Source organism: Rhinatrema bivittatum, unplaced genomic scaffold (assembly GCF_901001135.1).
Source record: "Rhinatrema bivittatum unplaced genomic scaffold, aRhiBiv1.1, whole genome shotgun sequence".
NCBI lineage: Eukaryota > Metazoa > Chordata > Amphibia > Gymnophiona > Rhinatrematidae > Rhinatrema > Rhinatrema bivittatum.
In genome coordinates this window covers 10,798-80,178 of record NW_021821353.1, presented here as the reverse complement: position 1 = coordinate 80,178, position 69,381 = coordinate 10,798, and the positions used below count along the sequence as shown (strand labels likewise).

Genomic DNA, 69,381 nt, shown 5'->3' with positions numbered 1-69,381 from the left:
GTCACTTTAAGTCTTTATATCTGTTTCACTGTCTAATTAAATTTGCACAAAGAAGATAATTCACAACTGCATCCCTTCAATGTCAGCGAGAAGTGATATAAATGCCTTTATGTGATCTTTATTCCGTTAGGCTATATCTACTTGGTTTTTCTCCCATCTTCAGTGATGCCGATTGCTGGAGAAACTGCAGTCTTCTGACAATTGCTTTCTAATGAAAAAAAATAGGCCTTTACTATAAGGAAGATCCATTCGAATTAACAGAAATATTCTACTGGTGAATTGGTATCGCAGCTTGATTCGTGAAATCTTTTTCTTTCTTACTTTCTTTAAACCATTTTCCATTTCAATGGATTTTTTTTTTGCACCTCTGAATGTGTTCTTTACACAGAGCACAAGTAACGCATCCTTTTCACTAATGTTTCCTGTCACTATTTTTCAGCCACCTCTGTTAAAGTGGTCACCAATTAAGCGCAATATTTAACTACTGCGTATATAGGTGCAATAAACATTGCACTTAACCATTACGGCGCCAATTTTCAAAGAGTTTATGCTCCTAACCTTTGGAGTTAGGCTCCTAAATTAGCCCTTTTGAAAATTTACTAGGAGCTGAGTGCCTAAATTTAAACTCCTAGTTTCATTTGGCCATTAAATTTAGGATCCTAAAAAGTAGGTAACTATGGGGGTTGAGTTAGGGTGGGGAAACAGGATTTAGCACTGATTTTCAGAAATAGGTACCTAATTTAGAATCCTAAATCTAGATAAATAGCAGACCTAAATTTCGGCTCTTAAATTTCTGTGAATTTTCAGCTGAAAACGTAGGGACCATGACATGCGATAATTATATTATCACATGGCACGATTGCAAATTTTTAGAAGGGTGGGATTGGGGAGGGTTTTGGGTGGGATTAATTAAAGTGAGGAGTAATATCGCACTGTGCAATAGCAAAACGCATGCTATAGCACAGATTTAATGCCGGAAATAACTACACCACCCGAAACAGCTATAACGCAATTTGCGATAAATTTTGCAAATTTCATTTCTGCATGTTTGTATATGTGTGAGAGAGAGTGAGAGAAACTGAGAGACAATTTATAAGGCTCTCATAGTAGTCAACTATTTAATCCTCTATAGGAGGACCAGCTAATAGGTCAAGGTGAGGTAATAGTGGTGGTTTAGAGTGTAGGAGCCAATTTAACTGTTTCCCCACCCTAACTCAACCCCCATAGGATTGGGTAATTGCCAGGTTCTTATGGCCTGGATTGGCCACTGTTGGAAACAGGATGCTGGGCTTGATGGACCCTTGGTCTGACCCAGTATGTCTTTTCTTCTTATGTTCTTAACATGCAGAATGAGACGTACGAACTGCACACTACACCTTGGTGAAGATTTTGTCATTTGAGTGAGGAAAGTCTCACAAAGATGAGATTTCTACTATGTTATCTCGTCCTAGCTTGATGGTACCCTGTTATAGAGTTCATCATTCAAGGTTGAGAGAACATTGTAGAAATCACATCTTTGTGAGACTTTCCTCACTCTAAATGATGTCAAATCTTCACTGAGGTATACTGTGCAGTTCATACATCTCACACTGCATGTAAAACTGGCCCCTAAACCCTAAACCTCTATCAAACCTCACCTTGAGCTATTAGCTGGCCCTCCTATAGAGATATAAATAGTTGACTACTATGAGGGCCTTATAAATATATATTATCTCTTCTCTCTCTCTCTCTCTCTCTCTCTCTCTCTCTCTCTCTCTCTCTCTCTCGCACCTTTTCCATGATACTAACTATGAAAATCTGGCCCTTATTAGTGTTAGAAGCTTAATATTTAGAGATCTGCCCCTGTATGACCTTCTAGAATCCTATGGTGGGCAATTTTCATACTCCTATATAGCTGCAAAGTGTGCCAGTGCTTTTTTACCTGTGTTCTTTGCACCAGTTGTCAAAGCAAAAGTACACGTGCACTTTAACTTTGAAAATTTTCCCCAAGAAAAAGTCCCTGCAGAGATTTGCACCTACTTTTGCTGTGGACACTTTTCCCATCCAAACTACATGCATATTGTTGAAAATCTATAACCGCGTACGTAGTTTTCTCCCTTGACCTAACCCTGCCCCAGGAGCACCTCCATTATAGAGTAAAAGTATTGCAGGCTGTAGAACTGTGTGCACATAAAAGGTAGTCAATTTTTGTTTTATTTTCTTGGCAAATAATTTAGGTGGATTTAGGTCCTATTTCTCAGTGGAAATGCCACTGAACAATGACCTTTTTAAGTGCACACTCAGGAGACACAAAAATGCGATTCTTGTCTTCCAGTGAAATATATTGGAAGGAAAGGAAACGTGGTGAAGACTGAAGCCTTAACAGTTGGTGGCCAATGCTCACCAGTTCAAACCGTGTGCTAATTCGGTTCCTTTGTGTGCATGCTACCATGCACCCAATGCAGCTGCATGGATTTTTCGGTGGGGTTCTCTGCGTAAAAATGCAATGATGTAACAGACTGCCTCGGGCCAATCAAAAATGACGAACTCTACAGAGTCTCCTGCGTACACTGTGTTCAATGGCATCACAAATCACTCACAGAGGCTTGAAATTGCTAATTTAGAAGTTGATGGAATATCATTAAGCAAACTGCCCTTTTGAAAATGACTGAAACTATGTAATGACTATCTGGATATCATGCAGCTGTGGGACAGACACTATTCCATTTGAAATGTATCTGCTTCATTGTACCAAAAGCTAAAAAAAAAAAAAATCAACATAATCACCATTTAGAAAAATTGATTACAAGAATAAAAAAACCAAACAACTGTACCTCTAATCTAAAGCATTTCAGGTACATAGCAATTCCTCAGGGGTCAAGGCCCTGCAAATACTGATTGCCTTTTAATACCCTTATAATTAACTTGCCTCCAATCATTTACTGCTTGTTAAAAACTGAGGGTGGTTTTCAACAGTATGTGTAAGTCAGCACATATGCACATAGGTTGCTGTTTCTAAAGTTAGAAAAGTATTTTTTTTAAATACTTTTTTTAAAATAAAAAAGTGTTTATTTTTATAAATTTTATTTTTTAAATAAAAAGTATTTATTGCACCCCTGTTTATTTGTAAACCAGCATGATGTGATCATTTCATGAATGCCGGTATATAAAAACCTTAAATAAATAAAAATAAATAAATAAATATTTTATAAGCTATGCGGCAATTTATAAAATATTACAAATTTTTGCTGTGAAAGTATGCGCCTATGTTTCAAGATGTACATATATTTGTAATGCAGGAAAACATAATTTTTCTACCCATTTTATATAAGCATATGCATGTATTTTCTGTGTGTAAATGTAACGTGTATAGACAATAACCACATATTACGCCTGTATTTTATAAAGAATGCTCATATGCTGCTAATGAAAATAGTTACTTGTGTGTATATGTAATCACTGGTCAGCGGACGTCTCCACCAGTTCACCCACGTCACACCTTGATTAACCCAGATCTCCCATCCAAAACGTGCAGATAAGACAAATTAAATTTCATATGTGTGACTTAATTAGCAGGTGTAAAAACATATGGACAGGTTTGGTAATGTATGGCATATACCACTTACAAAATTGCAGCTTGAGCATGTACTTCAAAACTCCATCCCAGAACTAACCTAAACCACTGCTTTTTTTCCTCCATTAATATTGATGCACGACACCGCAAGTACGTGCATACTAGCAGTGCTTCCAAAACAGCATATAGGCATGTACACACTACTTACAAACATACACACATGATTTTTACACATGTAACCAATGTGTAACTCTTTGAAAATTACTCCTGTTAATTCTAATTTTATGTAACCCCCTATTTCCAGGCACTCTCAGTAAAAGGCAAGAGCCACCTGTTGCGATTCCACTCGCAGGAGGGCCCCGTGATAGGCCTCACTCACCCAAACGCCACTGACACCAACCCTGTCCTCTTCTTCCTGGCTCAGGAATTCCGACAATGCCACCATGATCTTCGTGGCCTGTGGGCCACTATCTCCATTCCTGCTCCAACGTCCTCCGTCCTTGTCAGCATCTTCCCCTAGGTGAGCGTATGCGCCTCAGCCTCGGATTTAAAGGGCCTGTAGCGGGAAATGCCACGGCACTTCCTGATCATGTCATCTCGAATCAGCTCTATAAAAGGGCTCTTCTTCCTCTTGCCTTTGCAAGGCCTTCTGTTTCTTGTCTTCATCATTGGAGGTCCTCCATGTCTTGGTTCCTGTAATGTTCCTGGTCTCTCGTTGTGTTCCTGGTTCCTGTGTTTCTAAGTCCTGGTCAAGTCTTTGTCTTGTTCCTGAATCCACACCTTTGCCTTGTTCCTGGTTCCAGCTTTCATTTTGTTGAGTCTTCAGAGTCTTCGCTGTTGGTTCAAGTCTTCGGAAGTCCTTCCTTGGTTTTATAGTCTGAGCCTGAATCTGAATTCCTGAGTCCTGTCCCCAGTCTTCGGAGTTCTTGTTTCAGCTCCCGTCTTGTTCCAAGTCTTTGAGTCTAGTGCCTGCGCCGCTATTGGCATGGTCTGCGGCCAGTCCCAGGATTGTATAGAGTGCACAGCGGCGCCTGTCTCTTCAGATCCTTCATCTGAACACACACATAACACTAATAAGAGGCAGAATGTTTTCCATAGCGGGTCCTAAACCATGGAACTCTTTTCCAGAGTCTCTGTGCCAGATGACAGAAAGAGTTTCAAATGACAACTGAAAACATGGCCCTTTAGAAAGGCATATGATCTAACATAAAACTCCAAAATGCAGATAACATCACTGTCAGAACCTGTGACTACATTAACAGATTGAGCAATAACTACTAAGCACTATTCTATATATATCAATTTGAACATGAAGGATAATGAAATGGTAATCATTGATTATAATTCCACATCAAAGCATCCTAATTACCTTGTACTCAATGTTGTTTGTAAAGACTCAGAATACACAATTGGTGTTGAGATGAACCAGATTATGTAAAATATGACCTAGAAATGTATTTAATGTTATATTGACCTAGAATAACATTGAAACTGAATGGGATTGTTGACCCAATAAATGAAAGCTGATTCTGTAATCTGTTGTGATCTAATTTTGGAACGATGGTGTATATAAAACACCTAACTAACTAAATAAATCTTGTTTCCAATTCCTGAGCCTTGGTCTTGTTCCAAGCCTTGAGCCTTCGTCATGTCCAAGTCTTCAGCGAGTTGTCCATGTCTCCATAGTCATCTGAGACCTCAGCCTTTGTCTGTCCTCATGCTCAAACTGCTTCGCAGTGGCAGTCCAAAAGGGCTTTCGAGTGGCTAGAGGGCTACCCCAGAGACCAGCAATGCATTCCTGGTGCGTGTTGGATGTCTGAGTGTTCCTATGCTAAGCCAAGCATGTTTCTGTTTCCAAGCCAAGAGTATTCCTGTTTCAGCCAGCCCATATCTGGATGCGTTCACCCACCAGCAGAATAGACCTCAGCCGGCCCCGAGGTTGCGCAGGTCACGTTGCGGCATGGGACTCATGTTCTTGAGCGCCCATCTGCACTCACACCACCACCTTTAGATGCTGCAGGAGATAAGGAAAACCTCCAGTTTTGCTGTCCTCCTTAGAAGAATACTCCAGAACTGAATTCTTCTAAGAGGGACAGCAAAGCTGTAAGGCCCAAGGAGATCATGTGCACACAATCTCTTAGGAAAAATACTATGTCCACAGTGGGAAGTAGTTCAAAACCTGAATAATTTTTACTGATGCAACAAGTAAAAGCTTGACACGCAAAAATAGAAAAAAAACAAGTGAAGCTTGTTATGTTACATAGTCCATCAGCACAAAAATACAGGAATTTTTATGCAACTTGAATTCTTAGTAGGAAAATCAGGTCCTCCATGGTCCCAATGAGAATGTTCTCCCATCACACCCCTCAGAAACATTGCAGAATCAACCTCTCCCATTTGGAAAGTTTAGCAGCACCTGGTTGATGTTGTCAATCTCCTGGACAAACTATCCTGCTCTTCAGACCTGGGGACAAACCCCTTCCAGAGGACTGCAGATTTTAAGACCTCTTCTGGAGTTCCTCCAACCACTTCACAATGGAAGAGAACAACTCCTTTCCACTTGTAGTGCCAAGGCCAGCCAAAGCTCTTGCTACCTCTGTTGACTATTCCCTATAATGATTCATAGGGTCGCCTTTATAACCTCTTAACACTGACTTACCCGACTGGAGACTGGCTCTTGCTATCACTTTCTTAAGCTACACATTGGAATCTTCTCATTGCTAGAAGCTTCCTTCTTAAAATATAGTGAGGACCATTCAATCTTACATTTAATACTCATGTTGTGGATTTTATTTTTATTTTTTGTGTATGTGCCAGTAATTCTTTATGGTAACTCATGGTCAGTGAGAATAAAATCATCTAATTGGCATCAATTTTACAATAGCTATTTGTTATTTATATAGCACCATCAACATGCAAAGAGTTTCATAGGATAATTCATATGGTTGCAATGTCCCAAGGATCCCTTAGTTTGAATTTGAGTAGAGGGAGGATAATAACTTCCTGATGGTCAAACAGTGCAGTGGTTTTTAAACTGGGTTGTGGCACCCCAAACTCACCCATGGGTGGCACTAGATGAATTACAGGGGGATACAAAATGCTTGGTTTGGTAGAACTTATATTTTAAAAAAATTAATGTTTCCATTTCTTTTTTTTTTTTTTTTTGGGGGGGGGGGGGGAATCCCTATAAAAAAGAAGGGGAGGGCATGACCTGAGAAATACTGATACAGTGAGTGGTAAATAGGGTAGGGGGGGGTCAGCATGGAGTCTCTAGGTTTGCAGCTCTGTGCTGTATTTTGCTATTTTACCTTTACAATGAGACCCATGCAGCTCACCTCTTGCTTGTCATGTTTACTACCCTCCGATACCTTAGTGGGGGAGAGAAGACTCCATCTGTTGCCAAACATGGATTAAAGTGTCAAGTGAAAGTTTGACACAGCTGCTGCTGCTTCGTTATGAAACATTCTGGGATTCATTGTTATGAATAGATTTTTTTTTTATTTGCCAAGAATCAACCAGAGTTTTTCTTAGTTATAAATCCGCCAAGCCTCCTTTTGTCTTGATGTTGCAAAATTCATTTGATGTCTCTTAAAAGACTTTAATTTACTTGAGTGCGGTGTACAGGGGAGCTAAAACATAAACAAATTCTATTGAAGAGGTCATTACTTCAGATCATGCTAATTAAAGGTTAGTTTTCAAGGGGCTCTCATTGTACCAGAGCCAGCAAAGCCACTAGCAACAGAATTTTGTGAGTCTCAAGAGCCGGTAATAGGGTAATTCTGGTAACATAACAGGGTGATGCTGTTGAAGCCCACAGAGGCGCATGGCTGATTTGTTTAACCACTTCTGCTAGAATGACTTAACCTTGCTATAGTGCTACTAATACATATCACTGTAACCACATGGTTACCCTCCCAGGGTGGCTGTTTTACATGCAGGCTTCATACTTACTTTGGAGGGATTTCAGAGGTACAGAACGCCTCACTCACCCCTAATTCTCTTTCTATCAGCTCTACAGAACTCTGTGAAACTGTCTCAATGCAGTGCTTTTTTTTGCACATTTTAGCAAGACTAGTCAATGCTTTCATCTTGGGGGATGGAGGGGGGAGGTTTAACTAATGTCAATAGTGTAGAGCTTCCCAAACCTGTCGAGAGGGCATCACATCCAGTCAGATTTTCAGGATATAGACAATGACTATGTATGAGTTAACGCTCCATGCACTGGAGACCCAGCATATGCTAATCTATTTCATGCATATTCATTAGGGGTGTGTGTATCGTCTTGAAAGGGCATGAAAAGCACAGGAAAACAGCCAGTTTCATCCTGCGTCATTTCAAAATGAAGCAAAACAAACCAACAAAATTCATTGGATTTTTCCATTCGTTTCAAAAGTAGCAGGCACTCTTTCTGTCCTGCTCTCCCAATGCCTTTGCCGGCACAGAAAACTCAAGGCCACCAAAATTAAAAAATGGAAACTTCCTAAGGCCTCTCCCTATGCCCCCCGCCTTCCCCCAGATGCCTCTTACCCCTTCCATGGGGTCTCTGAAGTCCAAATGGGTCCAGAGCGATCCCAGTCGCTTCTGCTCCACCAGGTCACAATTTGAAAATGGCGTCAGCTGGCCCTGAGGATGATGCTATGTTGTATGGCTGCACATAAAAGGGTACCAGCCTCAAGGCTTACCTACATCATTTTCAAAATCCTGTATTCATCAGATCAGGGTAGGTGTGACTATGATTCACTTCTAACCCATTTAGAATTTGGAGACTCCATGGAAGGGGATAAGAGGTGTCTGGGGAAGGGGGGGGGGGGTATTTAAGAGATCAGGGGGAGGGAGAGAATCCATTTTCACATTTCCGAGATGCTGAGTTTGCTTCAGTAGGGGAAAGGGGAAACCCAGTCCTGTCATTTCATTTTTTTTCTTTTGTTGTTTTTTTTGGGGGGGAGGGGTAGGCTTCTAGGATTTTCCTGCTCCTTTTGATGATTGCTTTATTGATTTGAAATAAAATTAACAAATGAAACAAAAACCTCCTTTGGAAAAAAAAAAAAATTAAATCAATTTTTTATTGTATACCCCTAATATTCCTTGTGAATGTCCTAACTGGCTGTGGTGTCCCAGACAGGTTTTAGAAGCCCGACTATTAGTGGGTGAATTTAAGACTAGATGGTGTCAGGATTGTTATCCTGCACTGTGGTACATTATCTGCAGGCTGACACAGAAATAGTGGCCACAAAGACTGATGACTCTCTCCATTGTAAGGCTGGGTGATTTTGTTCTTCATTGGTTTAGGAACCAATAACGTAATATATAATCAGCAGTTCTTTATTCTAGTCTAATGCCTTGTGTCTATTCTACTTTCTCGGGAATTATATGTCTAAAACTGGGGGACATTCCAGATTTCACCTGATAGCTGTGGTAGACCTAGAATTATTTACCTGAGTACTCCTCTGGACTCTGCTGCCGCATCCTGACTGCACTATTCACAAAACTCTCCCTTCCTCTTCTTTCCCACAGATGAGGCTTGGAGATGCCTGACTCGGTGAAAGCTTCATCCTGGCTGCTGGCAGTGAGTACTGAAGGTCAGTGCTTCATTTTCCATTTTAATTCTTCATTGTGGAAGGTAAATATGAGTTCTGTATAAAACAGATGCTGGCAGGAGAGCAAACAGCAGGCAGATTTGCTGCAGATGGACTGGGAAGATCAGAGTGGACATCCTACTGTGCCAGATCCAGTTACTAGGGTTGTGCATAGACCTTTTATTTTTTTTTTCATTTCATTTCTTGTTTGTTTTATTTATTTTTATTTATTTAAGATAAAAAGAAATAAAGAACAAACAATTTAAAAAAATAAAGAAAAAAAAATATGAATGAACAAACAACAAAAAAATGTCAGGCCAGTCAGAGAAAATTAAAACTCTCCCAGGCCCTCCCCTCTGATTCCACCTCCCTGAACCCTGTTTCCATAATTTTCTTTTTTTTTTCCGCACAGGGCAGGAGTGATCCCTGGTCATTCCAGCCCCACTGGAACCATGCTTGGACATGGTGCCTGCAGACCAGAGACCAGCGCCACCTTTAATTTATTGAATAAGAAATGGTGCTGGTGAGGCCCAGACCCAGGCGGGCACTATTTTGCACAGCACCAGCCTTGGTCTGCAGGCGCCATTAATTAAGCATACTTTGGTGGTGCAGGAGTGACCAGGGATCACTTTTGTTCCATCAAGAAATAGAAAAATATGGTAAGGGGTTTGAGAGGTGGAATTATTAGAAGGGATATTTTTTGTTGTTGACGGCAGTGAAATTTTAAATGAAATGAATGAAACCAAAATTTTCATTTATTTTCTTTCATTTTAAATTCCCATTTTGTTTCAGTAAATGCACATCCTAAAACAATTAGAGCCTAAAAGTAGCTCCATTCGGAAGCTGAGTTGAGCAAGTAGCTCATTTAAAACAAATCTAAGAAAATTCTTTTTCACTCAGCACATAGTTAAGCTCTGGAATTCATTGCCAGAGGATGTGATTACAGCAGTTAGTGTAACTGGGTTTAAAAAAGGTTTGGATAAGTTCCTAGAAGAAAAATCCATAAACTGCTGTTAATCAGTGAGGAATAGTAGCTTGAGGTTATTAATGTTTGGGTACTTGCCAGGTACTTGTGACTTGGATTGGAAACAGGATGCTGGGCTTGATGGACCCTTGGTCTGACCCAGTATGGCAACTTTTTAAGATCTGTTGTATGTTCTTATGAAAATGCTGAGCTAGTAATCTTTCATTAATAAGAAAAGGCATAATCGAAAAGTTGTCTTAGGATGGCACAAAAATAAGTGTGATATTCTAGATACCAACCTCCCTATGTATTTCTTTTAAAAAGTACCAGCTTTGCACCTCATCCTGCACCCCCACCCCTCTCCCCTTTGAAATCACTCACCTACTCTGAAAAATGGAAAAGTCTGATTTCCCCCCCCCCCCCCATCTTTCCACAAAGTTTAGTAGAACTCTGTCCATCTGATTCATTTTCTAATATTTATATTCTAAATTATTTATGTTCTTCTGTAATCTGCCTAGAACAGATGTTCTGGGAATTAGGAGAAATATAAATGACTATAATAAACAATAATAATGTTGTAAGTGGAGGGGTGGGTAACTCAAGCAAACACATTGACTGCATGCATTGCCTGTAAGAAAATTGTCAACTTTATCCCCCCCACCACCACCAGCACCAAGATTACTCATCGACTTTGGAAATATCAGATGTTTCCCCAAGAATTTACCGCCACCCAAAACAGGCTGATGCTATATCGTGCGCTTAGCCTAGGCTAACAAGCTCTTGGACGCACATTCTGAATGCACTCGGCCAACACCCGATGCAATAAGAGGATTAGCGCACCCAAAACGTGCATCCCAACCAATGCATAGCTAATAACTCTCATCACGTGTAAATGCATGTAGATGTGGCTATTAGCTAAAAAAAGCGCCGTGCGCACGTTATAACACGGAAAACTTAATGTCAGCCCAAGGGCTGGTTTTCTCTTTACACACTCCGAGCTGTCTAACCCCCCCCCCAAAAAAAAACCCCTGCACAAAGCCACAGAAAAGCCCAAAATACTGCATTTCTGTGGTTCCTCCTACTTAGTATCATCCCAATACTAAGTAAGAGGAACCACAGGAAGCAGCATGAAAAGAAAAAATTTTTTGCTGGCAGTCAAGTTAGGGGAAACGGAAGCCCATTAATTGAGCGTCTGTTTTCCTAACCCGTGGCTGTGAGCGGGTTTTCCTAACCGGCGCCCGGCCACGTCTCCTGGGCGCCCGATGCCATGGACGCGCTAGGGACACACAAGTTATCCCTAGCGCGTCCTTTTTAGTGCAACACCCCCCCTCATTTAAATAATGCATCGCACGCCCAGGAGAGGTGGCTGGGCGCACGTTAGGACGGACGCTCAATCATGAGCGGTCGTTTTACATGAGCTGATATTGCATCGGCCTGACAGTTTGGTGGAGCTAGATCCAATTTTATAAGGGGATACACCACACACACATAAAAATACAAACTGCAACACACATTTTTCCATCTGATAAGCCTCCCTTCCTATTAACCTGAGGCTAAAAAATTATTCATCTCTTCCTTTTGACTTTGTTTAAAAACTCAAAGGTTTGAGATTTGGCTAGTTTACTGCACATACAACTGAGATTTCACACAGGTATGTACATAGTAAATCTTTTGTCTATATTGATAATTTGGCATTAATATAAGGGATCTTAATAGGCTCATCGTATTTTATATACCTTGATTGTTACTTAAGGATTCAAGGTTTATTGTCAACTGTGAAGAACTTGTTGTTGGTCAAGACTTTCTTACGTTTACAAAACTTGAACTATTTAGGGGTCATTAAAAGGGAAACTGGATTGGTAAAATGGAAATGCAAAGGTTACCTTGAATGTGTTTATAGTTATCATGCAGCTGCAAAGTTATGCAAATTAAAATTAAAGAAACAGGGTTAGCCCATTGTCATGAGGCAGTTCTTGTCCAGAGATGTGCGTTAGCTTTTATAAAAAAAGAAAAGGAAAACCTGACAATACTTGTGTTTTTATATAGCTTAAAAAATGAAATGTAAAAACCCTCCAAAATTAAATTTTTTTTTCATTGACTTTCATTTTGGAAAGCTCAACAAACAAAAATCCCCTAAACTGAGCAAAACAAAGCAAAATTAAACATCCCGGCCCCTCACGAGTCTTCCCCATAAGAAGGGGCCTTTTGTTTTCAGTTTTTATTTTATTTTTCCCCAAGAACTTATTAGTGTTTATTATAACCAGCAAAAACAGGAGAAAATCAGAGGGGAAAAAGTCATTTTTTTCCACTGAGTTTCTGCCTTATTTATTTTTGGTTACTATACATTCCCAGAGAATATTTTTAAAAACCCTGAAAGCATGCCGCTCCCCCACCTTCCCCAGAGGTTCGCCTACACTCCTCCTGGTGTCTACAAAGTAGGAAGAAGTAGGCGCAATCCCCAGTCATTGTCTCTGCCCCACTGAGTCCTGGTTTGAAAATGTACTGGCGTCAGGGCTGGCTGGTGCCATTTTTGATCAGTAAACAAAATGAACCGAAATAAACATTAAACAAACTGAAAAGACAAATTTAAAAAAAAAAAAAAAAAAGCAACCAGAAAAAGAAAAATAAATGAATCAAAATGAGAAGATTTTCCAGGCAGAACCCTTAACCGGTCACCGCATAGTCCTGTACTGTTGATCTGCATATATTCCCTAGGGATGGGCTCTCATTTTAACAATGACAGAAAATTATCAACGATATGTTTTTATATCTTTTTTTGTTTGTTTTTTTTGTCGTTGCCCATCTGAGACGACACTTAACACAAAATACTGTTTTTGTCATTTCAGCATTGCCTAAAATATTGCAGCACATGCTAAAAGATTGCAGTGCGCACTCTTTGCCAAACATATGGGCATTAAGCCTTTCAAAGTGGGGCACGGGATGCAGGTGCCCAGAGGACACAGCTATTTTCTAATGTGCCATGTGTATTCATGGAACATGTTAGAAAATAGCCTAGTCGCATGCACGTGTGCCAAATTTTAAGTGGTCGTACGTAGCAAATGCCGATTCTACCGCGTAAATTGGGGGATTTTAAAAGGGGAATATGCAATGCCATTTCCAGTTGCCCAGTTAAGAGAGAGTTCTTCCAAACCCCCTAGTCTAATAGCCTTCATCCCCCAAGTTATCCCCCAACCCTTAAATCCCCATATATCTACCTATTTTATTTTATAACTTACATGACATCCATAGCAGAAGTAAAATTACGCGGCGGGCGACTCAGTGCATGCTGGATAACGCAAGTATTTACCTGCACATATCAGCTTCACGCCCTGCCCCCTTTTGAAACTTCTGAGATGTGCGCACTATGGTATTTACACACTATCTGGGCGGCTTTTAATATCTGCTTGGCGTGGCGAGCCAGGCATATTCCGTGCATCTCCTAATTAACGTGCACATTGGGCCTTTAAAAATTCACCTTTATGTGTGGGGGAAAAAAATGGATTGCATTTTATTAAAAAAAAAATTAGCCAGCACTAAAGTAAAATGAAATAAAACGGAAGCCCGAAAAATCAAAATGAAAATTTAAAAATCGGCAACAAAATGTAATCTGCACATACTGATTTGTGAACTGGGCAGGGCATTCCATGAGGCAGTGTTTGAGCGGAGTTGGCACTTTACTGGCACGCTTATAATTTCTAAAAGTATGTCCCTAAATTCATGCACACAAGTCGCACCCTCTGAAGATGAGATGCAACTTTATACAAGCAAATCTTTGAGCGTACCAGGCCACTTATTGTGAATTTTCAAAGCAATCTTATGCATATAAGTTATCTGAGAATCCTCAGCAAAATTTGCATATGCAATGTACCTGCAGACTTTACGACTATGCAGAGCATTATAAAATTACCCTAGGTAGGCCTAGCCAACCGGGGGGGCAATAACTAACACTATATAACAAGAGGTCATCTTTCACAAGAGTTCGAAATTCCATTTTTAACACCATGTTAGTGACCTTTTAAAAGTCTTTCATTCTCTTGAGTGTCAAAACCACAATGCCATTTGGACACATTTTTTCTTTTTTTTTTCTACTTTAAAACAATGAAAATAGTAAAAAAAAAAAAAGGAACTATGCTGCTAAGCTAGAATAGGACAACTTGGAGCCGTGAGAGCTGTCACAGTACATCACATCCTCTCCCAGGCAGTGGTTCCCTACTGTGCCCCGGCGCTTCAGAGCTGATGGTTCCTGGGATGTGCATCCAGCCTTCCACCTCCAGCAGATCTCTCATTTTACTGCAGCTGCCACTTCCTGGGTTTTTCAGTTATCTCTGTCAGGTAGCCGAACACATGATTCCTTTCTCACGTTATTACTGCCTGAAGATCGGGAGTGAGTCAGATGAAGGCTGGAATCAACAGATATTTGCAACTCCCCCTTTTTTTTTTTTTTAAATATGTATTCGTAACTTGCAAAATAATAAAATTGAACAAGCAATACCTTGCACAGAAAATACAGTAATGCATACTGAAAAACAAATACAAACCATACTGAACAAAAAACAGCAAGCAAAAACAAACAAACAAAAAACCAAAGCAACTACTGTTCCTGACGGCATGGTGGATAGGAGGTTGATGTGTTCCTTTAGTGATTAGTTTTCAAATCAGTGAACAAGTCAGTCAACTTTTCCATTAAATGTATTCTCATTATATTCTGGTAGCACTTCAAGCATGACTTGTGAACAGTGTACAAGCAAATCTAAGGAATAGGAGGAGGAGGAAGGGAATGGAAGTATGTGAGTGAGATTCTCGCTGGGGCTATGAATCAAAATGGAAGCACCCACCAACCAGATACCTGTTACATAAAGTTCCCTGACAAACATTACAACCCATTGGGTGTTAGACTGGGTGCCTTGGGCTTTCCACATGAGGCTGGATCTTATTTGGTTCATTCATGGTCAAATATTTAGGTCTGAATTGTCCCACACCATCCAGACAAAGAGCATGTACATAGTACACAGATGCTTTTGGTGCACTCACTGTACAAGTTCTTATTATCAAGGGAAAAAACACAGATTTTTTTCCATATGAAAATTTGCAAAACGTGCAGGCATTAAAACCACCCGTAGGTGCCTCCTGTATTCTCAGAGATGCCAGAAGCGATTTGCCTGATAAAAGGAAATTTCATTCGTAAGATCTGAAATTCCAGGGGCAGAGGACTTAGATGATCTATTGAGGGTGAAGGGGGGGAGGGGTCGAGGATTGGGAGGAGAGGGAGCGATACAATGAATTAGGAGAGGGAGAGAGAGAGAGATACTCTATATTAATTTCAAATAAAAGAAAGAATGGAAGAGATGATTTCTGAGGCTATGGGAAATGTCACACAGCTTTTCAGCCTGAACAAATTGGGCTGTAGCACATCAGAAGGTGCAGAGCTGAGTGGCATCCGCGAGATTAATCGTGGAAGAAGAGGAGCGTGCATCCTCCTGATCGGGAGGCTGACAGATGTCTTCTAAAGGAGGTGGGAGGATTTTGGTGAGAATATGTGGGGTGCTAGGCAGTCGTTAACCATCAGCAATGTTGCTACCTGGTGATCTTAACTCTGGAGAAGAAAGCAGATTCGATGCTGTTTAAATTCAAGGACGTGGTAAGAACATAAGATCATAAGAAATGCCAAGCTGGATCAGACCAAGCGTCCATCGAGCCAAGCATCCGTGTCCAGCAGTGGCTGGTCCAGATCACTTGGACGCACCTGATGAATCACTGCTCTTCCAGCCTTGCACGAACAATTTCCAGCTCCAAAAAGCAAATGGATGTAACCCCATTTTGGGATAGGAAGCAGCTATCAACTGTACCCTAAAAGAAGTTATTTTTTCTAGAGGGCTGATCCACACACGCTAGCTCTTGCACAAGTCTCTTTCCCCAGGGCCTGAATCCTTTGTTGGTGGACAGAAATCTTCCTGCTGGGTCCCGAGTGACAGGGGTGACTCCGTAACTGTTTTCCCTGGGAGAGGTATCGCTCTTTTACCGCTGTAGGTGCCAATAAGCCTTGATGCTTTTAACGCAGTTGTAACATTGCTCCCCACTTCAACAGCAGGGGGAAAGGGGAACTGGATTCAGACAGCAACCACAAGGGCCCCGACCTCTACAGTCTCTGGTCCTGATACACAGGCAAAAGGGACAAAGCACAGGACTGCTCTTACGGCCAAGTCCATTAGCAAAGCACGTCAAGGCAGCACTGTCTGAATTTTCAAGGAAGCTCATCACTCAGTAAAAAAATGTTGCTAGCTGAAATTTTTATGGGTTATCATAAAGCTTGGGATAATTGCACAGAGCGGCAGGTAGTACCCTTAAGAGAAATTCGGGGGTAGCCTGCATGGAGTGGCAGTGGCTAACTAGGGAAGCTTGCTGGGCAGACTGGATTGACCATTTGATCTTTTTCTACCACTCATTTCTATGTTTACTATGTTAATAATGCTCTGGAGATCCAAACATGGGTGTCCAAAAGTAACTTTACTGAACTTAAATCGGATGAATTAATATCACAATTCCAGATCAGTTCTTAACACCACAGCTGGTCTTTACTGTTACCGTCCTTCCTCTATCTGTGCAAGGGTCTCTACTGCTAAGGCAGGTGATGCTCTCACTCTGCAGGGCATGGATAAATTAGGTTCCCTTCTGGATACGGGAATCTTTGTGTGGACAGGAAAACCCCCTTCAAGCTGGCCAACAATGGTAAAACAGTCTAACCACAGTGTCCCAGTTTTTTAACTTGTTCCTCAGGGGTGAAGACTCCAAGTGAGGGTCCTCACTAGTTTCTCAGTGTGGTCCAATGTCTCAGTCGAACTTGCTTTATCTCCGAATCTCACGATGGAAGGAATCCACACTGGAACACACAGCTCTCAGTGTTCCTTTTCTCCAGGCAGGAAGGGAACAGCAAAAATCTTCCGCCTGGCTTTTCCAACCAAAATATCCTTTTCCCCAAAACGAATAAACACCAAAGGTTCGCTGCTGCAGGTCACTACCTTTCCTCTGTCCTCACAGGAGGTTGCAGAGAGGCAGGTCCTCCTTACCCAAGGGAGAGGTGTCCCCGTGATGTCTCCCCAAGCAACGCCCAGGGATATAGCAGGTTGCTTACAAAGAATTATGGGAAATCCCGAAAACAACCTGGAGAACCACCCAGCAGCCAAGGTGAGGACTGAAGAGGGTAGCTTCCTCGACCTCGCCCAGGAACTGCAGGCAGGTGTGGTACCTCCGACCCAGGGTGGGTCTGAAAATCAATGAAGGCTAAGCTCCTGCACTTCCTCCTAATTCCAAAACCAAACTGCCCTGCCCCACAGCTCCCAGGAGAGAGCTGTTTGTTTATTTATTTATTTAGAACTTTTCTATACCGACGTTCATGAAAAGACATATCACATCGGTTTACATTGAACCAAGGTTAAATTACATCGAACAAGGGTTACATCAAACAGGGGATAGCCATGAACAATAGGTATCCCCACCACTTGTTCTCATGACCTCCCAGAGGGATGACCATCCCAGTTCCCTTAAAGGGAGGGGCTGCACCACAATCTCCACCTCTCTCTGTCCCTAGTTAAAGGTCTCAAGCCCAGGGCGCTACTGGTAATGAGCCCAGTGCGTAATTACATGAAGAATGAGGACAGTTTTTGGGAAACCGTCTTCTGCATGGGGACCCCCTGAGATTACATGAACCTTACCACGATTCTCCAACTTCCATCAAAATCTCTCCACTTCTTTTGTTCTCATTTTGCAGAATTAGCACTGAAAATGCTCAGAATGAATATTTCCTATTCAGTTGTATGGCTGTGCTTATTTGTGTTAGGAAACAATTTTTTTTTATTTTTTTTTTTAATTCTCGGAGCCAGCCAACAGTGAGGCCTATGTCATAAAGCTTAACATGCACATAAAGGCCGTTTTGTATGTGATAAAAATAGTGGATTGCTAAAATTAGCACTCACCCACATGTAAATGAGGCAAAATGTCATCTGAAAATAAAGCTTTACAAGTCCCATGGTTCACAATGCGGTCCACAGCAAGACACCCACTATTTCCTTTGGGTCCAGTACAGGCAAAAATGTAATACCTGTATTTGTCTAGGTCTTAAAGTTTACTATTCTGTATAATTTGTAATGTCATATATAGGGTCTTCTGTATGTACTAATTAAAGATAATGTATGCTGTTGTATATAGTGCTTTTTGGAGTGTATAATTTATTTATATATAGTGTATAAGGTTATCCACAGTGTATAATGTTATACACAGTCCCTTTTTGAGTGTATAATTTGCAATGTTACTTATTATGTTCTTTGGTTGTTTCTCCATCAGGTACTGTTCCTATTTCTCCTCTTCCTCTTTTTCCCTCTCTTCTCTCGCCCCTTCTCTCTTCCTAGCTGCACCCCTCCCCCCACCCTTGTTTTTTGTATTTTCCTCCTTCAGTTATATATTGTAAACCGGCATGATGTACCCACGAATGTCAGTATATAAAAGCTAATAAATAAATAAATATTCTTGCTGTGCCCGTCTCCCCTGCTAAACAGCCCTTCCATTCTGAGCCCGTTCACATAGTGGATGTCCTCTCCTGCCCCCTTCCCCGCCAGGCACCCCCTTACATTTGCAGAAACCCCGTCACAATAGGGCATCACTCTCTCCAAAGGCAAAGGAACCCCCCCCTCCACCCTCAGCCCACGCTTCCGGAAGCCTGCCTTGCCGTTTTCGGAGGGGCCGGGTCTTCCTGGGCAGGAAGGGATGTCAGGGTCTTCCTGGGCAAGAAGGGATGTCAGAGCCTTCCTGCCCACTCCACTGCCACTGGTGAAGGACGTTGCTAGGACTGCAGCGCTACTATCCCCTGAACTTATTTTGAGTTAATGGCCGTATTAGTATGACCATGCTATTGAGGGCAAGCTTTACGGGACTCTTGGCAACGTGTTTAGCACAGCACAACATGTAGGCCTCTCCCCCCCCCCCCCCCCCCCCCAGTGTGTATGTGATGGAGCATGTGCCTGCAGCGGAGAGGGATATGACAGAACAGCCCAGAGAAAAGGAAATGTCAGGAAACAAAGGAGAGACGCTTGGGGTGAAGCATAGGGTGAGGAAGGGATTGAGCTCTAGGGTGCATTTACAGCATACAAACTGGGAGACCGATGGTATAAGTTCTAAACCAGGGAAGAGACTCAGAAGCCGGAGGAGGAAGACGGTCGGAGAGCACACAAGAGTAGCACAACGGAACCTTGAGCTCATCCCGAAATCAATAAACCCCAGACTTACTAGTCTGTGAGGGGCCAGAAGAGGAGCCAGAGGGCCACTCGTCACAGGGCACATTGTGGAGAGATCTGGCAGCTCTTGGTTTACTAAGATTTATTGCCATAGTTACAGAATGGGGAAAACGAGTCTCAGTAAGTCCGTCCCTTATGAGAGGGGCCCCGGACCTAGCCTGAGAAATCGAGTGCGCTGCTTCTTTCCTCTGCCTCTTTTTTTTTTCCTCTCTTTCCTCTTTCATTTAACTTTTCCCTTTTGGTCCCTTTGTCTCATTCACTTCAGTCTTTCCCGTGTTTCTTGCTTCCCCCCCCCCACCCCCTTTGTTGCTTTGTCTCGGTGTCCCTCTATTCCTCTCCTCCTTTTCCGCCGCGCCACATCTGGCCAAGCGCTGCAAACCCAGGAAGGCGTGACAGCGGGAAGGCTTTGTTGTGCAGATGTGAGCAGGTTGCTTGAGGGGTTCCTTCCCCTCTCGGTCCCGCCTAAGGAGAGACAAGGCTGGCTGGCAGCACGGGGCAGGTGGGAGCGGTACCTCTTTCGACAGCTTCCTGCCGTAAGGCGGTGCTCTAAGGTGGGGTGCTGGGGAGGCCACCCCTTAAACGGAATGACGTGACCGTTCTCGGTCCCTTCTTCATTTTCTTAACCTGCACCTTTTCTGATTCCTTTCGCACCTCTTAATGCTCCTCTCTGCCGCGTCTTTGTTTTCCATAATCCAGTCTTTCCCCTCTGTATTAATTCTTTCTTTCTGGTTGCTATGTGACCGGGATTTCTGTACTGTTGCTATATTTTCAGTCACTTAATCTCTGAAGTTTTGTGTATTTATAAAAACGCCTCCTTGAAAAGATTTGTTGGAGATGGTGTAGAATATCTGACGTCGCTGCATATATTTTCTCTGCTTCAGATGCATTCAGAAAAAAAATTGCGCGTATGTAGATATAGATAGATAGGATATTCTTAAATATAGGGATAACACTGCTTCTTCTGAGGGGAAATGAGTCATTTCTTAATGCCAGGAGATTGTTACTTGAACTTACCTATTTTTGCAGTACAGTAGCAATATCCAAGAATGGTGTTTAAGAAAGTAAGTAGATATGTGTGCATGTTCAACCTGTGTAAAAAAAACAGAGACAACCTTATGCCGTGGAAAGATTTTATTAATTTATTCTAATACAGAGCCCGACTCCGGCCGAGTTTCGCCAATTAAGGCTGCATCAGGGGATGACTTCTGATGGCAAAGAAACTACATAGGTATATTCTTATGTAGTAACACTGTCAAGTCAAATTTCAGTCTTGATCATGCGATGCATCGTGAGGACCTGTCCTATTGCGTTTGAGAGGTTGTGAAATAGAAGGCAAAATACACATCGGTTTTATTTTTGCCTTATCCTTAAACAACATAATTTTGAGCGAGATACGCTGTCAGTTCGTGAAGCGGAGAGAGTTGTATGCATGATCAAGACTGAAATTTGACTTGACAGTGTTACTACATAAGAATATACCTATGTAGTTTCTTTGCCATCAGAAGTCATCCCCTGATGCAGCCTTAATTGGCGAAACTCGGCCGGAGTCGGGCTCTGTATTAGAATAAATTAATAAAATCTTTCCACGGCATAAGGTTGTCTCTTTTGTTTTTTGCCTTGGCTACGTGGGACCGCCTTCCGATTTGCTTTATTGTTCAACCTGTGTGCAATATTTTCATTTTAACCATGTACACTTTATTTGCACATATTCAATATGTCCTAATTGAAAGGCCGATTCAGTAAAAGTCACGGGAGAGCGGGCGAGCACCCAGGCCACTCTCCTGTGCGCGCGATTCAGGGAAGGAAGAACGTGCAAATTAGGGCCCGCAGTAAAAAGAAGCGCTAGGGACAGGAGCAGCGGCTGTCAGCGGGTTTGACAGCTAATGCTCAATTTTTCCGGTGTCTGTTCTCGAGCCCGCTGACAGCCACGGGTTCGGAAAAAGGATGCCGGCTAAATTGAGCGTCCGTCTTCCGACCCGCGTGCCACCGGCCGATTTACATTTTTTATTTATTTTATTTATTAATTTTTTAAATTTTGGGGCCTCCGACTTAATATCGCTATGATATTAAGTCGGAGGGTGTACAGAAAAGCAGTTTTTTCTGCTTTTCTGTACACTTTCCCGGTGCCGGCAGAAAGTAACGCCAGCCTTTGGGCAAGCATTAATTTCTGAAAGTAAAATGTGCGGCTTGGCTGAACATTTTACTTTCTGGATTGCGTGGTAATAACTAATAGGGCCGTCAACATGCATTTGCATGTTGCGGGCGCTATTAGTTTTGGGGGGTTAAACGTGCGTTTTTGACGTGCTATTACCCCTTACTGTATAAGGGGTAAAACTAGCGCGTCAAAAATGCGTGTCCAAACCCGGGCGCACTGTACTGTATCAGCCCGTGGATGAGGTATCTGAATTCCATATTAATATAAATTAGTCTATTTCTATTCTGTAAAGTTTGTAGGATAATAAAGATATAGATTGAAACAATGGCATTTTTTTTCTTTTTGGGGTTAAGAAAACAATTGCATGTGGCAGTTTCCCCGCTCTGAGGTGGCAACCCTAGGCACATCCTTGCATGGGACTCCCCGCTTCCCTCTTCTCGATTCAGCCTCCCCAGATAAGTGAGTCTTTGCCTTCTTAAGCCGTGGAGACGTTAAATCCATAGCAATTTTTAAAGTGTAAGTATGCATGTAATTCACGTTGAAACTGGAGCTAAACCCTCGGGTAAAAAAATGCTCCTGGACGTTGCAGCAAGGCACGCAGCTTGAATAGGCCATCTTTCGGTTTATATTTCTACAAAACATGGACAAAAGTAGAAATACACAATTATGTCTTCACAAGTGAAGTGCAATGTACATAATACACAAATTTATTTATTTTTATTTATTTAACAGTTTTTTATACCGACCTTCATAGTAAATTACCATATCGGATCGGTTTACAGTTTAACAAAGGGAAAAACTAGAGTAACAAATTCAAGTAAAAAACGAAAGATAACAATAAGTAGGAGTAAGTCAAAGTTACAATCAACAGGGGGAGAGAACTTGGAAGCTTGCAACAAGCTGGAAAGAAGAGAGGCCGGTAAAAGTATTTTTACCATAGAGTGTACAAGTTAAAACTTAAGAACGGTGCTTTAACCTGAAAGTCTGAGTCCATTTATTTATTTATTTATTTTCTTTCTTTGAGAAACGGAGTGCCAGACCGGGTAGGAATGAACAGAGTGACCTCCATAAAAGTAACCCAAACTCTCCATTACCAGGCACTTTGGGAATAAAATAAAACCCCCAAAAAAACCATATTCCAAATGTATATAGAAAATCTGCAATACTAAAAAAGCACTACCTCCCATCACTTAAACAGAAAAAAAAATTCTATTTAATAAATGCATTACTGCAAATATTATGCCAAGTCCTAGAGCACCAATGCACCTTCTACTGGGAAGATAGACATAAGTCAGATTCCAACAGATCCTTATACAGAAACTATAGTCTAGAAGAAAAGTTCATCTCAAAAATAAATGCAAAATGCAGACAGACCTTCGTCAAATGCAGAATAAAGAGACCATAAAGTATAAAAAGAAATCTTGAGAAGTCGGATTCTGCATTCAGTGCACCAATAGAGAAAAAGAAATAGAAATCATTTCCTCCTGTACTGTGCAAAATACAAAGATATAAGAAATACACATTCCCAATATTCCAAACACTAAGGGACAGATTTTAAAAGCCCTGCGCGCTGGTGCGCACAAAGCCCCGGGACGCGCCTAAGTCCTGGGGCTTTGCTTGGGGGGCATGTTGGGGTCATTTTGGGGGCGGGGCCGTGGGCATGGCCGAGGCCTCAGAACCAGCCCCTGGGCCGAGGAATGGCACGCCGGCAGCTGGCTGGTGCGCGCAAGTTATGCTTGCCTCAGGCAGGCGTAACTTTCTGAACAAAGGTAGGCGGGGGGATTTAGGTAAGGCTGGGGGGTGGGTTAGATACGGTAAGGGAGGGGAAGATGGGGGGGGGGGCGGAAAAAAGTTCCCTCCGAGGCTGCTCGGCGCGCGCAGGTTGCACAATTGTGCACCCCCCTGCGCGCGCCGACCCTGGATTTTATAACATGTTCGTGGCAGCACGTGCATGTTATGAAATCGGGCGTAGATTTGTTCACGCCGGGTTGCGCGAACAAATCTGTGCCCGTGCATAACTTTAAAAATCTACCCCATAACGTAAAATTTTTCTCTCTTTTTTAGCTGAGTGTTTTGTTTCTAATCTCATTGGTCCTATTCCTTTTTTTCTGCCTTTAATGCCTACCTCTTCTTCGTTTTCTCCAAACTCCTTTTCTAGGGTCTCTTTTCCATTTTCTGTCTATTTTCTCTCCTCTTGATTGCTCCAGTTCTTCCCCTACATATGTCTCTGCCATTGATATTTCCCTTTCATCTCATTTCTCCATCTCTCTGTTCACTCATAGCTATATTTCACCCCTCCTTGCCTTAGATATTCATCTCAACAACTCTAGCCTCCATTGCCCTTCCCAGCCTTCCATCTACCCCTCAATGTTCTCCCTTATCCTTTCTCTCAACTGCTGCCTCCTTCCTAGCTTTCTGATGCCCTCCTCAACCTTCCTCTACTTTTTTCTGCTTCTAACCCACTCATCATATCAAGCTTCTTCCCTTATTACTCACCCTCTCCCCTTTCTTCTGTTTCTTCCACATTACCCAGTTTCACATTCCTGTCACCCCCTTCCCATTCCCCTATTTCCACCCTATCACCACATCCCCAATACTCCAGGTTCTTCACACCAACTCTTGTCCTCTCTTGATCCTTCATCTCCCATCTCACACACCACCCATTAATACCTCCCAGCTTTTTCCCACACATACACTGCTATTCATAATCTCTAATCATATCTCCCCTCAGTCTACCAGCTCCCTGATCCACACATCCCAACTCATGCTCCCAGTCTCTCACTGACCAGACTCAAAACCTGGTTTCACCAACCCCAACTCTCTGCACCCTCCAATACCCCAATACCTTCTGTCTCCACTCCCACCTATCTATGCCTAATCCCCTAATCTTTGCTCTTCTTATGTATATAGACACACCAACCATTACCCATACTAATTCAGCCTGGATTGAAGGCCCTGCCCAATAAAATTCTTAAATTCTATTGTCCTTAAAAATGAGTAAATTACATACTGAACATTAGTGTTTTAACTCTCTTCCTAAATGATCTAAGGCATGTCTCTGCCCTTACATCATCTGGAAGAGTGATGAGCCCAATACTGCAAATGTTCTCTTTGGTGTGGATTAGGGAAGGGAGTACATGCATCAACTTTCCTTCTACTCCCCCCTTCATAAACACATTCTCTCTTCTTTCTATGTATATATCTTCCTCTACCCAATGATGACTGCACCAATTTCTTCCCTCACTAGGCATAGGCAGACAGGACTTGTGTAGCTCTAGACCTTCCATTCCCAGGAAGCCTTCAGGGAAGGAGGGGAACTAAGAAGTAGACTGGAGCAAAAAGAACACAGACAAAAAGAGTCATTCTGCTCCCCAGTCCAGCCTCTACTTGAATTTGGAGAAGGCAGAGGAGAGAAGACCAATGAAGAACTAATATGCTCTTTTTAGCCAGCTCCTCCCCTCCCTGTTTCAGCCAGGCAACCTACAGATGCACAAGCTAGCACTTCCCAGCTCCCTGGGGAGGCTTAGCCTTCTCAAGCCTTTTATATTGGGTGTCTATGATCCTGCTTTTTCTGCAAGTATTTTCATCCATGGAAAATATTGTGCATAGAGCTGAACATGAAATATGCCTGTGTCATTTTCCTGCCCAACCTAAATAAGCCCTGGGAATGCCTTCTTCTAATGCGAATAAGTGTACCTGTTATGGAATCCTACACGTAATTTTGGATGAGTTAATGGTGGGCAGTTTTTAGAGAGACCTTTTACTTGGGAACATTGGTACTTTCCTGAGGAAATAGCTTTTGCATATTGCCTTCATATTTTTAGATCAGTTCTTAAATCAGTCTAAACACAATCCATCTGCTACAAAAACTCACACAGTCACCTACAGCAAGGATATTGTTTGAGTTTAATTTGACAATAGATGCCAGTATTTCAGCAACATGAGAAGTTAATGGTAGATTTCCCAAATCTAGTACTGTAACCATTAGATTAGTGATTTTCACATTGGATGATCAAGAGCCCATCAAGCTTGACTTTCAGGGTAACCAAACTATGCAAAACTTAACTTCCTTCTTAGGCAGGCAAATATTTCTTATGAATATTCATTGCACATGCTCTGAAGACCAGGCATATTGTGGATTCTCAAGGGTCTGATTTGAAAACTACTTCATTAGATCATACTTTCCATAGGGGCCAATTCAAAAAGACATTTTTTTCCCTATTCTATAGGGCCAATGCACTAAAACTGAAAGGTATGGCTACAAAGGTAAAAGTTTACATCAGGTGTGGCCATTGTTTAAAAATATCTTGGAAGCCCAGTCCAGATGTATTCAACTCATTAAATAAAGTGGAATGAAGGCCAAACAACTGCCAGCATGGTTAAAAGGCGAGGTGAAAAAGGCTATTTTATCCTAAAGAACCTCTTTCAAAAATTGGAAAAGGATCCATCTGAGGAAAATGGGGGAAAAAAGCATAAGGATTGGCAAGTTAGATGTAAAACAATGATAAGGAGGTCTTTAAGAATTTAAGTTGGCCTTTGAGGCAAAAACTCATTAAAAAAAATATATATCCAAAGCAGGAAGCCAGTGAGGGAGTCAGTTGGACTTTTAGAAGATCAAAGGGTTAAAGGAGTGCTTAGAGCAGTGGTCCCCAAACCTGTCCTGGAGGGCCACCAGCCAGTCGGGTTTTTGGGATATCCTCAATGAATATGCATGAGAGAAAATTTACATGTGATGGAGGCAGTGCATGCAAATTTTCTCTCATGCATATTCATTGAGGATATCCCAAAAACCCGACTGGCTGGTGGCCCTCCAGGACAGGTTTGGGGACCACTGGCTTAGAGTGTGGAAAGACTGAATTAATTCTTTGCTTTGTTGTTTACTGAAGATGATGGAGAGATACCTGTGCCAAAAATTGTATTCAATATTAATAATTCAGAAGAACTGATACAAACCACAGTGATGCTGCAAGATATAATAAGATACAACTATTATGGCAATTTAATCATATATCACGAAGTTGTTAATACTAAATAACATATAGTGACATATATAATATTTCAATCTTTATTAAATTCAAACAAGAAAATTACAAGCAAACTAATACTCAAAAACTCACAGCATCACCCCAAGGAATATTCATCTAAAAGTACCCACCCATTTTCACACAATAATCATACACCATTCATACCAGTTACCCACACACATCCTTCATACCTCCCATCATTAAAATTCCTCCATTTTTCCAAATTATATCACACACAAGTGAAAAAGCCTCTTCACAATACAATACAAATCCTTCAAAAACAATTTGTTCACAAGCAGAGTTCTATTTCACAAATTTTTTTTCGTTCAAGGAACGAGAATCCTTCAATTCTTCTTCATCTTCTCAACATGTTTTGCCTTCCCACAGGTTTCTTCAGGAGAACTTTTGAAGTATCTCCTACTGCTTATACACCATCAGCATATTCCCACTCAGGTTTCATATGCAGATATGTTCCCCGACTCTCATTTCTCAGCGCCTCTTGAGTAAAGTTTCATAGAACGCCGTTCTTGAAAAATTGGTGAAATAGAACTCTCTCTGCTTGTGAACAAATTGTTTTTGAAGGATTTGTATTGTATTGTGAAGAGGCTTTTTCACTTGTGTGTGATATAATTTGGAAAATTGGAGGAATTTTAATGATGGGAGGTATGAAGGATGTGTGTGGGTAAGTGGTATGAATGGTGTATGATTATTGTGTTAGAATGGGTGGGTACTTTTAGATGACTATTCCTTGGGGTGATTCTGTGAGTTTTTGAGTATTAGGTTGCTTGTAGTTTTCTTGTTTGAATTTAATAAAGACTGAAATATTATATATGTCGCAAGATATAATAAGGCAGACTGACAAACTAAAGAGTAGCAAATTGCCCAGACCAGATGGTATACACCCCAGAGTTCTGAAAAAACTCAAAAATGAAATTGCAGATCTGTTACTGGTAATTTGTAACTTATCATTGGGATCATCCATTATGCCTGATGATTGGAGGGTGGCCAATGTAACCCTGATCTTTAAAAAAAAGTTGCCAGGGGTGATTTGGGAAACTACAGACTGATGAGTTTGATTTCAGTGTAAGGAAAAATTGTGGAAACTATTCTAAAGTCAAAATCACAGAACATATAGGAGCATATAGTTTAACGGGACACAGCCAGCATGGATTTACACAAGTGAAATCTGGCCTTACTAATCTATTACATTTTTTGAAGGGGTTAATAAGCACGAGGATAAATGTGAGCTAGTGGATATAGCTTATTTGGATTTTGAGAAGGTGTTTGACAAAGTACTCATGAGAGACTCCTGAGAAAATTAGTCATGGGATAGGAGGCAATATCCTATTGTGGATTGCAAACTGGTTAAAAGATAGAAAAATAGAGTAAGACTAAATGGTCAGTTTTCTCAGTGAAGAAAATTAAACAGTAGAGTGCTTCAGGGATCTGTACTGGGGCTGGTGCTTTTTAATATATCTATAAATGATATGGAAGGTGGAATAACAAGTGATCAAATTTGCAGACAACACAAATTTATTCTGTGTTAAATCACAAGCAAATTGTGAAAAATTGCAGAAGGACCTTGTGAGACCTTGTGAGACTGGAAGACAAGGCATCCAAATGACAGAAGAAGTTTAATGAGAACAAGTGCAAAGTTATGCTCATGGGCAAAAGTAACCCACACTATAATTATAAGATGTTAGGTTATATATTAGGAGCTACCATTCAGGAAAAGGGCATGGGTGGCATAGTGGACAATACTTTGAAAATATTAGGCATTATTAGAAAAGGAAGAAGAATAAAATAGCAAATGACAAATCACTTAATGCCTCTGTATCGCTCCATGGTGAGATCACGCCTGGCATACTGTGTGCAGTTCTGGTCACCGCAGAGAAGGGCAATCAAAATAATAAAAGACTGGAATGGCTCCTCTTTCAAAAAAATACACAGAATAGGGGAAACTCCATGAAGTTAGTAAGTAGCATATTAAAAAAAATCAGAACATTAATCAGAACTTAATACACAAATAAGCTTTGGAATTCATTGCCAGAGGATGTGGTTAAGGCAGTCCATAAACTGTTATTAATCAAGTAGACATTGGGGTAGATTTTTAAAGGGATACGCGCGTAAGATATGCGCATACCCCCCCCCCAAAAACCTACCCCAAACCCCCCCTGCGCGCGCTGAGCCTATTTTGCATAGGCTCGGCAGCGCACGCAAGCCCCGGGACGCACGCAAGTCCCGGGGCTTGCAAAAAGGGGCGGGTCGGGGCGTGGCCAGGGGCGTGTGGGCAGTCCGGGGGCGTGGCCGTGCTCCGACACAGCAGCCTGTGTCAGGGCCTGGCACGCGTAAGTTACTACTGCCCAGAGGCAGTAGTAACTTCTCCGATAAAGATAGGGGGGGTCTAGATAGGGCCAGGGGGGTGGGTTAGGTAGGGGAAGGGAAGGTGCAGGGGGGTAGAAAGAAAGTTCCCTCCGAGGCCGCGGGCAGCGCACGCAGGGCTCGGTACGCGCAAGTTGCACAAATGCGCACACCGACCCCCGGCTTTTATAAGATACGCGCATATCTTATAAAATCCAGCGTACTTTTGTTCGCACGTGCGCGCGTATGTTTTTAAAATCTACCACTTAAGGCGTAGCCACCTGTGACTATTGGAAAGAGGATACGGGGCTTCATGGACCATCAATTTGACCCACTACTGCAAATTCTTACTTTCTTATATTCTAACAGCTCTCCATGGTGTCTCATGTAGTCACATATTTTATCACTATAAACTCACCCACCCTCTGGAGGAATGAACTCTTTCACTCAATCCAAAAACAACCATCTCCAAAGCCTCCCATGTCTAGAAGATTCCTAACATTAACTCTAGTGAAGCCTAGCAGCTTTACATTTTTATATTAATCATAGTAATTATTTTACATTATTCTGAACAACTCTCTATTAATCTTTGTCGTTCTGGCTTCTGGGACAGTCATGTCTCATTGGCAAAAGGCCAGCCCCTTGGATCTCACAAAATAATTGATTGTTTTGTCACACAACAGCATACTTGTCCTGCATGGAAGAAGAACGTAGGAACATAGAAACATAAAAAGCCTATTCTTTAACTTGCTGTCATGTCTCAAGGACAGAAAATACAGAATATAATATACACTTAGTCCCTGCTATATAAAAGAAAATATGAGACTAATATAAATGTTGATTTCTTCTGTACAGAATATACATAGAATCTAATAATTTCAGAAATAAAACAAATATAGAACATAAAATTGAGATTTGATAATTTCACTATAATAAAATAAAATGTTCAAACATTGCCCACAAAAAAGTAAACAATAATTCTCTGCTAAATTTTTTTCACATAAATACGTTGAGCATCAGTAGTTAACCTGAATTTTGAATTCAATGCTTATTTATTAGGAATGTGCAAGTCTATTTTACAAACTGAAAGTAGATGTGCCTGAAAATATCCCAAAATCACCAATAAGCTAGGACCTGGTCTACCCAGCTAGGCTGACCCAAGCCCAACTGGGACCTCCTCTGACTCCTCAGGCCCCTGCTCCCAGAAATAAGTCAGGGAGGGGGACCTTACCAGCCCCCACTTAAATATTCCATAGCAGTCAGGAAAATGAACTGAATAGAAAAAAAAAACATTAAATGAACTGTATTAAAAAAAATGGGAACACCCCCCCCAATCGAAAATTTTGGGGTTGCATGTCCCTAATCATAATACAACTGATTTACAGGGAATGCATCCATGCACAAAAAGGAAATCCTCAGGGAAACGTTATACAACTGTGTGTCAGTTATTAATGAGACCTATATTCCAAAGCCATTAAATGGATAACTCGAAAGTTGTCCATCTATATGGCAAATCTGGCATATTCAGTAACATATCTGCTATAATTTGGCAGGATTTAAAAGGGTGTGTTACAGGGAGGGATTGAGTTATCCGGAAAACTGAGTCGAATATCTGTTATATCTGGCTAAGTCAGCCAGATAACTTTAGGCCTGCTTCAGAGCAGGCCTAAAGTTATTTTGCCTTGTGTGGTTGGATAACGTGCTACTTACCCGGTTGTCTTTAAAAGATATCGGGCTAAGTAGTACTATCAAAACAAAAACTTAATAAAAAAAAAAGTGCTCGGGCCAGCCGCCCGATCCCCTTCCTTCCCCCTAAACATCAAACATGGCCCTGTCAGGCTGTTTCATTTACCTTCCCAGCCTCTCAAAATATTTTTACAGTCCAGGGTTTGCAGGCGTGCAATGATCGGGCTTCCTCCCCTGCCACCCAGTACTGATATCTGAGGCCACCCCCCTCTCCCCCAACCTTCACCAACCCCTCCCAATACCTGAACGTTTCCTGCCTGGAGTGAGGGACCCACTTCACCCACTCCCCTGTGCCTCCAGCGCTGCTCTGGAAGCGTAAGCCTCGCCCCTCTGCTATCCCTTTAGTAGAGCCTTATCCTAGGCTTCAGCAAGTTTTTCCAGGATTGCAGCACCCTGAAGATGACCCCTTATTGTGAAGAGGCAGGATCTTCACAAAGTAAATTAGTAAAATGAGGGGGGTTTACACTATTTTTTTCTTCCTTTAAAATTTTTGTGGGAAATGCACTTTGATTTGAAAATACAATTTATACACGTTATTTTCTGATCCTACTCAAAACACACTCTTGAGAATGCCTCCCCTCAATCTGCCCAAATGTGCATGCATTTTATAAATCCATGCATATTTATAGCTGGATTGCACAAAGTTAATTTCCAATGCCATCTACCTGCGTAAATTGGCCTGTCTAAAAATTGTGTTCGTAGGGTGCGCCTCTTTCACTTGACACACAATGTTCCCTGTCTCTTTCCATAGCTCTCATCATTATACATTCACAATAGACAACGCAATATTCCTGATGGAAACCACATATAATTGAAAATTATTGCCAGTGGCCAAAGAAGGGGATTGCAATTTTTCTGCATTATCTATATATCGATCTGTATAATCAAATTACATAAGAAATTGCCATACTGGATCAGACCAAGGGTCCATCAAGCCCAGCATCCTGTTTCCAATAAACCAGGCCACAAGAACCTGGCAATTACCCATACACTAAGAAGATCCCATGCTACTGATGCAATTAATAGCAGTGGCTATTCCCTAAGTAAACTTGATTAATAGCCGTTAATGGACTTCTCCAAACCTTTTTTGAACCCAGCTACACTAACTGCACTAACCACATCCTCTGGCAACAAATTCCAGAGCTTTATTGGGCGTTGAGTGAAAAAGAATTTTCTCCGATTAGTCTTAAATGTGCTACTTGCTAACTTCATGGAATGCCCCCAAGTCCTTCAATTATTCGAAAGTGTAAATAACCGATTCACATCTACTTGTTCAAGACCTCTCATGATCTTAAAGACCTCTATCATATCCCCCCTCAGCCATCTCTTCTCCAAGCTGAACAGCCCTAACCTCTTCAGCCTTTCCTCATAGGGGAGCTGTTCCATCCCCTTTATTATTTTGGTTGCCCTTCTCTGTACCTTCTCCATCGCAACTATATCTTTTTTGAGATGCAGCGACCAGAATTGTACACAGTATTCAAGGTGCAGTCTCACCATGGAGCGATACAGAGGCGCATTATGACATTTTCCGTTTTATTAACCATTCCCTTCCTAATAATTCCTAACATTGTTTGCTTTTTTGACTGCTGAAGCACACTGAGTCGACGATTTTAAAGTATTATCCACTATGATGCCTAGATCTTTTTCCTGGGTGGTAGCTCCTAATATGGAACCTAACATTGTGTAACTACAGTAAGGGTTATTTTTCCCTATATGCAACACCTTGCACTTGTCCACATTAAATTTCATCTGCCATTTGGATACCCAATCTTCCAGTCTTGCAAGGTCCTCCTGTAATGTATCACAATCCGCTTGTGATTTAACTTCTCTGAATAATTTTGTATCATCCGCAAATTTGATAACCTCACTCATCATATTCCTTTCCAGATCATTTATATATATATATATATATATATATATATATATATATATATATTGAAAAGCACTGGTCCAAGTAGAGATCCCTGAGGCACTCCACTGTTTACCCTTTTCCACTGAGAAAATTGACCATTTAATCCTACTCTCTATTTCCTGTCTCTTAACCAGTTTGTAATCCACGAAAGGACATCGCCTCCTATCCCATGACATTTTAGTTTTCTTAGAAGCCTCTCATGAGGGACTTTGTCAAACGCCTTCTGAAAATCCAAATACACTACATCTACTGGTTCACCTTTATCCACATGTTTATTAATCCCTTCAAAAAAATGAAGCAGATTTGTTAGGTAAGACTTCCCTTGGGTAAATCCATGTTGACTGTGTTCCATTAAACCATATCTTTTCTATATGCTCTACGATTTTGATCTTGAGAATAGTTTCCACTATTTTTCCCGGCACTGAAGTCAGGCTCACTGGTCTATAGTTACCCGGATCGCCCCCTGGAGCCTTTTTTAAATATTGGGGTTACATTGGCCACCCTCCAATCTTCCGGTACAATGGATGATTTTAATGATAGGTTACAAATTTTAACTAATAGATCAGAAATTTCATTTTTTAATTCCTTCAGTACCCTAGGATGCATTCCATCCGTTCCAGGTGATTTGCTACTCTTTAGTTTGTCAATCTGGCCTACTACATCTTCCAGGTTCACAGTGATTTCCTTCAGTTCATCTGACTGATCACCCCTGAAAACCATCTCCGGAACTGGTATCTCCCCAACATCCTCATTAGTAAACACGGAAGCAAAGAATTCATTTAGTCTTTCTGCAATGGCCTTAATGCTAAATGATTAAATGTCCATTAAACAAAAGATTAGATAAATGACGGTCCTATCTGTCAGTGGCAAGAGAGAAGTCTGGAGGACACTTTTGAAAATAAAAAATATATGGAACAGTTCAGAAGTTGCTTTATGCAGAGGTACTTGCAGATTTGAAAACTTGTAAATTTAACATTTATTAATTCACAATGGGGCAAATTTTAAAAGCCCTACTCGTGCCAAGCCTATTTTGCATAGGCCCGGCGATGCGTGCATGTCCCGGGGCTTGAAAAAAGGGGAGTGGGCGGGGTGGGGGCATGGCCAGAGGCTTCCCTAGGGTCGCTAGGCCAAGGGATTGCGTGCTGGCACTCGGCCGGCAGGCGCAACTTGCTAAATAAAGGTTAGGGGGGGGTTTAGGTAGGGCTGGGGGGTGGGTAAGGGAGGGGATGGTGGGGGGGGGGGCAGAAGGAAAGTTTTCTCCGAGGCTGCTCCGATTTCGGAACGGCCTCGGAGGGAGCAGGGAAAGCCATCAGGGCTCCCCTAGGGCTCAGCGTGTGCAAGGTGCACAAGTGTGCACCCCCTTGCGCACACCGACCCCGGATTTTATAATATGCATGCGGCTGCGCACGCATGTTATAAAATCAGGTGTAGATTTGTGTGCACCGGGTTACACGCACAAATCTATGCCCGCACGTAGATATTAAAATCTGGCCCAATGTGAACAGGTTAACAAAAATTATTATTAAATAAAAATTACCTGGGCTTTGCAGAAGCAGGGCTGCTCCTTTTTTTTTTTTTTTTTTTTTTGGTGCTCTCTCCCCCTTGCTATCAGCTTTTAAAAGAAAGAGAAGGGCTGTTGCTGCCCATGTTCACTAGCAAGCCAGCAAGGATGATATCATAGCCTGGACTCTTAACGGAGCCAGGTTTTAACAGCACAGCAGAGGTAGGCATAAAAGTAAAATAAAAGAAATCAAAGTAAAACAAAGCTAAGACAGAGTAAAATAAAGGCATGGGAGGAAAAGGTCAAGCAGCAGAGGGTACTTACCAAGCTCCTGCAGCAGTGACAAGCTACCACATCCCTCCTCCCTGGGAGTGATAGAGGCACATCTGAGCACAGAGCACAGCAGGAACAGCAGCAAGGGATGCTGGGATAACCTCTGGGATATATGCGTTGTGTGAAAAAGGAATTTTCTTCAATTTGTTTTAAAAGAGCTACTTGCTATCTTCATGGAGTGCTCCCTGGTTCTCCTATTAACTGAGAGAGTAAATAACCAATTTACATTAACTTGTTCAAGTCCTTTTGTGATTTTGTAGTCTTTTAACATATCCCCCCCCCTCAGTCGTCTCTTCTCCAAACTGAACAGCCCTAACTTCTTTAGCCTTTCCTCATAGGGGAGCCGTTCCATGCCCCTTATTTTGGTCGCCCTTCTCTACACTTTCTCCAGTGCAGCTATATCCTTTGTCTTTGTCGAATACCTTTTTGAAAATCCAAATGCACCACATCTGCTGGTTCACCTTTGCCCACAAGTTTATTCACCCCTTCAAAAAAAATTTAGGAGATTTGTGAGCAAGACTTTCCTTGGGTAAATCCATGTTGGCTGTGTCCCAATCAAACTATGATTTTATTCTTTAACAGCTTCCACGATTTTTCCCGGCACTGAAGTCAGACTCATGGGTTTATAGTTTACCAGATCAGCCCTGGATCCCTTTTTAAATATAGGGGTTACATTGGCAATCTTCCAATATTCAGGTGCATCAGATGATTTTAATGACATGTTAGAAATTAATTGAAATAGGTCTGAAATTTAATTTTTTAGTTCTTTCATAATCCTGGGGTATATACCATCTGGTCCAGGTGATTTACTAGGGATGTGAATCGTGTCCTCGATCGTCTTAACGATCGATTTCGGCTGGGAGGGGGAGGGAATCGTATTGTTGCCGTTTGGGGGGGTAAAATATCGTGAAAAATCGTTAAAAATCGTTAAAAATCGAAAAATCGGCACATTAAAACCCCCTAAAACCCACCCCCGACCCTTTAAATTAAATCCCCCACCAAATAACTTAAATAACCTGCGGGTCCAGCGGCGGTCCGGAACGGCAGCGGTCCGGAACGGGCTCCTGCTCTGAATCTTGTCGTCTTCAGCCGGCGCCATTTTCCAAAATGGCGCCGAAAATGGCGGCGGCCATAGACGAAAAAGATTGGACGGCAGGAGGTCCTTCCGGACCCCCGCTGGACTTTTGGCAAGTCTCGTGGGGGTCAGGAGGCCCCCCACAAGCTGGCCAAAAGTTCCTGGAGGTCCAGCGGGGGTCAGGGAGCGATTTCCCGCCGCGAATCGTTTTCGTACGGAAAATGGCGCCGGCAGGAGATCGACTGCAGGAGGTCGTTCAGCGAGGCGCCGGAACCCTCGCTGAACGACCTCCTGCAGTCGATCTCCTGCCGGCGCCATTTTCCGTACGAAAACGATTCGCGGCGGGAAATCGCTCCCTGACCCCCGCTGGACCTCCAGGAACTTTTGGCCAGCTTGTGGGGGGCCTCCTGACCCCCACGAGACTTGCCAAAAGTCCAGCGGGGGTCCGGAAGGACCTCCTGCCGTCCAATCTTTTTCGTCTATGGCCGCCGCCATTTTCGGCGCCATTTTGGAAAATGGCGCCGGCTGAAGACGACAAGATTCAGAGCAGGAGCCCGTTCCGGACCGCTGCCGTTCCGGACCGCCGCTGGACCCGCAGGTTATTTAAGTTATTTGGGGGGGGGGTTCGGGAGGGTGGGGGATTTAATTTAAAGGGTCGGGGGTGGGTTTTAGGGGGTTTTAGTGTGCCGGCTCACGATTCTAACGATTTATAACGATAAATCGTTAGAATCTGTATTGTATTGTGTTCCATAACGGTTTAAGACGATATTAAAATTATCGGACGATAATTTTAATCGTCCTAAAACGATTCACATCCCTATGATTTACTACTCTTCACTTTGTCAATCAGGCCTACCACATCTTCCAGGTTCCATTATAGAAATGCATTCCATTCTATTTCTAAGTTTAAACCACCAGGGGTCACCGTTCACCACTGGAATATATATCGTTGTTCCTTCTTTGTCAACACTTTTGATATATTTCCTCCTCTGCTTAATTCAACTTGATTAAGTACACAAAATCTTAAATCCTGAACACCATGCCTTTTCTCTTGCCAATGCTGTACTAATGGTGCATTTTCTCTCTGTGTACGTATGTTACTAAGATGCTCAATAATTCTAGTTTTTATCCTTCTTTTGGTATGCCCTATGTAATACAGCCCACATGGGCATAAAATTACATATATTACTTGAGCTGTTTCACAATCAAATTTCTTAGGCAAATAGTATGTGCGACCTGTAGATGGTATTACCAAAGAAGTTGTCATATATACCTGAGGGTGTACTACACAATGACCACATTGGTATTGTCCTTTCTGTTCATTTAACAACCTTGATGTGGTTAAAATCGTCGAAGTTAGCATATCCCTCAAGGCGCGTCTCTTCTTGTAAGCAAAAATGGGGAAATCTTTAAACACTCTATCATCTTTAATAATAGCCCAATGCCGATAGACTATATCTTTGATTTGCATCACTTGATGGGAAAAAGGCAACGTACACACCATTCTTGTCAATGGGGTTCTATTACCAGTTGATGTCCATAAAACTGTCTTTTATTCCATCCAGGAACTTTATCTCTCTAGCATGCCATGATGTTTCACTTACCCAGTCAATATTGGGGTAAAAAATTGCTTCTGTTCACGAAAAGGAGTTGCCTGATTGAATGAATTTTGATTACCAGAATATACAATAAATACACTTCTGAACTGTGAATGGAACTTTATCTTTTTGCTTGCACTTGTTGCTCAGTGGACTTGCTTATGTGCAAGGTTTGCCTCTGTTGACTTTTGGGTAATTGAAATCTCCCATTATTACTGCACTACCAGTTTGGTTAGCTTCCCTAATTTCTCTTAGCATTTCACTGGCCGTATCACCATTTTGGCCAGTGAACAGTGCTAGCCCTCATCACTTGTGCAAGGCTGGTTTGGTGTGTTTATGTGGCCAGGAAAGCCCTTGTGCTGGGACTCCAGTCTAAGCAAGAATCCAGTTCAGGATTTCACTGTGACTTCCTTGCTGAGATTCGAGCTTGGAAACTTATTTTATTTATTTATTTATTTATTTATTTAAAAAATGTTCTATACCATCAAGTTAAATACCATCACAACGGTTTACAGAAGGGCATGATAAAGAGAAATATGGGTGGTATAGATTACAAATTACTCGTGTGCCATCATAGTATGGTAACAATGTAAAATAATAAACTAGGTGTGTAAATTAAACCTGATTGTTAGGAACAAATTAGGCAGTTTGATTTTTAACATTAATATGCTTATGTAGGTTACTAAAAACGTCTAGCTTGGTGCATCCTTATCGCTCAACTATTTTTCTCCTTTTCTTTATCTTTATAAAATGCTTGTTTAAAAAGCCAGGTTTTCAGATTAGTTTTGAATAATTTCAGATTTGTCTGTAGTCTTATTTCGAGTGGCATGGTATTCCAGAGTACAGGACTAGCCAGTGACAGTGCTCTTTCCCTTACTTGCGTGAGATGTGCTGATTTGACAGAGGGGACAGTTAGTAGAGCTTTATTTGCAGATCTCAGGTTTCTTTGTGGTACATGCACGCGCAGTGCCATGTTAACCCAGTCGGCTTTATCATCGTGGATTAGTTTATGGATTATACAAAGTGCTTTATATTGTATTCTTTGTTCAATTGGAAGCCAGTGGAGTTCAGCAAGTGTTCCTGTAATATGGTCACTCTTTTTATTGCCAGTCAAAACTCTGGCAGCGGAATTTTGCAATATTTGCAGAGGCCGAATTGTAGATTGAGGTAGTCCTAACAGCAGGGAGTTACAATAATCTGTGCTAGCGAATATCATTGCTTGTAGATATTGCCAAGTAATTAGAACTTGCCAAGTAATTAGAAATTCCATGAGGTTTTCTCCTTGTAAGCAAATTCAGTGAAGAGACCAGTGGAAGGATACCCTATTCCCTGCAGTGCTTCAGTTTAATTAAGGTTACTGAAAGTTATTTCAGTGATCTAGTCTGTGCCAAAAATGATCATTCCTGCTGGCTATTATAAGCAGGGGAAAAATTGAAAATTTTATAATGGTAAATGTTATCTCCAAGGACCCCCTGGGTACTATTTTCTCTGTAATTATTAGCAGAGGATGGGTACCCCAGATCAGAAAAAAGGGTTTGGCGTCACGTCCTTTTGCCAGAAAGAAAGTAGCATCTGAGAAGCAAGGCAGCAGTTGAAGCAGGCTGGAGAAAGAAAGCCACATTTGAAAAAGAAAATAATAGAGAGAAAGAAACAGCATCAAAGAGAGAAAGAAAACAAAGAAGGAAAAGTAGCTGTAACAGGACAGAGGCAAAAGCATTGCTCCTGCCATTGCACAGTTCCTGTTCTGGTGACAAAAAGAAGAAGATACTACAAAATAATAAGTATATTCAGTTTATTGCTTAAGCTAAGTACAGAGGATAACAATCAGGTTAGTTAATGGTAATTGCCCAGCTGAAGACGCATGTTTATTCAAATTCAGCTTATTAGGACTGAACTGAATAATCTTTATTGTTGAAGAATTTGAAAGTTAATATTTATTTGCCTCACCTGTTCTGGTAAGAGATCCAAGTTTTTCTGTGGGAATCCTTTACAGAAAGAACTCACTATTGTTGTTACTCCAGAATAATTTAAGATTTTATCTCTGAAACTGTGTGAGATTGAGTTTTCCACAGCCAGTAAGTGCTTAAGGCTGCAGCAACCTGCAACCTCAAAGACTGTTAAAGTTTACCCAGGACAATAGTAGATTTTGATAATCCGTAGCAAAGCAAATCCAAGTTAACTGGAGAACCACCAATGCTACCTTTGTTTCACAGTTGTTGTTCAAGGGAAGGAAACTGTGGCACAAACAGTGTGAATGCTGCAGTCAGTGCAACTGCTATAAAAGACACTAACCGTCTTTTTATTCTCTCCAAACACAGAGAATATAGGAAAACATTGTGATCCTTTTATTTTTTTTCTGGAGAGAACCAAAATACAGGATCAAGATATAGGAACCAGTTACAAAGAAACCAAGCTACAGAATTTGAGCTAAGTATATTTGCACCGCAGCCTACAGTCTGGCTAGACCAACTCACAGGAAAGACACAGGCTCAAAGAGTGTACACCTACACAGACAAAGAAAGAGACAGCTACATGACAACTCTGAGTAGAAAAGGTTTAATAAAGGAAAACAAGAATAACCAGACAGTCTTAAAGTTAAAAAAAAAGAACAAACTACTTTTTTGTTACTGCCTGGTGGCAGGAACAGGGACACCTGTAAAGAAAAGTGAATCCAAAGCATTAAGTTCTTGAGCCTACTGTTCATATTTTGGGTTAATACTTAACACCTTAAAGAACTTATCTGACAGCTATTCTTGAATAGTCATTCTTGATTAAAGGACAGTGAACATACTGTGCCATCTCAGGAATAATTGCATCTTTAGCATATATAAAAAACATCTTGTATATAAAAGAAATTTTCAGTATTGTTAACAACATTGTTTATGGTTCTTTGCATTTTATTGGTGTTCTTTACTATACAGCAGAAGAAATCCAGTCATTCAGTGCCCTTTTTCCCTTTTCCCTTTTCCCTCTTCCCTCTTTTCCCCCTGCTCTCCCTCCCTTCCTTCGGGAGACGATATTGGGTGATGTCCAGTCCCCTCACTTGCAACACCCAATTGGAAAGAGGGCTTCTGAGAGTGTCCCTGCCAGCTCCCTCGTAAGTCTCTGCCTTATACACTCTTGGCCCACATACAGACACCATAGTGGAAGAGGCTTCCCCTCTCAGGATGGCTTACAACAAACATGGAGGACCACAGCATCAACAACAACAACAAAAAAATAATCCAGGCATGTCTACAATAAAGATCAAATTCCCTCATGCCGTCTGGGAAACTCCATATGCTGCCATCCAGTGCTTCCTGTGGCTTACCCTGAAAACTCTTCACTGCCAACACTGTCTCTGCGGCATGCCTCCAAAATAAAACCTAGTCCCCACCATGGCATTCTAGATTCTTTGTAGTGAGACTTCCTAACCGTCCACACTGCAGTCTTGCTGACCTATTTACATAAGTGAAATCTCTCCATGCTGTCAATAGGTCCAGTCATTCCAATGAAAGTATAACTAGTAGTAGTTGGTGTTGCGCTGGAGGTGGACCCTTGGGCCAAGGTGGGGTTGACGCAACCTGCAGGAAGGATCCTACGGGTCCCCACCATCGGCAGGCAGTGTGGGCTGATGGACGGAGACCAGCTGGCACTTCAACAATACCAGCCCTCGTTCCCTGCAGGTTGAGCCTTTGGGTACCGGGGCTGGCTGGACTTAGGTGGGCCTCCATATGTCGTTGTTGATAGAAGGATCGAGGTCAGCCCAGAGACAGCAACAGAGGGAAGATACAGTTTGTACTGGATGAGGTAGAGTCCCGGAGACACGGGCGCCAAAGGAACAAAGTCTGACAGGGGGCGCCCGAGCAAGAGCAGGCCAAGGCCTGAATAGGCCATGTCCAGGGCGTAGACTGAAGAGGCGTCGAGAGACAAGCTTGTTCAGGGCTGGCAGCAATCTGGAAGTGGTGGCAATCAAGGCTGAGGTCTTGAGCGAGGAGATAGGCAGACGTAGTCAGGCAATGCAGAGGTCTGGGTCTGGAGAGAGACAACGCAGTAGTCAGGCAATGCAGAGGTCTGGGTCTGGAGAGAGGCAACAGCATAGTCAGGCAAAGCAGAGGTCCGGGCTTGGAGAGAGTCAACGGCATGGTCAGGCAAAGCAGAGGTCCAGGCTTGGAGAAAGTCAATGGCGTGGTCAGGCAAAGCAGAGGTCTGGGCTTTGGAGAGAGTCAACGGCGTGGTCAGGCAAAGCAGAGGTCTGGGCTTGGAGAGAGTCAACGGCGTGGTCAGGCAAAGCAGAGGTCTGGGCTTGGAGAGAGTCAATGGCGTGGTCAGGCAAAGCAGAGGTGGAAATCCGAGAAGGCAATCCGAAGGTAGTTTGGAGAATAGGAACACATGAATGAGGAAACCAGGAACAGGAGTCAGCGAGGATCAGGAACGAGGAGAATCCCTCAGGAGGCAACAAGTACTCAACCAGCGAGGAGACCTGTTGCAAAGGCAAAGCTAGGGAGCGGAGCCCGGGCTTATATACCGGTGCGCCACTGTCGTCATCATCCGGGGCCATGGCTCGGTTCCCGCCACGGGCCCTACTTAAGTCACAGTGATGCGCACAAGCACCTAGGGAGGGGCACGGCGCCGAGTAGCAGCATCTCTCCGCAAGCCACTCGGGGAGGAACGATGCGGGGTACCAGGAGCTGTAGCTGGACTGGAGATACCAGGGATGGCCCGAGGATGGAGCCGGCAGCCTACTGCCGCCAGAGACTAGGGACCAGGCACTAGAGTCACTTGAGAGAGGTGAAAGGGCCGAACCGCGGGTCTGCCGCAGACAGCTCGCGTAACAGTTGGGTCTCTGTTTATTCCCACATAAGTAGATATTAAAATTAATGTGATTCCTTAAGATGGAGTTGCATTTCTTTTGATATAATGACCTTGTTTCCCCACTGTTAGTTATTGATATTTTGTAATGAATATGCTTTTTTTTTAAACTTTGTTTCTTTTGGATTATTTATTGCACCCATATAAAGTAAACCAAGTTTCTCCATTTTCAAGTGAAAAAAAAAATGTAATGACAATTTTTATTGCTATCTTGAAGGCATTCACAGAGAGATGGTTCCAGTAAGAAGGTCACGTACAGTATAACGTGAGGAAATTTGGAACAGGAGTTGAAGTGCATGTGTAAAGGAGCATTCTGAGCTGGGAGGCTGGAGAGAAAATTAATTCCTATTCCTCGTTTCCAGAGACAAAGAAAAACACCCCTTTGGCTGTAACATCACTTTTTGATGCATTTTCCAGAACTGATGTGGCTGAGGTGAATGTTGTCAACATCACAGACCATAGTAAGGCTGAGAGAGTGTGTGTGTGTGTGTGTGTGTGTGTGTGTGTGTGTGTGTGTGGAGCAGGGAGGGAATTGCTAGGTACTTGCCTATGGGAAATGAATCGTTCATCTCTCAGATTGAGCATGCTGTGGTCTGACACATAGAAGGTGTTGGACACTGTCTCATAAGTCAAATGGCACCTTTTTTTTTTTTTTATCGTCTCATCTCATTCCCTGGGCTTCCACGACTCTATTATTTCCACTTTCTACTTTCTCACCCCATAAGCGAGACCGTTCTTTTTTATAATTCTTAATCCTGTGAAGTGCTTTCCAAGTAGTTATATTTTAAAATGTCATAAGAATAGACAGGAAAGTACATTGCTTTTCATTCCTTGATATTACATTACTAAAACTTTTTATAAGAACGAAATAATATTTTCAAAGGGTTACAAGCTAAATTTGTTTTCCAGAGAGTGTTCCACTGCTCTTCAGGACTAGATGGTCTGAAATCCTTTCTCCCTTTGTAATACCGCTTAGCTTGTTTCATTCTGGCTATTTATAGCCGGAAGCACAGTAAATCATTCTTGTTCCTTGGGTAACACCATACAGTCTGATAGACTTATTGTAATAATATGAATTGCTACATTATTTTATTTTATTTAGAAGTATTTAATGCCCACCCTTCCAAAAAAAAAAAAAAGGTTTGTGGGGCGGGGGTGTACAATAAAACATACACAATTTTATTTTTACTTGATTTTTAGAGAAAGGTATTGTAATGCAGCAGTACCAGCACAATACAATGAGTTTGCCTCAGATTTGCAATATTGTAATAGGTTAGCCAAGACACACTCTTCCTATGGTAATGACTTACAAATAGTTTGTTCGTGATTTATGAGGAGTGCTGGTAGAATGAGTGGTCAAAAGCATAAAACCAATGATTCTCTAATTTTTACTTTTTTTTTTTTTTTTTTTGCTTGTCATTTTATTTACATTTGTAAAATGTACCAAATGACTAACTGCTTATAAAGTTGTTTGGTGTACAGTTTGTATGAAAGGTGCCAGGGTAAAGCCCTGCTCCTATCCTTTCCTTAAGTCCACTGTGCATACTGCTAAATAATTTCAAGATACACATTCAAGTCATTAATATTTATTACTGAGCAGGATTTTTTCTGCTCTGTTTTAATGCAGTGGTAGCCTCTGTCTCTTCTCCCAACAGCCGAATATAAACTTCACCTTGGATTTATTTTTACATGTTCCCAACTCCGACTAATACCCTTCTCAGCCATCATCGGTGGAAACCATTTTTTATTTTTCAAGTACATCTAGTCCAAAAGCAATCCTTTAATAGCGTGTGTTGCTTGAAAGTACAAAATTTTGAATAACAAATAGAACAAACAATTGATTTATGACAACCCCCCCAACCGACATAAACATTATTCTGAATGTATAATTACTTTCCCAGACAGTAAAGAACATCTTTTACCTGAGAGAGCACACATTTTGATAAAAACTCAATCTGCATATTGGGTGCCTTGTCTAAAAGTATGTACAAAAGATGAATACAAAATTAGCATTCCATTAACAGTGGATGAAACACAAGACCAGAATACACAACAAGGGTGATAGGGCTATGTGAAAAGAAATGTCAAATGTCCTGTAAGAATGCTGTTGAAGTGCATCACATTAGACTAGTCCTCAATATGCACCAAAGCATTCTTTATAATATGCACAGACACATTCTTGTAATAATATGCACCAAAGCATTCTTGATCAACTTGCACCAAAGCATTCTTGTAATAATATGCACCAAAGTATTATATTTATAATATGCACCAAAGCATTATTGATCAATATGCACTGACGCATTCTTGTAATAATATGCACCAAAGGATTCTTGATCAATTTGCACCAAAACATTCTTGAAAGTGGTAGGAAAACATTGTTCAATTTTGAGTGCATTCCTGCTTTTATTTTATTTAGTTGTATAGTTGAATCCATTTTCTGTACTGAAAGGCCCCTTCCTTTGATTTTTTTTTGTTCCCTTATCCAAGTTATCATCTGGAAAAATTGTCTGTTTGATCATTCCTTCTCGGTGGAATTTCTTCTTCATTTTGTTCCTCTGAACTCTCTGACCAAGCAGAAAAAAGCAAACCCACAGCAGCAGAGTTGTACTGGGAGGGAGGGAGAAAAGTGTTTGCAGAGACTCATATGTTTCTGAGGCCTTAGACTGCCACAGATAGTTAGAGCCTCATTGCTCCCTCTACACACGCAATTTTCTTTGTGCAGTCACCAAATAAAATGACAGGAAGGGAAGACTGCTTAACATTATGGTTGGATTGATCCATCTTTTGAGATCTTCAAATCACCACCCAAGTTCCAGATCATTTTCCAGATTGCGGTCAAGGAAATAATTACAGTGATGGTGATGCATGATCCCAAAACTTTGATGCAAGAGAATCCCATATGCTGAGTGCACGCTGCTTTCCTGGTGAGATGGGGGATAAATTCTGATTCTGGGCTATGCACTCCTCTCTACATGTCAGGATGGGGGGATGGATTCGTTCTCTCACCCGAGTGCACTCCTCTTTCCTGGTGAGAAGGGGGGATAAATTCTGACTTTGGGCTGAGTGCTCTCCTGTTTGCTGGAGAGAGAGGAAAGCGATGCTGACCTTGAGCTGAGTCCACTTTTCTTTGCTTAGAAGGATGGGAGCTAGATTTTCTCCCGGGGTTGAGTGCACTCCTCGATACTGGGAGGCGTTCGATTCTCAGCTGTTTACTCAAGGGATGAGGGAAAAAGATTCTGTCTCTGAGCTAAGTACAGTCCTCTCTTCCAGTGAGGTGCATTTGCTGGAAACAAACATTTCATTTCATTTAGTTTTTAAAACGAAACAAAAGAAAAATGGACAAGATTGTTTGCTTTCATTCACTTTGTTAGAATAAATAAATAAATAAGGCCTTCACTGTCAGAACCCCTCCTTCCCCACACACACATGCCCAGGCCCTCCCTCTGTCCTCCCTAGCACTCCTTGTGGATTCCATTACCCTGTTCCCTTACCCGGTCCCTTCTGCCCCACAGCTGCCACTATTACAAATGGTGCCGACAGACCAAAGCTAGTGCCATTGTATATTTTGCCATACAAAATGGCCCTGGCCAGGTCCACGGGAATTTTTAGAAAGAAAGGTGGCACAAGCTTGGGGGAGGGGTTTGAGAGATAGGTGGGGGCACGATATCGCCGACACAACAGTTGGCAATGTCATTGGCCCATGGCCCCATGCAGGAAAATTTTAGCCGGCCCTCCTCTAGCCCCTTTGGATGCAGAGTGGCCCCCGCTTTACAATTAGTGAAGAACACTGTTCTAGAACCTTTCGTTTCTGTACAAGCACCAAAGACCGTGTCCACACGTATATCCGTTTTTTTGTGATGGGCTTTGATAAACTCTCACTATCTGCAAACTTACATCTAAGTGCAAGAAGCACCAGCGACTGAAGTATGAGAGACAGCCTGATCCAAGGACCAGAAACACAGTGTTCCCCTCATATCTCGTAAAACAATAGGTAAAGATGAAGTGATAACAAAGTGACTGTAGGTTTGTAAGCCTAGGAGTCGATAATTTATGATGTGGAATAATTAACATTAAACATCTTTGCCCATTATTTTAAAGAGATATGTGGAGCTCAGAGGACATTTAGAGATAAATATGCCTCTTCTTTTGGCTCGAGATGGGATTTTATATATCTTTTGAGAGCACATCCAAGATTTGGCAGTCCTGAGCACCAATAATTTTGACCGATCTGACGTATAGAAGAAAACCATTTTCCTTTGCCTTCAATAAATGAACTTCTCAGAAACTTAAGGGCCATACCAATAAATGTCTAATTAGTAAGCTACACAGTAACATAGTAATGACAGTAGAAAAAGACCAAATGGTCCATCCAGTCTGCCCAGCAAGTTTCTCATGGTAGTAACTGCCGCTTTATGTTAAGGGTAGTAGATGCCCTCCATGGAGGTTACCCCCTAGTAATTGCCACTCTGTGCATGTTATCGACATGTTTCAGTTAAGGGTAGTAACTACTGCGCTGTGCAGGTTACCCCCATGCACCCTGTTCTTCATTTCCAACCTCTAGCCTTTTGGGATCGGCATTGTCATCCTATGACAATTTGAATTTGTTTACTGTATTCATCCTCACCACCTCTTCCGGCAGGGCATTCCAGGCCTCCGCCACCCTCTCCGTGAGGAAATATTTCCTGATTTTGGCTCTAAGTCATCCCCACTGGAGTTTAATTTTGTGACCCCCTAGTTCTAGTTTGCTTTTCAATGGAAAAGGTTCATAATTTGTGCATATTAAAAACCTTTCAGATATCTGAATAGTTAATAGTTCATAGCATTGGTTTTCACATTTTGCATCTCAGTTCAACAAGTGAATGTATAGCATGGGGAGTAATTTTTAAAAGGATTTATGTAAGTAAAAGTAGCATACATCATGGCAATTTTCAAAAGCCCATTTATACAAAATCATGAAAGGACTTGAACAAGTTAATATAAATCGGACCAGGGGGGGACTCCATGAAGTTAGCAAGTAGCTCATTTAATACAAATTGAAGAAAATTCTTTTTCATTCAGCGCATAGTTAAACTCTGGAATTCATTGCCAGGGGATGTGGTTTCAGCAGTTAGTGTTACTGAGTTTAAAAAAAGTTTGGATGAGTTCCTAGAGGTTAAATCCATAAACTGCTATGGTAATTCATAAGTAATAGTAACTTGTGAGCTATCTAATGTTTGGGTACTTGTCAAGAACATGTGACTTAGATTTGCCACTGTTAGAAACAGGATACTGGGATTGATGGACCTTTGGTATGACCCAGTATGGCATATCTTATGTTCTTATACACTTAAAGGTGAAGCTTAAAAGCCAGGTGCATGTTAAAATTGGGAGATGTGCATGTATTCCAGGGCGGGGCAAAGAGATATGCGTGCAAGTACATGATTGACTTCGTTCATGGCCAGTGTTACGTAAATTTACTCCCGCTATGAAGGACATGTAAGTCTTAATAAAAGTATTTCCAGGCCTCTGTGATGGGTTTAAGGGTCTGGGGTAACTGTGGGGAGGTTTGGAGGACGTAGCCCTAGATTGGGTGAACTGGTGGAACCAGTCATTGTATGGACACACGCCTGTTATGAAATTCCCTTAGTTTTGCAGCTCAAATCCAACTTACACTGCTGGGCATGCACAAGCTTAAAATTTAGGGGCACATATGCCCACACCTAGGCTATTTTTATAATGTGCACGTTATAAAATTGCCACATTTCTGGGATTGCGCTGATGCACACGTGTGTGTATATGTGCCCGCAAGTCCATTTGAAAGTTGGTGCCCCTTACACACACAAAACCTATTGACAATTCAATGGCACAACTCGTAGCAATTTTCAAAAGCCCACTTATGCACCGATTAAGTGCATTTATGAGCAAAAAACCCAGTTTTTAAGAGCATAAATCCTTTTGAAAATTACCCCTTCTGTGTACATGACAAACAAACAAAATACTATCCACATAATAATGGCCACTGGATCACAGTTAATGTTTCAGTCAGAGTTTTATTGAAGGCTTTTGTCCCATGGGAGTTTTGAGCTCCTGTAAGTCTCTGTTGCTATTATAAACCATATTTCAGGGGTAGTATTGTTGCTGCTGAAGTTCATTCTATTTTTTTTTTTTACTGCTGTCATATTTACAAGCTTATTTATGATTCTGTAAGAGGAGCTCGTGTGCAAGTAAGTAGTACAGAACATGATCTATTAATGGAGCTGCGACAGATCCTCTTTCTGATTATCTGGTGAACCTTGCTTACGTATTTTTTTTTTTTTGTCATAAACAGCTAAACCATAATAAGGACCCTGTTTTAGTTGCTTGACATGATAAATGTAGTCTATACACATGAACAAAAGATGCAGTTACTCCTGACACTTAAAAAAAAAAAAAAAAAAAAAAAAGGTCTGTTGTAATGCACACACGCATTCATAAAGCCATCAGAGGCCACTGCCTTAATTGCAGTCTGGATAGTGATACCACAACAGGGCTGAAATTGTAATAACAGTGATACAGTACAGGTTGTGAAAAAACAAGTGTGTTATGTCCACTTGAAATGACAACTCTGTCTGCTTGAGCTAGTAACGTTGCTCAGAGGAAGTCTTAACGCTTGATTTCTGCTTTTGCTTTAGGCTTTGCTTGTGTCTGACCCAACGGTTCTCCAGTTCTGAGGTCCGTCAATTCCAACTAATCATCTGCAGCAGGTTCGTATAGGCAGTTCGTTCCAGTTGGTACCCAGTTGAAATTGGCATGTTACATGGTTCAGCCTTATAGGCCACCTTGATCGATGTTTGTTTAACCCCGTTATGCAAGTTATTCTCTGGTTTAGGTTTGAACTTTAAAATATACGCTGATGACGTTCAGTTTTTTTAAAGCCCTTTTTAAACAATTAGAAATGTATTTATTAGCCATAAAAAATATATTGTCACTGAACACTGAGAAAACTGATTTGTTGATCTTAAGCAGATTTCCTGTTCAAAAGTACCCTCCCTCCTTTGTGTTTGAGGGGCATATGATCAATTTTGTTCCTCACGTTCATGATTTAGAGATATTGATTGATCCCAATTTGTCTTAAAATACATATTAAGAATTTAATCATAGTTGGTAATTATAAACTCAGGATGTTGTGACGACTGAAGGCCCCCTTTCAGAGCCTAGTGACTTTCGGACTGTTTTACAAACTCTTATTTTCTGGGGTTGATTACTGTATCGCTTTGATGACTGATTTGCCAGATAGATCTTTAAGAGCACTTCAGATTTTCCAGACTCATGTTGCTCGGATTTTACTTGGCAAAAGTAATTTTGATCATCTAACTCCAGTTCTGATTCCTTTGCATGGGCTGCCTGTCTGCTGGAGAATCAAATTTAAAATCTTAGTGCTGCTTCACAAAATCCTTAATAACCTAGCAGTCCCATGGTTGGAGTCCAGCCCTACAGAAGCCCTTAGATCTTTCAGACGTTCCCTCAGTTCACATAGCACATTTATTTATGTATTTATTTATAAACTTTTAAAATATACCGACATTCGTGGGTACATCATGCCGGTTTACAATGTAACAGAAAGATGGAAATAACATAAAACCGGGGTAGGGGGAGAGGGGAGCAGCTGGAAGGAGGAGGAGAGAAGAGCAGGAGGAGAAGGGCAAGGCAGGGAGGAAGGACCGGTGGTGAAAGAGGGCCACCGGAGGGATTAAGAACTATAAAATCGTAGTGTGTGCACTTGGCGAGAGGCACTACAGTCAACTTTGTACAGGTAGGAGATCTTAAACATGCGAGAGAATGGCGTATACAACTGTGAGAGTCTTATACATCTATGTGATTACGGTCAGCATCTCAGAGAGTAGAAACTAAGGAGTGCATTTTCTCTGTTGCAGGCTCCATCTTATGGAATTCAGTGCCTGAGCTGATACGGTGGATATCAGAGTTCTTTAAAAAAAAAAAACCAAACAAAAAAAAAAAGACCTTAAAAACATGACTCTTTATGTAAGGATTTCAGTCCTAATAATTTTAGTTTTTTTGGTGATTGTTATGGAGCACCTAATAGTTTTGCATGTTCGGTTTTATTGTCACATGATCTTTTTTAGGAAGCTATTTATTTTATTTATACTTATTATTTTATAAGCTCTGCCTGCATTTAGGCATCTATTTATGTATCTGAGTGTTATTATTCTTATAGCTCAGTCTGTTTTATCTGTTTAGCATTTTATTAGTTCTGGTTTATTTTATTTGTGTTTTTACGTGTTTATGATGTTTTAAAATCTTATGTATGCATCATTGTAAGCCGCCTTGACCTTCGGATTGTGCGGCTGATAAATAATCCTAAATTTAAAAAATAAATAATGAAATTAATTAACCAGCAGATAATTATTTATTTATTTATTTATTTATTTATTTATATTCTTTTTTTATACCGAAATATAGCTGAGTGCCTTCATTCCGGTTTACAGTGTAACAAATTCATACAATGAACAGTTATAAATTATGAATTATAACACAATACAAAGAGAAAATATATATATATATAACATCTCAGCAAAAGCAGAGTATAACATGTTAAATGAGACAAAGGTTTAATTTTTGCGTAAACTTATTAAAGAAGTATTAGGGTTTAAGATGAAGGTTGGAATCGGTATATATAGATCATATCATTCTAATTAGATAAAATGCAATTCTGCACCAACGCCAAGGAAAAAGAATTCCAGCAACTTATACTTTGTAATGTTTGACTTGTAGTGGGTCACTGTCTATGCGGTTTCTATGGGGAAAATGGCACTTTATTGGCAGTAATGGGCTTTTTGAAAATTGCCTGCCCTATATACAGATAGAGGTACACGTGTAGGGCCCCTGTGCGTACTTTTAACTGGAAGGAGAAGAGGTGTTCCCAGGGTCAGGCAAGGTCAAAGTCCAGGCGGAGGTCAGCAAAACAAGGGCAGGGAGTCAGACCAGGTAAGCAGCAGAAGATTAGTCTGAGGGAGGCTGATTGGGAGGTAAGGCAAAACAGGCCAAGGATTCAAGGCTAGGTGAAGCTGGGCGAAGCAGAAACACAGTAAAGCAAGGCAGGAACAGTGTCAAACCACCCAGGCTGGAACAGGTTAAAACACAGGCTAAACTCTAACAGGGGTGCAAGGCAGGATTCAGACAGGTAGACCACTGGGGGAGGCCAAGGCAAGGACCAGACAGAGAGGACAAAGAGACACAAGCAGGGCAAGGAAGACAAAAGAGAGCTAGGCCACTGGGAGGCCCAAGGGAAGCAAGGGGGCCACAGGGAAGACCAGACCAGACAAGAACAGGGTAAGGTCTACATTGATACTGACAAAGGAACCAATGGCAAGACAGAGTAGATACCCGACAAGACAGGCAACAGACAAAGGCCACAGAGAGGCCTAGACAAGAACTGGGGAACGAATAGGGACTAGAGAGGTACAGCTAAAAAGACCTAAACACTCACACTGGCACAAGGCAAGGCAAGAAAGCTGCTAAGGGCCACAGAGAAACAAAAGGAAACACAAGGAGCCAAGGTGATCTGATGATGAGGCACCAAGGATACTGTGGGGGAGGGCCTTGCTGAGTCATGCAGCCTTTAAGGCAGCGGTAAGAATGGATGCGAGCATGGCTCAGTGAGGACCTCTGCTGGTGAGTGGGCTGCCTAGCAGCCAGATTTGTTATATATTGGGAAAACATATATATTGGGATTAGCAGCAATTAGCATACATTTTCCTGGATAATTTCCTAAGGCAAAGTATCTGCAGACTTTCCTTTTGAAAATTCGTGTAAAGTCCATGGATGGCTGACTTTGAAGCTCTGTGGGCAGTTACAAAATTACCCCCTTAGGTAAGAAAGTTAACAAACGCACACACCAGTTCTCAAAGCGAGCTTATGCGAGTATGCTCGCTTTGAGAATTTATCACCACCAAAACAAAACAAACACAATTACACCTGCAAATTTGTACACAGAAACTTTTGAAAATCAAAAATATGCAATGTAAATCCAAACCCTACTCCTGCTCTGCTTCCAGAAATGCCTACGCTCTGTCTGTGTAAACGAACAATGCCTACAATACTGTAACAGGGTCATGCGCAAGCTGCTGACAGTTCTTTGGAACAGACACTCAGAGGCAGCTACTTACAAAAAAAAAACCAAAACAAAACCCCACTTTATTCCATACACCAGCCATTACTTTACAAACTTCCTTTTCGAGACACCAGGATTTCTGCATGCTGCAGGGCAGCTCAGGTCCCCAGGACTCCCTACTCACTGCAATACCCAAGCCAACAGCCAGCACACCTCTATTCTTACAGCTGGGCAAGCCCATTTATTTATTATTTATTTAAAGCTTTTTTATACCAAAGTTCATTTACACATCATATCGGTGTACAAGGAACGGTATTAAAATAATGATAGAATGTTTACTGGAACTGTTGGTAACATAACAGTAAACGATAAAGGTTTAAATGAAAAGATATCAAAATTCTAGGGTGGATTCTAGGCCCATTCTCTCTGGTTCTGTGTCTCTCCTCCTCCTCCTCCGACTAAAAGAAGAGTGCGCTCTCTCTCTTTTAACTTCCCCAACAGGGCTGACCGCCTTGTTATTTGCCTAAACTGTGACTCCTAATTATTCACACCACTCTCTGTGACTACAGAAAGTCTGCAAACTACATTTCCTTGCCTTGTGTTTCCTGGTTTGCCAAGTTTTATCATCCCCTAGCCAACTCATGGTCCATCTGGTTTTATCCTCTCCTAGCTGCTTCAGTGTGTGTAAACCCCCCTGAGTTCATCACAAGGACCAATGGGCCTGATTTTAAAAAGCATTTACTCGAGTAAGTGGGCTTTTGAAAATTGCTACAATAGTAGTTACATTTGCCTGCATAAAGGTAGATTCTAAGACCCGCTCGCACACATGGATATGGCGAATTTATAACATACGCGCAAATCTGCACGTTATAAAATCAGCTATACATGCGTACATGTGCGCACGAATACAGACTCGATCGTGTAAGTGGGGAGGATTTTAATAGATACGCGTGTCGACGCAATTACCTGTTTTCCCAATTCATTCGCAGTTTGCCCCAGTAAAGGAGAGGACTTCCTAAAACCCTCTAATTTGCCTCCCTTTTACCCTATTAGCCCTGACCCTTAAAACCCCACTAGTTGTTTTTATTTTATTTCTTTCACACCGTGCATAGCAGATTTAAAGTTACTGTGGTAAAGGCCCGGCGCGCACTTGTGCACATAAATACTGAAGTACAGATTTCATATTACAGACTCGGCCCACCCATGCCCTGCCCAGACCCTGACCTTTTTTTGAAATTTGTGATTTGTGCATGTACTGGGAGATACACGTGTACTTGTACATTTTTAAAGATCTGCGCGGCTTGCACCGGGCAGAGTCACGCGCATATCTCCCGGCTTTGACCCACATAGCGCTTTTAAAATCTGCCAGTATGTGAATAAATTTGCCTACGTATTGGGCAGACGATTTTAAAACAAGCCATTTCTGTGGGCAAAGCACTGTTTTATAGGCACCTGCACAGACTTTTAAATTTTAATTTTGTTTTGGGGGGTTTTTTTTCCATATTTTGTACATTTTTTAAAATTTTGTTTGTTTTTGGGGGTTTTTTTTCATTTAACATAAAAAATGCCAACAAAATTTTAAAAGAAACAAATAAAAATGTCAGCCTCTTTCTCCCTACCCCCCGCCCACCACACATTAAAAAACCCCTCCTGTGTCTTAATTCTTCCATCCCCATCTCAAAACTGTCTTACCAGATTGATGTTCTTCATGGGGTAGAATTGATCCCCAGTTGCTCCTGCCCTGTTGGTACAGCAATTGATAATGGAGCTGGCAGTCCCATGCTAGCACCACTGTTAATTTTGCTTTACGAAATGGCACTGGCCAAGCCCAGACTAGTAGCATTTTGGATAGAAGAAAGTTAAAATGACACCATCCTTGGTCTGTCGATGCAATTTTTTTTAATCACGGCATCAGTGGGGCAGGAGCCATCAGGAATCGCTCCTGTTCTGTGGAGATCATAAACATAATAAGAGGGTGGGGGAAGGGGATCAGGAGGGGAGGGCCCTAGCAGTGATTTTGTTTTAAGGCAGCATACTTTTTTTTTTTATAATAATGAAACACAGAAAAACAAAATTTAATTTTTTTTGTTTAAAAAAAAAAAAAGTGAAACAAAATGGGGAAATTTCATTTCAGCAAATGCTCATTGCTGCTGTTCTATCTGCAGAAATGTCTTTGAAAATTATCCTCCCTATGAATGAAGAGGATAGCGGGATGAGGGAGCTTGTTGCAGGCAGAATGGGGACTGATTTAAAAGGAGGAAGGCCTTCCATTTCTTATAAAAACATACAATGTGCCCCTGTAAGCTGGAAGCCTGAAGCTATTTGCAGCAAGTTCCTGGCCTAATGGAATCTCTAATAAAATGTGATGGTGTTTTTCTTTAATGAAGGGAGATGAAAGTTGCCTAGGGGGAAAACTTGAGTGCAAGGTATTTAAAGAACTTATCCCGTGAGTATTTAGATCATCAGCAGCTCAGACTTCACATTCCATTCAATGAAACATTATTTGCATTTCAATGTAGCACTTACTTCTTTCTTGTTTTTTGATTTCCATTTTTTTCTCTAAATATACATGCGACAAATTGTGTGGGTAACTTTCAAACAATTCTGCATGTGCATATATGGCTGTGCTAAGATCTATCATAGTATTTTATAATCCTCACATATCAGATACATGAGTATTATAAAATACACATATCTCTATCCCGCAACAAACGTGCATATGTATGGTTATGTGCAAATACTTGCAGTGCATTGAAAGTGAGTATTTCAGTACATTGGACGCTTTCACTTTTCCTATTGATTTAAAAAAATATATGTGTATATTTTCCATGCAAAACTAAAGTAGGACTTAACATGCAGAAGTAGGTATATTTTAAAGCATACATGAATATTTTTCTGATTCCTCCACTGGTTCATCCAGTTCTTCTCCAGGTCATTGAAACCTTCCTGGTTCTTCATCCTGAACTCCCCCCAGTTCACTCAGACCTGCTACCCAGCCAGTACTACACAATAAACAAGTCTGATATAAATTTAGGAAGATAATTTGCAATGCGAGATGTAAAATTACACGAACGAAGATGACAAATGTATGCTCGTCTTTTAAAATAGCAACTTAGGCGCGTAACTGTTGGCTCTGCTCCGGAACACCCTTAGACCACTTTTTTTTTCCACTCGAATATGTGCATGTGAAAATGTAAAGCACATGCATGCTTATGTGTGTATATGCTAATTTTTACATGCATTGGCACAAGCCATGTTTCAAATTTTTTTAAATCTTAGTTTATTTTTTCTCCTACATTTGAGGAGGCTTTGGGTCTCATAGTCAGCCTGAGAAAAATGAATAAATAAGAATATGGAGAGAGCTCTTAAACAGAAACTCAGATATCAGAGCAAAAATTAATACTTTCCCATTCTTACAAAATAAGTCACCATGGCTTCTCCACAGCAATTAGGTAAATCACTTCCTCTTCCATTTATATATTAACACTGAACTTGGAATTCGACAGGTTGGGCATTGCTCGTTATATAATTAATGGAAGTTGGACAATCTTAAATCAGGCTGCAGAAGAAACCATCCATCTACCTGCCCTTAGACTGTCCTAACACATTAGCTGATTTTATGTGCGAAAGTAGAATACTAACTTTGTCTTGCAATAAAGATGACTACATTCATAAAAAGGCCCTTCAGAGTCTACATTTATCAGTGAAAGGTATAATGTGATATATTTATGCGATCATACGATGAATAAATGAAATAAATACTGTGCCCTATAGAGTACAATAAATTAAAAAAAGAAAAAGAAAAAAAACCCTAAATTGTACTTGATGGAAAGGAAAGGAGGACGATAATAAAAACATTCAAATATGAGGCAGGCTAGAGAAACAAGATGGCCGCCGCGAGGGTGCACCTAATAAATAAATAATAAAAACATTCAAATATGAGGCAGGGTAGAGAACAAGATGGCCACCGCGAGGGTGCACCTAAATGTCTGAGCTCTTACTTGGTCCCCAGATCTTTTTTTTGTGCTGAGTTCTCCTTCATAGTTAAAAGCAAAGGGGGAAGGTGGGGTCTTGCCCATCCCCAGCCCTTCTCAGCACGATGATCAGTTTGCTAGTTCAAACACCTTCAGAGTAGGGTTTGCTTCTATCTGTTGCTTCTGTATTTGGAGGTTTTATTTTTATTTATTTATTTAAACATTTTTTTATATATATCGCCTAAAACAAACATTTTTGTACTAGGCGTTTTACAAAGGAACATAAATCATCATACAAAACAAAATTTAAAACAACTAAAATAATCAACAAATAACAGTATAGCATACATTTAATTAATCATCCAAAAATAAAAATATTATAAAACAGGTCTATCACTCACCTCAGTGTTGAACTTACTAAAAGCTTCCTGAAACAAATATAACTGTTTACAATATAAATTAATATCGGTCATATGTCGCAGTGTGCCTGGAAGAAAATTTCATAATATTGAACTGATAATAGAGAAAGCTAGAATTTTAATCAGGCAACCTTGTTTCAGTGATGGCATCTCCCTGGGTATCCCAAAAGGCTGCATCAAAGGATCTTGTTGCCCAGGTGACTTGTTAACAGCTAGTGTGAGATGAATTGTGATTTGGGAAGAGAATCAAGATACTTGAGGATTCTTCTGAGAATTTGGATTACATCTGGAGGGTTTTGTTTTTTTTTATTTGCTGGGACCTGTTATTTTGTGCTTGGGGATATTTTTCCATCCTGACCAGCTTATGCTGGAACTTAACTCTAGTTATCCTACCCTACAAGGAGAGGATATTTTTGATATGGAAGGTGGTGCAAGAGAAGGGAGAGTGATGAGAAGATTAAAAAAAAAAAAGGTCTAGGAAACCATTGTGTTCATTGGGTTAACATTTTTAATGTTAATTTTGATCTTTGTGATTCTGGCCTGGATCTTCCTATTTCAGTTAAAATAAACTAGCTATTTTGAACACCACTCTGGAGTCTGGACTCTGTCTTTTTTTTCCCAGTGCTCTGGCTGAATGGACACTGGTTTGATTTTTTTCTTTATACCCTTTACTAATTCTGGCTTCCTTGCTCTTATATAGGACACTCATGCACATGGGGTAGATTTAAAAACACTACGCCCGCGCATACTTTTGTTCACGCGACCGGTGCAAACAAAAGTACGCTGGATTTTAATAGATACGCGCGTAGCCGCGCATATCTTTTAAAATCCGGGGTCGGTGCGCGCAAGGCTGCGCAAAATCGGTAGCCTGCCTCCGTTTCCTCTGAGGCCGCTGCGAAATCGAAGCGGCCTCGGAGGGAACTTTCCTTCCAGCCCCCCGCACTTTCCCCTCCCTTCCCCTACCTAACCCACCCCCCAGCCCTATCTAAACCCCCCCCTACCTTTGTTGGAAAAGTTATGCCTGCCTGACGCAGGCGTAACTTGCACGCGCCGGGCTGGCTGCCGGCGCACCATGTTCTGGGCTGGTCCAGAGGCCGTGGCCATGCCCCCGGGCCAGAACCATGCCCGCAGCCCCGCCCTGATGACACGCCTGCCTCGACACCCCCCCGACATGACCCCCCCCCGGGAAAGCCCCGGGACTTACGTGCGTCCCGGGGCTTTGCGCGCGCTGGCAGCCTATGCATCATAGGCTCGGCGCGTGCAGGGGAGCTTAGGGCAGGTTTTCGGGGGGTACGCATGTATCTTACGTGCGTACCCCTTTGAAAATCTGCCCCACTGTGGAGATTATTCAGCTGGAGTGTGAGCTTTTGTCTTCAGTAGTGACTGACCGCATCAGGGGCCCAGATTGATAGATTCCCTCCCCTTCTGGACTTGGACCTGGACCCGTAGCCCCTCTGGTTAATGCTAACCACACAAACGGAGGACCCATTGCAATTGTTTTTATATTATGTTTTTCAAATTATGAATTGACATGTTTTATTTATGTGATTTTATACTGGTTGATTTTTATGTCATTTATGGTTTTAATTGTTGATCTCACTTGTTTTTATTTCACACTTACTGTATTATGTGTGTTAATATATATAATTTTTTATTGGGGTGTTATATATGTTTAATTATTATTTCACCTTGGGCAATGTTTGAAATGGTGAATAAAAAGTGGACAACATAAATAAGTACATAAAATTCTAGGCCAGCCTAGATTGCAGCTTCTTCTGTTTGCTTTGAAATACAAAGCAACTACTGGCAGTCTTTCTGCAGTGGAATCATCTTCGCATGGTCGTTCTTAAGCAGATTCAGGAGGGTGTTCTTGCTACTGATATTATCTATTCCTGCAGAAGATGCTGAAGCTGTGTCTCATGTTGATAACTTCCTCTGGTTAGATCTCACCAGATTGGACGTGTCCTCTGCTATGGCCAGAAAGGAGGGGCTGCAGATGCTGGAGCCAGTAGGAAGAGGATTTTCCTCCACTGGCACTGGTGGATAGCATATGGAGACTGCTTCTGAGATGGAAGCAAACCCAGAGGGTCTGGGAACAAATAAAGGGGGTCGATTCTAAAAGGGATGCGCCCATTTTATAACATGCGTGCAAATTTTTCGTGGGGGTCTTATCTCACTATGTAAAGTTCACAGGCAATGGTCATCAAATTGCTTTAGACTTCTTTGAAAACAATGGAGGAGAGACGCTGTTAATAAAGGGAGAGGAAAAGGAAGTGACGTTACAAACAAGAACTTTCTCGAAAGTCTCAAAATGAAATCACAAAATTGAACACCACTCTGACTGTTCATTCAAATTATTAGGGACCACCTTCCATAATGAAAAGATCCAAAATTTAATCTCCACCCGTTCTGGTCAAAGGAACTTCTTCCAGCGCAGTCCACCTAAGTTCTTAAAACAAGTGTTGCTCCTGTACACAGTGTGCCACTACAGGGTCTGTGAGTTTTAAAGTGTTTAAAAAACGTTTGTGTTTTGGATACGCTCTCTAACGGGATGGACAGTTATTTTGAAGAGCTCTACCTCATTCAATCATATGGTATACATACCTCAGTGCCCGTGCAATCTCACCTACAGAAGTGAACAAAGAGAACTATTTGGACAGGTCTTATTGAACACAAAAGTAGTTTAAACTCTTTAAAACCCATGGACCCTATAGTAGCACAGGTGATGTAGGCAAATTTAACAGCCACAGAGTTAAACATTTATTATTGATCTCCTAATTATTTAAACATTTATTACTGATTCAGGGAAGCTGGTAAAATATTTGGGCAAATTTACCTAATTATATTTACACGGATATTCAGACACACTTCTTCAACTAATTGTATGGCTGAATATTCAACTAAATCTACCCACTTAAAACCTGAGTGGGTAGGTTTGGGCTGTCATTTTTGCAGCTGGGATTACCAGGCAAAATTTTAGTCAGTTAGCAGCACTGACTAGAGATATGCAAACCCCCCCCCCCCCCCCCCAAATTTTGGTTTGATTCATTTTTCTCATACCAGGGTTTGTTTGGGTTTTTTTTGAGGGGGGGGGGTTTGTTTTTATTTGATTCATTTAGTGTGTGTGTGTGGGGGGGTTGGTTTGGTTTGTTTGCAAAACTGAAAAAAACAATCAGCAAGAAAAAAAATCTCCAACACAAAAAAAGAAACTGGACTGATAAAAAAAAAATAAAAATAAAAACCTTCTAGTGGCCCTAGCTGGCCTTTCAAAACCAAAATACTTCCTGAGCCCAGTATTGAGGCCTAGGCCTGAGCTGGGTCCACTGCCGAGGCTTAGACTCTGGCCAGGCCTGGTGCTAAGCCTAAGCTAGGGCTTGGCCTGGAGTCGAGGCCTAGGCCCATTGCCAAGGCCTAAGCTTGGACTGGGCCTGGTGCCGAAACTTGGGATTGACCCTGAACTGAGGCCTAGATCAGGGCCAGGGCCAGGCCCAGCAGCAAAACCTGATACCAAGGCCTAAGTCTGGTACCGAGGCCTAGGACTGGTGCTGAGGGACATTTCTACAGGAAATTTCTATGGCTGTACATCAAAATGGCATCAGCCATACTGGTGGAAGGCACTGAAGTAATGTTACTTTAGTGCCATCCTCTGGGCAAACAGCAGCATTTTAAAACACTGGAAACCAGGCAGGAGTAACTGGGCATCACTCCTGCCCTTTTCCAAGTTGGATGTGGGTAAGTGGGGTCCAGAGTGGAAGGTCCCCTGGTCCTGGAAATTTTTACACAGGGGAACAGCCCCAGGTCAGGCTCAGGCCTAGGCCTCTGCACCAGACATGGCTCAAATCTAGGTCTCGGCGCTAGGGCCTGGTTCAGGACTTGGTCTTGGCATCAGATCAGGCTCAGGTCTAGGCACCTGGCCCAGGCAGGTTTTTGGCTCATAAAAGCCCAGCCAGTTGCTGATGGCCTGGTTGTTTTTTTAAATGCCATAAATAAAAAAAATATCTTAACATTTTATGGAGTTTTGTAGGAGGCTAGGAAATGTATGATGAAAGTGGCAATGGAACTTTATAGGATTTCCTAAAGTGTATCTTACCAGAGACTTAACAGACCCTGAAGGTACGAGGTCAGAGAGAATAGGAGTATGTAATAATTTCTGAAATTACCCAGTAGGAGGTGGCTTGCAGGAAGTGTGCTTTCACAAAACCCCTGAGCTGGCTTTGACTCATGTTCTGTTTGTCTGTTCTTCCATCCTGGGAAGGCGGCTGAGGCTCCAGGTGGGAGCCCTCAGTCTTTCCAGATTTCTTGGGGCCCAAGAAGGATCCTGAGAACTTAAAGAGGTGTGAAGAGTCTTGTTCATGCAGTTTTCACAGCCCCTACACAGGTTCCATGAACAGAGAATTAACCAGGAAGCCCACCATTACAATATCAGGAATTTGTTTTTTCATGGAGAGGGCGGTGGTTGCCTGAAATGCCCTCCCAGAGGAGGTGATAGAGGCAAAAATGGTAGCAATTCAAAAAAGTTAAAACAGAGGATCCCTAGTGGCAAGAGGATGGAAATGAAGCATTGAGGTGAACTGCAGGGAGCAGCAGTTATAGCCCAGAATAGCAGTAATATGACTGTATCGCACATCCTAGAAGGCATAGGATGGACCTGGAGGGAGTGACAAATCCCAAAACAGCAGTAATACGATTCCATCAATTTTTCAAGAAAATATTTAGGAAATCTGCATGGAGTGGCAGTTACAACCTTATAAGGCAGTGGTCGTACTTTGAAATGTTGAATGAGAGACATGGGATGTTGAGTTACATGGGAATTTGTATATGCATCTACCCAACATAGACAGATTGCTGCTGGGAAGACTGGATGGGCCATACTGGTCTTTATCTACCATTATTTACTATCAATACAGCAAAGGCTGTATAGCTAGTCACTTTTAAACATAAAGTTTAAAGTTAGTGGGTTGTTGCAGAGAACAAATGGGATCAACTGGTTTAATTCCTGCTTCCTTCCCCCAAAGTTTTGAGCAATACTGTACTCTGCCACCCTAAGTCAACGTTCAGCCTGCTCAACATGTCAAACCAGCATAATACAGTTCTTGACTATACCAAGGTTTGACCACATTTACATATCATTAGTTTTGGAGGGCTGTAGAGCTGAAGCTAAATGCATAATGAGTCATCAGTTGGAACGCATGGCAAAGCATCAGGAAGTTACATTCCGAAATCATACGGTCCATTTAAACAATGAATATTGTTTAAAGATCAGCTCTTTAGCCTGCTTGCACTCCTAGTTCTGTGAACATTAGGGGTATGCAGGCCACAAGTTTTCTTTTGTTTGTTTCATTTTGGGGTGGGGGTGGGGGGTTATAGACATGTTTTGTTTGGTGGGAGGTTTTCTTTTTTTTTCATTTCGGGAAATAGTGTGCACTATTTATAAATAGTATGTGCTATTTCCCAAAATGAAAAACCTGAAAATTCTTGGGGGTTTTTTTTTTTTGAGGCACCAGAGATTCGTTTCAAGTCAAATGAACCAAACTGTAATCTGACGTTTTCAGTTCAGATTCCTTATTCATTTCAAATGAACGCACATTCCTAGTGTGTGCACCCCTTGTCTTTGCCAAGTTACCTCCCTATTTGAAAGGGAGCAAGCCCAGTGTAAAACAAGTCCTGTGTAAAATAATCTAAATTTTAAGGAAATCTTCCTTCTTCATGAGGAGCCAAGGTCAAAGTGGGATATTTTGCTCATAGTTTTTCTGCCCTTAATTACTCAGTCAAATTCATTATATTCAGTCAGTAATCATATATATATATATATATATATATATATATATATATATATATATATATAAGCCATGGGGTCATTTGCTTAACCAATAAACCTACATACTGTTAACACAAGTCCATCATTGCTCTCTACTTCAACGGCAAGGGGTTACAGGGAATTGGATTCAAACAGTAACCCTGACTTTTAAGGTTTGGGAAACTGATAAGCATGGGGGTAACCGGCATGGTGCAGCAGATGCTACCATAAGCTTGTTGGGCAGACTGGATGGAACGTTTGATCCTTTTCTGCCATCATTTCTATGTTTCTATATGGGACCTGCCTTAGGAAAGCTTCTGGAAGAAAGGTATAGTCCTGACATACCGGGCTGTCAGTATCATGATGAATTCGTCACATGGAAGATGTACTTTAAAAAAAATAATTATAAATCAGTATCTGGAGACAAGTCATAAGGCCCTTGTTTTGCCAAAATGGGTCTGTTCTATGATTTACAAGTCAACCCCTGCTCATTTTATTGGCTAAAAATCACTTTGCTTATATATTCCATTACCACTTAGCAAATTTGGCATTGGGACAGTTTCAAAAACTGTTATCAGCAGACGATGTCTTCTTATTGTCCAGTGATGTCAGCTCCTGAGAGGGCCACCATGATCCTTTAATAGTCTTTATCTGCCGTCATGTTCTAGGTTGTATTCCAAAGCAATTACGTTTTGTTTTTCCAAGGGCCCATTCTGAAAACAACTGAACCATTTTCATAGAAGATAAATGTTTTTGTATTTGTCATTTGAGTTTTTAAAACCAGGTCTATTTGTTGATCATTTTGCTGGCATTAGGAACTGTGCACTAATGTACCCAGAAGAGCAGTGAACCATTGGCAATTGCCAGACCATCTAATCAAGTTTGGCAACTATTCCTTTTACCTCGTATTGGAGTATTGGTATTATTACATATTTTTGTTGACCGGAAACTTTTTTTCCCCAAATAGAAACTTCTTTTTTTTTTTTTCCGACAAGCATGCAGAACCACAGATAAAACTAAAGAATAAAAAGAAATATCCACCGAAACTGCTGAAATGATTCAATATATTTACTTTAATGTGGTTTTCCATGCTATGCGTTGCTCCCAAGTCCTATAGTTATGTCGTCAGTTATGTGTCTGTGGCAAGCAGAAGCAAAATTATTTCTTTCTTGTTATATGGAATCCGCTTCGTTGACCTTGGCTCCTGTTGCGCTAGAACTGCACATTGGTTTCTCTGATACAAAAGAAAAAGACTCCAAGGAAAAATCTTGTTTTATAGTCATTGTCAACCAAGATGGTTTAATGTTAATTTCCTACAAGCTGCTCGACTGTCACTTCCTCTCATCTTCCATATTTACTGCACTGCCAAAATAGGTATTTATTTGTTGGCATTTTTATGAAATTAGACTACCATAAATCTCTCCCCATTTATTTGTATTTTTCCTTCATGCCCAGGTACACGCAGGCCCCAAATCAAGTTGATGTGCATATAAAGTGTGTGGCCCAGTGCTCAAGAGGCGGGGCTGGAATAGATAAAATAAAACACCTAAAATAGGCCTAGCATAATCTTCATGAGCAGGGCGAGAGAAAGAGAGAGAGAGAGCTTTAGGCTCACTACAGCCTTCCAAGCCTGTCCTGATGACCCCCACAGTCGGTCAAATTTTCAGCCCAAACACAATAAATATGCATTAGATATATTTGCATGCAGTGGGGACTTTTTATCTCATACATATTCATTAAGGATATACTGAAACCTGTCTGGTTATTGGGTTTTCATAGGTAAGTCTTCCTGACTAAATAAACAAGAAAATCCTACCGGCTTTAGCCTGGTTGCTATGTCCTTAGCCAATTATTTGTGCTTATAAGATCTTGGGAATTTATTTTTTCCCTTACTGGTATCATGATAAAGCCGAATCCTCTTCATTTGTTAAGTCTTCAATCTGAAACATTTCACAGACGCCAATGAACTAGAGAGTCCACAAGATTATGTTTTTTTTATTCCTTATCATATATAATGTATATCTCAGACCCCTGAAGACTATTCGCTTCCACAAAAGTCTTTACTATTTACTAGGAAATTTGTCTTGCACTGTAAATACATTTGATGATGCAGAGAGGGATATCAAAATGCAAGAAGATAAGAGCCCTTCTCAACAATCATCACCAGTAATAAGCTATTAAATTAGAATTTATAGGACTACAACCACCCTTGGTATACAACTTGGCAAGAATTCCAAAGCTATAATAACTCTGCTTCATAACCTCTGTTAAACAACGCGTAGCATTTATTTTTATCATAATCTTTATTTAAAAAGGATCACTGATAACCCACAGGGCAATGCCATCTGTCACTTGAACTCAAAGATGGCTGGGAAGACTTTGGCTGCAAAGCCTGTTTGCTTCTGTATATAGTGTAGGTGCCAGTTTTTAGGGGGTGCAGTGGGTGTTTGAGCAGACCCAGTATTGACCAAATTCCTTCATTGTGTCCAGGGAGGAATAATTTGTGTTGAGTCTTGCACCCCCCAATCATCTTGAAAAGTTGGCTCCTCTTTTCAGGGTGCTTTTGTACCAGTATTTTTTATTGACACACAGCCCTAAGTCCTTAGCTGAGCTATTGCTTTTTCTGGGGACAATAACACCATTATTACTGTGACCTGCAGCAGTGAGAACCCAGTAACAAATGTCAAAGTGAGTCTGTGCAGCTCCATGCAACAGAGATGGAAAATCTTGTTGAAACTACACAGCTAAAAGCATGTCCTACTGCTGAAGAAATTTTTTTGCATCATATTTATGGGATTCGGGAGACACTTCACAGAGGAGCCCCTTCATTCACATATTTTACAAATCCTGATTTCCTTGTACTGGCTGTAATAGACTGCACTGAACTAGAGATGGTCCAGTAGTCTGGCATTCTGAGCCCCAGTTTAAGGACATTTTTGAGGGTGCATAGATACAACTAGAAGATTTGTCTGCAGTGGTATTTTTCCAGATAGATCTCTTATGAAATCTGGCTTTATAACATTCATCTCCTGCAGCTTCCCCTTTGGTTATAATCCAATTAGGCCTGATTTACAGAAATAAAGGCCAATACCTAGGTTATGTGCTTTTAACTAAGAGTTGTTCTATTAGCAAGGGGGAACTGCAGAGATGTGGTCTGTGTATCATCCCGAGGTCTCTCTCCTGCTTAGTTCACATCAGTATCTTACTCCATCACATACTGCATCCTCAGATTTTGGCACCCTAAATGTATGGCTGCATATTTTGCATTAAAGCCTAGCTGCCAAGCACCGAGCCACGCCTTCAGCTTTCTTGGATCTCTCCTCATTCTTCTATCTACTTCCATAGGAGTGTTCATTCTGTTACAGACCTTAATGATGTCTGCAAAAAATAAAAAAAAATTCCAAAATATTCCTACTAGCCCTTCTACAATATCATGCAGGAAGATTTTGAAGAGGAGCTCAGGAGCAATTCTCGAGGCACACTGCTCATCAACTTTCTATCTTCAGAGTGAACTCTTGTTTACCGCCACGCTCTGATTTTTATCCTTCACCCTGTTTCTAAATTCAGTCCACCTTCTTGGATCCCACCCCTGCACTACTCAGTTTGTTTATGAGCTTCCTGGATGGGACAGTATCAAAAGCCTTCCTGTCATTCATTTAAACTGCATCCAGCGCATGCTCTCAAATTCATTCACAGCAGGATGAGAGTATTAAGATTCATGGCTCGCAGGTTGGCCCCACAAGCTGCTTGCACTTATCCCCGACGCCGGCAGGACCGTGTAAGCCCCAGCTTGTCTGACAGCTGCAATGCCACTCTCTGCCGCCATGGTCTGGCTCCTTCTCTGCAGCTTCCTTAGGTGTGTGGCGGTTCTTAAAGGGCCCGTGGCAGGAAAATTCCCATGGTGCCCTTGGATGACATTGGCAGCCCCGCCCTATATAAGCACTTCTCGGACCTTCCTGCTTTGCCTCTGCAACGAGACTCCTGCCATTGCAGTGTAGATTGCCTTGAGTTCCTGGGTCCTGTGTCCTGCATTCCTGATTCTTCATCCTGCCTTGCCTTGTCCAGTCTTGCTTCATCCAACCTTCCCTCAGCCTATCTTCCTTGTCCTGCCTACCTTGTCCTTCCATCTCTTCTAATATCTTCAGAGTGTATTCATCTACCCCTGGCCTGATTCTCCAGGTCGTCTTGCTTGGAGCTGACCGTGACTGCCTACCACCTGCACCTGACCATGATGTCTGCTGCCTAGACCTGACCATCCTTGTTAGCCATTTTCCACAACCTTGGCCTGTCTCCAACTCCATTTGCCTTCTGCCTGCCCTGACCCCGGCATGCCATTGGACACATCCCTAGGGACTCACCTAAGTCCTACCTGCTGCCAAAATCCAAGGGCACAGCCGGCAGGGAAGGCAGCTGGTATAGGTGAAACTCCCTGCTACAGGGTGCGTTTGGCAGCTGCCGGTGTAAGTCTCGTAGGTTCGCCTACGAAGCTGTGTCAGCTACACCGCAGGATAAAGTGCTCACATCCACGCTACCCTTCACAGCAGCAAGCATGTCTTTTGCCCAATTCCAGATTTTGGTGATGTCAGGAAAACAATTCTGAATCATAAGAAAGGGATAATGAGGCACACACACATTGCAATAAAGCTAATAATGTAGTAAAAACAGCCTAAACGTGATTTGCCATTTTTTTTTTTTAGTTTTGCAGGGCCTTGCAGCTGCGATCTCTAACATAGTATTTAATTATTTTTATAAACCAAACTCTTGGCTGCCAATTTATAGATCCCTATAAACATAGAATTTTTTTTTTTTTTTTTTGAAGAATGGGAAAGATCTTGAGGTGGGAACACAGCTGATGTATTGCAAATCATCCTGGGCACAATTTTCAGGATCTTGACTAGGTGCAAAGTGTAAGCAGCAGGACTTCTGCAACTCATGTACCCCCTTCCTTCTCTCCAGCCTCGAGGCCAACGTAATTCCTCCCAACACCAAGGAAGGCCCCCAAATAGAAACGCAGCAGAGGCCGCCTCTGATGCTGCCACTGTTGCTGACGCCGGCAAAGATCCTAGAGTGGAAGAACGGCAGGACACCGTGATCAGCCTGCCTTCGACGCCGCTGCCTCCCTGGGCCCCCCTAAGGTGCGCACATGTCCGACCTTGCTCCTCTTAAAGGGCCCATGGTGGGAAAAGGCCAGTGGTACCTGATGATATCACTAGCACTAGTAAAAGGCCACTTCTTCAGCTCATCCTTGCCTCTTCAATAGATCGACTACCCTTGGTAGAGCAGGTTGCCTCAGCATGTTCCTTGTCTTCATTCCTGTGTTCCTGGTCATTGTCTTGGCAGCCCCTGGTCTTCTCTTCTGAGTTCTTCATCTTCGTACTGTAGTCAGTTTTCAATTCTTCATCTTTGTCCTTTGGTCAGTCTTCAGTTCTTCAGTGTCTGCGCCTGCTCACCTGTGCTGTTCTGCATGCCTATCTACCCCATCTTTCCTTGGACAGATCTCTGGTTTTGACTCTGGCCTGCTTGACACTTGACTACCACTGAACTCCACCTGCCACTGACCACTGCCTGACTCTTAACCATGCATGAACGCTGCCTGCCTTGACCATTGCCTGTCTCCAACTATGCCTGCATCTAGCCTGTCCCAGACACTGCCTGTAACTCGCCCATCTCTATGGACTTCCGCCTTGTCAACAAAGGCCCCCTGCCTGCCCTGGCTCCCGAAGGCTCAACCTAAGGGAACAAGGGCTGGTATAGGTGAAGCTCCAGTTGTGCCTTTGCCAGAGCCAGCTCTGCCAGGCTCCTCCCTGCCAGGCTCCTCCCTGGACCGAAGCGGAGTTGCATCAACTCCGCTTCAGTCCAAGGGGTCTATGCCCGCAACAGACAATTTTCAAAGTAAATAAAATTCACGCATGGCGATTCTTCGAAAATTTGCTTACTCGCTACATGGACACAAAAGTCCCTGCAGACTCTGCACATTTCGATTGTGTGTGGGGGTGGAAGAAGAGGGGAAAAGGTACATGTGCCAATTTAAATCTGCAGTTTCGTGCATGTGTTTTCACTCCCCTGACCTGGACATGTCTGTGGGATGAAACCCCATTCAAAGCAGTGAAAATAAGTCTTGTTGTGAACTTGTGCACTTTTAGCCTCTCTGAAAGGAACAATTTTCCTCCATATAGAGGGTCATTTTACCCACGTAAATGGCGTTGTCTGGAGGAGGGACATAACTTAATCTTGTTTCTTGTTTTAAATATGTGAATTCAGGGAGAATGTGAAACAGGGACAGAGGAATCTATTATTGCAGAGGAAGGAGGGTGAAGCCAGAGGTCAGACGAGATCTGAGGTTTCGAAGCAGTTGGGCCTGGCGTGGGGTCAGATGACTTTGGGACAGACTCAGCGAGTTCTCTGACCTGCAGAATCTGCACCGAAGTTTCAAGGGGGAAAGATCGTGCACGCTTTCCACTTTGAAACCCTCCCACCAGTATAAAGTATTGACGGGCATCTGTGCCTGCCTTTTTGTGAGTTGTGTGTGTGTGTGTGTGGGGGTAAGATTTTCTATGGAGAACAACACACGTGGACTTGGAAATACAAATCCAAAACATGTTGCCCTGGGAACAGTATTGAAGGTGGGCAGTTTCTAGATGGACAGTTTATGCACATAAATCACTACTGACCCATATAACTACTTTGAAAATTGTCTTCCCCGAGCTGTCTTATTCTGTTTCTTTACAAATCATGGGGAGAAAAGATCCCTACAGATCCTGTAAGTGTCTATAGGAACATACGCCCAGAAGCTAATCCATTTATTTCTTTACTGAAAATAAGACTTATAATAAACTCATAGTGCTGAAAATATTCAATGGCAGACAAATCCAGAGGTGTTTTACTCAGAGCAATACACTATATCACAATTACATATTGGGTTTTGTTTTTTTATATACAGAAATATTCCCAAATGCTTTCTAACAGCAATAAGCCAATTAATATATCACAATATCGCTAGAGGAGAAAAATGCCAAGATGCACAGAAGAATTGCGAAGGTAAGAAATTGTTAGGCTTGCCTTAATATTTGCTTCAGGAAATAAGGGAGTGTTATAGAGGTGAATGATGAGAAGGAAAGAAAAAGAAGATTGATATGTAGCTATAAACTAAAAAAAAAAAAAAAAA

General features: G+C 41.7%; 1 long non-coding RNA gene across 1 annotated transcript; it reads left to right on the top strand.

The window, feature by feature from the left end:
* The first annotated feature begins 9,064 nt into the window (after positions 1-9,064).
* LOC115082619 lies at positions 9,065-49,918 on the top strand. The gene is made up of 3 exons (XR_003854212.1): positions 9,065-9,132; positions 48,587-48,658; positions 49,829-49,918. It is a non-coding gene; the product is annotated as an uncharacterized LOC115082619 (long non-coding RNA).
* Positions 49,919-69,381: the final 19,463 nt, after the last annotated feature.